Here is a 72,089-nt window from a genome sequence, read left to right as displayed (position 1 = left end):
TTTCTTTTGAAGCAACAGCAGCATGAGAACCAGCGGCAGACTCGGACCAACAGAGGTGAAGAATTATCCTCCGGCTTACTGAATACTCCAATTCCACGAAAACGCCGAAACGAGGTCCTTCCAAACTTAAACTCTTTTTACCCACTGGTGGGTCTCATTCACCAGCCACTTAATTTTTCTGATTCAAACTACCAGGAGGCTTCCCACTCTTCCTCCGGTGACTCATCGCAGACCCAGCTGTCGGCTTTCAAAACTGCCCCTGGGTAACAACAATAACTTTTTACTCTATACCTCCTTATGCTCGTATACTTGTACTGACTTGTCATAGCCCGTGCAGTGGACAAGAAAAGCCTAACAAGAAGGCAAAGGTGACCAAGCCGACTGACGATCCTAAAGTCCATGAACTGGAGTAGCAAGTCCCAGCATCAGACGCTTCTAAGAAACAACCGGAAGAACCTGCCCATGATGCCCCGCCAAAAATTCCTGATCTCTCCCATGACCACACAAATATCGGTCCTTTGAACACCGAATCATCGAGCCCACTTAAACCGTCAGAAGAGCATAGTGAAGATGTCCTGATCACTGGCACCAGTTTTTGAGAGTCGGGAAAACCTACTGCCTTAGCCAAACATTCTGCCAAAGAGGAACTTACTGAGAGGCGGAAAGTGAGATTTGACATCACCAACTATTCTCAATTAAGTGTCAGTGATGTGCTCTCTGGTTATCTCAACCAGGTGCATACCAGCCGCGACCTTGAAATTGATATGGTGAAGCAGGTGCATCAAAAAATATGAGGTATGAATTCCTGCTTTAATGAATTATACATCTCCTGTCAGCCCCCAAGTCCACTGTGTATGATAGGACTGAATATGATGTAGACTTAAAATAACCATGAATATAAAAAAACATCTTTGGTAGAATCCTTCAAAGGCTAGCTTTCATTAGTATTATACCGGGTCTTTAATGATCAATCTTGCATCCATAGCCCCCAAGGGCCGGTTTAATCAGCATGAATGAACTGGTACTTGTTCATCATTTTATAAATCAAAGCTTTACTCGAGTAGCCCCCATGAGCCGGCTGTGGTTGTTGGCGCCACAACCGGGTCATCATAAAGGAGAAATGAAACACGAGCAATATGAATTAGCTCCCAAGTGCTAAGTACTCTTGCTTGAAAAGTGCTTGGGACTTTATTCATATGAGTCGTTGTATGAAGAATTGTTTTCGGTAGGCATTAGCCCCCAAGTGCCAAGTGTTGTTGCTTGCAAAAGGCTTGGGACTTATATTTTTGTAACCTGAATATGAATGTGTTTACGACTCTGTGCTTGTACAGGACACCATTGCTCAACTCGAAGCGCAATTGGCTGATGCAAAGACTCGGCTGCAGAATCAAGAATCTGAGACGAAAAAACTGAAGACTGGTTTTGAGGCTGAAAGAAACCCCTGGGCTGAAGAGAAAACTGCCTTGACATAGCGGGCAAAAAAGGCGGAGGCGGCTCTTCAAGAGGTGACGATTGAGCTTACCGGTTTAAAACACCATGTATCCCAGATGGTTTCTGCTATATTTGGTGAGCCGCCTCGCCAGCATCAAAATTGAATCTCTTCTTTTTATATCATAAACCACCGCTGATCACTCCATGATTATTACACAGGTCCGAGGAGCAGCAACCTTAGTCAAGATACGCTGGTAAAACTTAAAGACATATATACGCTTGTTGAACAGCTATATACCAGAACTCAGCGCACGCTAGCCATGATTTCTCCAACAAATCAACGACCCAATCTGCTGAATGACGTCTTGAAAAAACTGTCAATTCTTCCCACGAGGATTCAAGAGATAAACGGTCATGTGCAAGAGCCAGCGTGACGGCGTTGAGCCATGCAAAGGCATGGTTACCAGAGCTAGACCCGGCCGAGGTAGTTACTGGATATCCAAGCTTGAGAGAGGATGGCACTTCTTTTGACCAGAAAGACTTTGCTGCCTGTGTTAAAGAGATACGTCCTCTGGCGACTCTGATTGCTAATGAAACAAATCTCTCAAAATATCAGCTAGCTTATGATGCAGAAAACCAAAAGAGGCCTACACTGGCTTATAAAGTGATGGAACTGATTCCCCCAATCCATAAGCATACTTTTGCCCCTGAAGTTGATCCGTCCAACCTTATAGATGATGGGGCTGAATTCCAAGCCGTGCGTGGCATTGACTGGTCATCACCCAACTTCCACATGATGGAGGACAAAGAACCAGAGAAGGATGATCCAGAAGCTTCAAGTCGTCAAGACCAAGAAGATTGAGCCGCCGGACGGTTCAAATATTTGAACTTCTGAAAACACTTGATCTGTTTGGCTCACTAAGTCATGTAATAGGCTAGTGAAACTTTGATCTATCCTGGCATCATGCACGTTTTTGTTTTGTGCAACACTATTTGATCTACCATTTGAAAAGCTACCATTTGGTGGTTATGATAATGTCGATTTATGCAGAGAAGATTTATCATTATCCTGCACACAAGTAGATTACAAGTGCCCCGACGGTTTACTGCAGGGCGGGTCATAATACCCTATATAAACCACTGGTAACTAAAACATGTCATAACAGGGTCGGTTTAATCATTACGATACAAAATCAATGAACACCATACCTGTAATATTTGATCGCACTGCCGGCTTACCATACTAGTGTAGTAAGGGTGATTACCCAAAACTTAGAAGACGAAACTTCCAAGTATTTTAATACTATCATATGCTGACGACTTAACGTCCAAAGCTAGCTCACGAGGGTAGTAACGCTATGCTCTCTTTGGTGAATACATCTATGTTGGAACAGGAAGCCCCCACATGCTTTGTAATCATGGCGTATGAGCCGGACCAAGAGGGATATTTACAGCTATGCTCAATGAGCAGGAAGCCCCAAAGTGGTTTGTGGCATTGAGCCGATCAAGAGGGATATTCACAGCTATGCTTCGAATACAAGAAGGAAGCCCCCCAAGTGACCATAAATGTGGCATTGCGCCAATCAAGAGGGATATTCACAGCTATGCTTCGAATACGAGCAGGAAGCCCCCAAGTGACCATAAGTTTTGGCATTGCACCGATCAATAGGGATATTCACAGCTATGCTTTGAATATGAGCAGGAAGCCCCCAAGTGACCATAAATGTGGCATTGCGCCTATCAAGAGGGATCTTCACAGCTACGCTTTGAATACGAGCAGGAAGCCCCCAAGTGACCATAAGTTTTGGCATTGCACCGATCAAGAGGGATATTCACAGCTATTCTTCGAATACAAGCAGGAAGTCCCCAAGTGACCATAACTTTTGGCATTGCGCCGATCAAGAGGGATATTCACAGCTATGCTTCAAATATGAGCAGGAAGCCCCCAAGCGACCATGATTGTGGCATTGAGCCGATCAAGAGGGATATTCACTGCTATGCTTCAAATATGAGCAGGAAGCCCCCAAGTGACCATAAGTGTAATAAAAAGACTCATTATTCTTTGAAATGAAACGACAGAGGCCCTGAATTATCAGGGATGCCGGCTTTATTATATTGAACATAATATATACATTGTCAAAATATGTACATCAGAAGAGCCAGTGGCTCAGGTATAGTAAGTCCTTGTGGTCTTGAAGATGAGATGAGAAATATTCCACGGTCGGCGGGTCTCCTCCTCCAATTTACATGAGTCCTTGTGGTCTCGAATATCGATAAGGCAGTATGACCCATTGTTCAAATTCTTGCTGACCACAAACGGTCCTTCCCAAGGTGGGGATAGCTTGTGCATATTAGTTTGATCCTAGAAAAGCTGGAGCACCAGGTCACCTTCTTGAAAAGTTCTAGTCTTAACCCGGCGGCTGTGATAACGATGCATATCTTGCTGGTAAATCGCCGAATGAGCCGCCGCGATGTCACGCTCCTCATCTAATAGGTCAAGTGCTTCCTGCCGTGCCTTTTCATTGTCAACTTCAACATAAGCTGCCACGCGGGGCGAGTCGTGATGGATGTCACTAGGGAGAACCGCCTCTACTCCGTAAACCATGAAGAAAGGCGTGTAACCCGTAGATCTGTTGCGGGTGGTATTAATGCTCCATAACATAGAAGGTAACTCCGCCAGTCAACAACCCAGAGTCCTCTGTAAGGGGACCATAAGACGGGGCTTGATGCCTCTCGAGATCTCTTGATTAGCTCTCTCGGCTTGACCATTAGACTGGGGGTGAGCCACTGATGATACATCAAGCCGGACATGCTCACGTTGACAAAATTCTTTCATAGCAGCCTTGGATAGATTAGTGCCATTATCAGTTATGATACTGTGGGGAAAGACAAAACAAAAAATCACCTTTTTGATGAATTGAACCGCCGTCGCCGCGTCACATTTACTGACCGGCTCTGCCTCAACCCACTTCGTAAATTTGTCAAGCGCCACCAGGAGGTGTGTCTTTTTATCATTGGACCTTTTGAAAGGCCCAACCATATCAAGCCCCCAGACTGCAAATGGCCAAGTAATTGGAATCATCCTCAATTCTTGAGCCGGCACATGAGCTCATCATGAAAATTTCTGACAACCATCACATTTATTGATGAGATCCTCCGCATCAGCGTGAGCCGTCAGCCAATAAAATCCATGAAGAAAAGCCTTAGCCACAAGAGACTTAGAGCCGGTATGATGGCCACAATCTCCTTCATGAATCTCTCACAGAATCTCATAGCCTTCTTTAGGACAAACACAACATTGAAACGCCCCTGTGACACTGCGATGATGCAGCTCTCCATTAACGATAGTCATTGACTTGGACCGCCGGGTTATCTGCCTGGCCAAAGTTTCATCCTCAAGTAACTCGCCCCGGGTCATATAAGCCAAATATGGAACTGTCCAATCATGAATCTCATGAAGAGCCGCCACCAATTGCGCCTCCGGATCAGGAATAGCAAGATCCTCCTCTATAGACAATTTGACAGAAGGGTTATGCAGAATATCTAGGAAAGTGTTTGGTGGCACCCGCTTACACTGGGATCCTAACCAGCTTAAAGCATCAGCCGCCTCATTTTTCCTGCGATCAACATGTTCAACTTGATAACCCTTGAAGTGACCCACAATAGCATCAACCTCTCAATGATAAGCTGCCATGAGCGGGTCCTTAGAAACCCAAGTGCCATAAACTTGCCGAGCTACCAGATCTGAGTCGCCAAAGCACCTCACCCAGCTTAAGTTCATCTCCTTAGCCATCCAAAGACCGTGGAGCAAGGCCTCATATTCAGCTGCATTGTTAGTGCAAGGGAACATCAACCGGAGAACATAACAAAAAAATTCACCTCGAGGGGAAGCTAAGACAACTCCAGCCCCCGAGCCCTCCAATTGCCTGGACCCATCAAAGTGAATAGTCCAATATGTGTTATCTGGCTTCTCTTCAGGCATCTACAGCTCTGTCCAGTCATTGATGAAATCCACAAGTGCTTGAGACTTGATAGCCGTGCAAGGCACATAATTCAAACCATGAGGTCCAAGCTCAATAGCCCACATGGCTACCCAACCTGTGGCTTGTCTGTTTTGAATAATATCCCCTAAGGGAGCAGAACTAACCAAAGTAATAGGATGACCCAAAAAATATTGCTTAAGCTTCCGGGTGGCCATGAACACCCAATATACAAGCTTCTTCCAGTGTGGATACCTCTGCTTGGACTCAATAGGCACTTCACTGATGTAATAAACCGACCTCTGAACCGGGTATTCCTTGCCTGCCTCCTTCCGTTCCACCATAATAGCTACGCTGACAGCCCGGGCATTATCAGCCACATATAACAACAATGGCTCCTTATCAATAGGAGCAGCAAGAACTGGTGGCACAGCTAGCTGTTTCATCAGGGCTTCAAATGCTTCATTAGCAGCATCACTCCATACAAAATTATCTGTCTTTTTCATCATCTGATACAGAGGGATAGCCTTCTCTCCTAACCGGCTTATGAACCAACTTAGAGCCGCAATACGACCCACCAGACGTTGAACATCATTGATACATGCCGGTTTGGCCAAGGAAGTAATGGCCTTGATCTTCTCCGGGCTAGCTTCAATGCCTCTGTTAGAAACCAGAAAACCAAAAAGCTTGCCTGCTGGCACACCAAAAACGCACTTGGTCGGGTTAAGCATCATCTTGTAGACCCGGAGATTGTCAAAGGTTTCCTTAAATCATCTATCAAGGTTTCCTTCATTCTGGATTTCACCACAATATCATCCACATATGCATGAACATTGCGCACAATCTGATCATGAAGACAATTTTGCACCCATCGCTGGTAAGTCGCTTGGGCGCTCTTGAGCCCGAAAGACATAGAGACATAGCAGAAGGCTCCAAATGGAGTGACGAAAGTTGTTTTCTCCTGGTCCTTAACTGCCATCTTGATCAGATGATAACCAGAATAAGCAGCCAAAAAGCTCAAACGCTCACAACCCGCCGTAGCATCAATAATTTGATCAATTTGGGGGAGTGCAAAAGGATCAGCCGGACAAGCCTTGTTTAAGTCCGTGTAATCCACACACATACGCCAAGTGTCGTTCTTCTTAAGGACCAGCACCGGGTTATCCAACCACTCAGGATGAAAAACTTCAACAATGAACCCACCCGCCAAGAGCCGGGCCACTTCTTCACCAATGGCCTTACGCCTCTCTTCATTAAAACGACAAAGAAACTGTGGCACCCCGGCTCAGAGAAGCTGAAATGCCCCGTATTCCAGCCCAGAGATCGAGGATAAGTCTTCTGGAATACGACACTGCTTAGCATAGAACAAACTAGCTCTTTATTGCAATCTATATTGGGTACAAGGGGGGGGGGTTACATCGGCACGGCAACGCTACGCCTGCCACGGTTGCTCCATGCAAGCAGAAGAACAACACGATGTAGCGGAATGACTACTGGTAGCAGAAAAGCGACAACGGTGGTGAACTCCACTCTGCAGGGAATCTGGCTGGAACGCTTATCCTAGCGCGCAAACAAGGGATCCACGGAAAACAAGCAATCATATCCGGCATGACCTGCAAACTGGCATGACACGCCAGGTCAGTACATTGTATGTACTTGCAAGCTCACAGCAACCAAAGCAATCAAGACAAACAATAGCATGGCAATTACAGGTTAACAAGGATTAACATGATACTATCAGATCAATCATAGCATGAACAAGACGATACCGTTAGAACAATACGATCATGGCATAAACATATGAACATGATGATACTAGCATGCAACATGATGAAACTATCATGCACCAACTTACTCTGTTCGGGTTACCTTGTAACCATCACCTGTATCACTTACCATCACGGATATCACACAATCATCTCAGGATCCAATCAAGCTTGGTATTAACAATACCGTAGTAATCATTTATGACCACAAGGAGCTTGACCTTTACCCTTGACTCTCGCATAACATCACAAATATCCAACAAGTTGGTATTCACGATATCACAGTGATCCTCTCACGATCACATAAATATCAACCAACTTCTTTCATCATCAAAGCAGGGTTGTTATTAAGCACATTATTATTACTATTAACCCACAGTGTGACCGACACAAACTGGGCCCATATCCACAGGCGCGGCTGTCGACAGATTTAACACTCTCTCTCTCTCTCTGTAGAGGTAGCGCACTGTACCCACACCATGAAACACATGGCCACGCACTCCCATTCGGGTGGACCAACGACGTTCCGACAAATCCGATCTATTGCTATCGCACTCTCCCGGCCACTCCGACCAACACCCCTTTTTGGGTTCAGTCCTGGGTGGCCCATGCCTACCAAAGGTCTTACAGCCACCGCCGTGGAAAAAATGGTCCCAAACAGGGACAAAGCACGCAAACAACTCGGGCTCACAAGGCTTATGCCGTACTACCTGGCCAAGGTAGCGCCCGGGCATAACCTTCCCTACTATGGAGGCGCCGGCGAGAGGCATGACAATAGACCCATTAGGGCCTTCCCCATAGAAAAGGCAAATGTGGTTGCACTGGTCAGCTTGATTTGGTGGCACCATGACTCAGCCAACAGTTGTTCAAGATCAATTTAATCCGGTTAAACTTGAATGCAATATCATGAGCCATGATAAAATAACATGATGCAACTACAATGCATGAACATGATATCAACATGAGCATGAGGGTGCAACATAATAAACGAGCATAATAACAACATCTAATCATTTAACCAGATGAGCATGGCATACTAATGAGCATGAATATCACAACTAGAACACTACTCATAGAATGACATGAACACTAGCATCAATAATAAATATCATGCAAACGATAAAACTACCATGCAAATATTTAACCAACTCGGTGCAAAATAACATGCATAACAATGGTACTCGAAACAGATGATAGTCATGCACTGAGGACCATCACCAACATGTATTATTACCAAGCATGGCCAATGTTAAAGTAGTACTAGCATGAAGAACATAATAACAGAGTGCAAGAAAAACAAATCATGACGGTGAACACCGATCCATAAGCATAACCGAAATACCGACAATAGCAACAAAGCTAACAAACAGTTATTTAAGATTCAAGTTAAAAACAAATGCTTCTGCATGGCTATCATGCAAATGGTGATTGTGGCTTGCCTGGGGATGAAAAAGGCTTTGGGGAGAAGTGCGGTGTCACGCCCAATATGCGACCCTATCCAAAAGGAACTCGAAGGTCCCACCAAGGATAGACCCGCATATTGAAACGCTTTTGCAAGGTGGATATCATTACATCAACATTACATAATAGATGGGGATACATACATAAGGCATACAATGCCACATGAATACAACATCACAATACATCAGAGCATTATCCGACTACGGATGAAACACAAACAGAAACTCAAACGACATCCACCCTGCTAGCCCAGGCTGCCGACCTGGAACCTATCCCATGATCGAAGAAGCAGAAGAAGAACTCAACGCAAGCAAGCATTGCTCTCGCGTCATGATCATCGCATAACCTGTACCTGCAACTGTTGTTGTAGTAATCTGTGAGCCACGAGGTCTCAGCAATCCCATTACCATGGGTATCAAGACTAGCAAAGCTTTAAAGGGAAAGGAAGGGGTAAAGTGGTGAGGCTGCAGCAACAACTAAGCATATATGGTGGTTAACATACGCAAATAAGAGTGAGAAGAGAGCAAGCGGAATGGTCGTGAAGCTAGCAATGATCAAAAAGTGATCCTGAACTCCTACTTACGTCAAGCATAACCCAGAAACCGTGTTCACTTCCCGGACTCCGCCGAAAAGAGACCATCACGGCTACACACGCGGTTGATGCGTTTTAATTCGGATCTGGTGTCAAGTTATCTACAACCGGACTTTAACAAATTCCCATCTGCCTATAACCGCAGGCACGGCTTCGAAAGATTATACCCTGCAGGGGTGTCCCAACTTAGCCCATGACAAGCTCTCACGATTAACGAAGGAATAGACCTTCTCCCAGGAAGACCCGATCAGACTCGGAATCCCGGTTTACAAGACATTTCGACAATGGTAAAACAAGACCAGCAAGACCGCCTGATGCGCTGACAATCCCGATAGGAGCTGCACATATCTCGTTATCAGGGCAACACCGGATGAGCAATTCGTACAACTAAAACCAGACCTCAAGTTTCCCTGAGGGGGCGCTGCAAAGGGCTCTAGTTCGGACCAACACTTAGACAAGCATTGGCCCGGGGGGGCTGTAATAAAGATGACCCTTGGGTTAATTACTCCCAAGGGAAATATAGGTGGTGGTGAGGCAAATGGTAAAACCAATGTTGGGCCTTGCTGGAGGAGTTTTATTCAAAGCGAACTGTCAAGGGGGTCCCATAAATCACCCAACCGCGTAAGGAATGCAAAATCCGGGAACATAACACCGGTATGACGGAAACTAGGGCGGCAAGAGTGGAACAAAACACCAGGCATAAGGCCGAGCCTTCCACCCTTTACCAAATATATAGATGCATTAATAATATAAGAGATATTCTGATATCCCAACCAAAATCCTGTCCACCATGGTGCAATCTTCAACTTCACCTGCAACTAACAACGCTATAAGAGGGGCTGAGCAAAGCGGTAACATAGCCAAGCAACGGTTTGCTTGGAAGGGTGTCAAAGGTTAGAGGTTCATGGCAATTTGGGATGGCTTGATAAACAGGTGATAGATAGCGCAGCATAGCGATAGAATGAAGCAACTAGCATAGCATTGATAGTAGTGAGATCCAGGGTAGCGGTCATCTTGCCTTAAATCCCGCTAAGAAGAAGAACGAGTCCATGAAGAAGACGAACGGGAGTAGTCGAACGAATCCTCACAATCGCAACATTACCGGAACTAAGAAGCAACACCGAAAAGAAACAAACAACATGGTAAATGCACAAGCGTAAACATGGCATGATGCACAAACAAGTATGATGCATGTCCAGTTTAATAAGGCATGGCATGGCAAAGTGCAACAAACAATACTACAAGTTAAGTGGAGATCAATATGCAACAAGTTGCATATTGACGAAACACCACATCTGAGTTATTTAGTTCGCTCTCGTTTAGGTACACAACCATGTTAAATGTTGTTAAATATGGCAAGGGGTGAAGCATATGAAAAACTACCTATCTAGACAAGTTTAAATGAGGCCGGAACAACAAACAAGTCCGGAAAATCCCCATATGAAAATTATGAATTTGGTACTATTCTGCCCTAAACCATATTTTAGAGTTGTTAAACAGTAAAATAAAGTGGACCATGTTAAACTAGGCATTTTTCCACCCCATTTACATATAAAGTTTATTAAAAACTGAGCTACGGTTATTTGGTTATGAATTAAAGCATTTTAACATGGCATTATGCAAAATAAACACAAACAGCATGTTAAACATTTTTAACATAGATGAAAGTGGCATATTATTAATCTACACAATTTTCTAAACATTTACATATATAAATTATTTACATGTGATGCACAGTTTGTGAGTTATTAAATGTATGAACAACAGGGGGTTTTCTGTAAAATAGTAAATCACTGGAATAATGCTAAAATTGTTTCGCAGAAAAAAGCATGAATCGGGCCGAAACTGATTGGGCTAGCAGTGCACAGGAGGGCTGGGGGGACTGCTCACCCTTGGGCTTCGGCCCGGTCGGTGAGGAAGCGAGGCAGGCCGGATCTGGAGAGGAAGAGGCCCAAGCGGCAGGGCAAGGCGCGGCTGGGCTGGGCCTTGCTGCGGACGAGGCCGGCCCACACGGGAGGGCGCGGCCCACGTGGGCGACACGGTCAATGGGCACGGGCGATGCGGGCGTGCAGGCGAGCACCGACGACGAGGGCCACCCCGGCGAGGGGAGGAGGTCCGGTGAGGCGCGGGAGGGAGCCGGGGGCGCGGATCCGGTCGGGGACGAGCAGATCTGGACGCGGTGGCTCCATTCCCGGCGACGGCGAGGCCAGCCGGCGACGGGTGGAGCTCCTAGGGCGGCAGGGACCTGCGGGGAAGGAGAGAGAGAAGCCATGAGGGAGAGGGAGAAGGAAGGAAAAAGAAGGAGAGGGCGGCGGGTTTCCGGCCTGGTTAGAAGCTTCAGGGGCGGCAGAGGTGGACGAGGCTGAGGCGGAGGCGCGCGGCGGCCGGCGGCGCATCGGGCGGCGGCGAGGCGAATGGGAGGAGCTCCTCTCCTCCCTGGATCGACGAGGCACAGAGGCACGGGCTCGAGGACAACCCCCGATGGGCTTGGCGGGCCTCCCAGGGCCCGATCTGGGTCCTGGCGGCACTGACTGGTGGGGGAAGCGAGGCCGGGACATGTGGTGCCTTCCGGCTGGGTGAGGGAGGCTGTGCGGCGGCGGCTGGCCAATGGAGAGCTGCCATGTGGCGCCCGAGAGGTGGCGGGCGCCAGATTTGGAGGGGGAAGGCGGCGGTGCGGCCCCGAGGTGGGAGGAGGCTGCGAAAACGAGGAGGAGAGGGTTTAGGGGTGCGAGATTTGGAAGGGGGTGGGTTTAAATAGGAAAGGGGGCTAGGGTTTAGTCTCTAGGGGGTTTTTGGAGCGTTTCGGGGCCTCAGATCAACATCGGACGGCTCCGGATCGAGGGGAAGTGTAGGAGGGCTAGACGGGCTGTGAAGAGAGGCCTCGAGCTGAGAGGAGAGAAGAGAAGAGAGGCCCGGCAACAGTTTCCGAATACCGAAAACGTCCGACGATAAACCGACTATATCGCGGTTATATATTTAACGGTTGGGCAGTCAAACGAACTCCAAATGCGATGAAACTTGGCAGGTGCTCTGTCTACACTATAATAAGACCGCACGACAAGTTGCATCCCATTCTGAGAACATTTTTATGCCACTTATAAAATAATATTTCAGAGGTGCCGCGGGCGCGTGCGAGTGTGTCTGGGCTCGGAACGGTCAACGGAGAGAACTGGGGAAACACGAACTGATGCAATTTTTGAAAAACATGCGGATGTAATGTAGATGATGACATGAGATGAGATGCATAACGAGAACAAAAAGCAAAACAAAAGACAAAAACCCAACCACAAAGGAAAATAACATATCGCATCTCCGGAAAAGGCAAGAGTCGGAGTTACGAATATGGAAAGTTGCATCCGGGGCGTTACAACACTCCACCACTACGAGAGGATCTCGTCCCGAGATCTAGGATGGCACCGGAGGGAAAAGGAAGAGGAAGAGAGGAGGTAAACTAAGTTGCTTCTTCGACCAATGAGTGAAACCACGAACCTTGAGAGGTTCAGCAATTAGAGATGAACGAGATTGCAAATAATCCATTAGAAAAGAGGAACAAGGAACATTACGATAACTTGAAGGTTGCAAAGACATGAATCAAGAGTTTAATTGACAAGATAGGATTCAAAACCACTCCGGTTACAACAAGATGAGAGAGGAAGAATTCGAGCAGCACTCCGGTTGAACATGGAAGGAATAGAACATGAACTTGAGAAGAAGGGATGATACTTGATGAGATCAACAACACACTGCCTCCGGAACTATTGAAAGAGTGGCATAATGGGTAAGAAGGATTTCAGACAGCACTCAGGTTGAAAAGAGAGGCAAAACTTGATAAGATGAGAGAACTCGAATGAAAACACGACACTCCACTTAAATGGATAAGCATGAAAAGAACACGATCCTCACAAAACAAGATGATGAGTGAAGAGAACAACATCACAATGCCTTCGGAAGAAAGAATAGAAGATAGATCACTGGAATAAAATAATGGAGAAGAAAATGCCAACTTCTGCCACAAATGAGCTTGGAAAGCACCCTTCCGAGAAGGTTATAACGAAGTTGTTGGAAAACCAACAACGAAAAGAATAAGCTTCTATTGGGTTTATGGAAACATCTCAACATTATGAGGTGACATTCTGCCACTAACGAAAAAGAATTGCTTGTTTGAGATCAAAGAAGAGGTGGAAACTTCTTTCGCCGAGAGGATAGGAGAAAACTCGGATCATTGATAAGCACCACAAATAGCAACATTCCTTAGGGAAAGCTTTAGGTGAAATATAACCCAAGATAACTCCAAAGAAGAGATTGATGGATATAAAATACCCCATTCTTGACAACATGTGAATCGAGAAACATGAATGGAAATTGTCCAGAATGATATAACACCACCTCAAAAGATAAGGTAGAACGAATTGCACTTCGAAATGCAAGATGAAGAATACTTGAACTCCTCAAAACAAAACATGTGTTGACCACCATGTTTATTTTAGAGTATAGCTTGGCGGGTCCTAACTTCGAGAGAAATCTTGAAGAACAATTGAAGAATGAAGAGAATCCTTGACGAACCACCATGTAGAGCCTCCATGAAGAACTCCAGTAATAAAAGGATGATAGAAAGAAAGAGAAGTTGGAAACACCAGGTGAAGCCTTGCAATGATTTAGATGGAGCTTTGCGACGATATAACCAAGAAAACTTGGAACTCCGGAAACGAAAAGATGAAACATCTCGAACCGGGAAATGTGACATGATGAACAACTCCGGAAAGAAGAAACTAGATTACTTGGATGAAACAATAATAAGAATTACGTTAAGCCTATCCTTCACCAATTTAAATTGATGACAGGCAACGGATTTGGCATACTACTTATTCTTGTAGAAAGGATTAAGAGAGATATAGTGTAAACTTGAGAAGGTCTTGATGGAACCACCGGTGGAATTGAAACAACGAAAGAATGGATGAATTGATACGATAACGAAGAAAGTGAAATCTTGAAGAGAATGGCCAAGATTTGAAAATGAACGTATCAAAGGCACAATTCACCGGGAAGAATTGGAAAAACGAATGAATATACTTGAGGGGATTTAGATACAAGTGAACGAAGAGATCATGACCTTATTAGAGAATACTTGAACGATGCACCGGTAAGATTTGGATAACGAGAGCTGAAGGCTGGAATGAATGATTCTGAGATGATGTGCTCCGGAGAATCAAACTAAAAAGACTCCTGAGTAGATCCGGATTGGTGAAAAGAATTCTCACAATCTAAAATAATTATGAGAGGATGGCATCAAGTTAGAGTCACGAATCTTCAAGAGAATGGCCAAGATTTAGAGGAAAAACTCTTCTTCAATCTTCAACTGACGACGAGAAACACCACAAAAATTGCTGAGATACTTCGGAAGAATGACAAGCGAAGAGGTTGAGCCGACAATGAAAAATGATTTGAAATTGATCTTGGAAAAGATCTGACTGATGAAATTCATTCTTACATCACACTTGAAAAGAATTAGGAATGACTCCAGAATAATTAGAAGAGTCAGGTAAGATCCTAGGAAAAGACCTGTGGGTTAGGGGGCACTCAAAAGATACACCTTCGAAAGATTACTTGGAAGGGAAATTGCACCGGTTGAATTAAATGACTTGAATGAGATAACAACCTCGAAATATCTTGAACGGATTGAGAATGGAAACACAAGTCTTCTGAGATATCTTCAGCACTCCAGAACAAATGAATAGCGAGAAGTGAAAGATTAAGAGGTGCACCGGTATGAAAAAGCATTTGCAACAAGGAAAAGAGTATGATCAAACCGCAAGCTTGAATTGGATCCACTAGAGAAGAAAAGAGAAAGGAGGATGATGAACTTGAAACTCGTGAGCATCTTCACAAGGGATCACCGGATTAGAACATTGAAAGAAAAGAATGAAGAGACTTCACATGAATAAATGGATACTTGATTAAGAAATCTGGGTCCTTGAAGAAAAAGGGTGGGAGGGCGGGAAAACAAAGGCAACTTGGGGCAGATGGAATGGATACCATTGAAGAAACTTAAAATTGATCTAGCGGATGTTGGAAATGATCGGATCCACTTGAAGAGAAGCACACCGGTTGGAAAGAATTGACATGACAATCTCGATGGTCAATAAGGATTAGTACTCCCATAGAAATATGAGAACAACGCTTGAAAGGTATGGAATCAACACTTGACTTCGAAGCTACTCGAATACCACAAATAAAACAAAACAAAGGATTTGGCTTGCAGAATAAGCCGGAACAAATACATATGATAGAGATTTCATCCGAAGTTTTCGTGGTGGGGCCCACACGGGCTCGATTGTACAGCACCATCATGTACAAGGCAGTGCACATGACATACGAAGTGTCCCCGAACTAGCATAGCCAAGGGTTCTTTAAGACACAACGAGACCACTGTAAAAACGATCGTGGAAAGGCGAACCACTAGATGTCAAACCTCAATCTCATATCATGCATCTGTCGAAAAGATATTCTAGGAAATACTTGAATTCCCACCTATAAAACTCCCGAAACTTTTGGTTATGCAATCTGGTGTTGGGGATACAGGGGAAGCAATATATCTCACCCAAACTAACAATACCTACATCCAAGCTGTATCCATCCATCAACACATAACCAAGAAACCTTCGGAAATCGTGTACCTCAACCTTCGAAAAGCATCCGTTATACGAGTTATGGCAATACTCCCGAACTCCCCAGTACTGGGTGACGTCGAGGTTATCTCACCAACAACTGCATAGAAGAGATTTTCGATGTCGGCAAAACTCAGGTATTCCAGAACTGCAACGATAAAATTGTGACGACAACACCTCGGAGCTCAACTCCCCGGGTCAATGCCACATAATAGACAGGAGGCACCAAGAACAATGTTCTCGTCACAAAACCATCGGAACGATTCCAAGATACCCGCGTGATCCTAAAAAAAATTAGTGAAATTTGAGGAGAGGAAAGACAAAACATCTACGTCGGGAGACCTCACCAGAGCGGCGAAGGGGCTGAGGAGTAAAAAGAATCCTACTCTCTGATATATATAATCCTAAGACTCAAAATAGTTTTCTTCTAGACTCAACAACGGCCAACAAACAAGGGGGCTCCTATGGTCGGTCGAGGCTCTGATACCAACTTGTCACGTCCAATATGCGACCCTATCCAAAAGGAACTCGAAGGTCCCACCAAGGATAGACCCGCATATTGAAACGCTTTTGCAAGGTGGATATTATTACATCAAAATTACATAATAGATGGGGATACATACATAACGCATACAATGCCACACGAATACAACATCACAATACATCAGAGCATTATCCGACTACGGATGAAACACAAATAGAAACTCAAATGACATCCACCCTGCTAGCCCAGGCTGCCGACCTGGAACCTATCCCCTGATCGAAGAAGCAGAAGAAGAACTCAACGCAAGCAAGCATCGCTCTTGCGTCATGATCATCGCATAACATGTACCTGCAACTATTGTTGTAGTAATCTGTGAGCCACGAGGACTCAGCAATCCAATTACCATGGGTATCAAGACTAGCAAAGCTTTAAAGGGAAAGGAAGGCGTAAAGTGGTGAGGCTGCAGCAGCGACTAAGCATATATGGTGGCTAACATACGCAAATAAGAGCGAGAAGAGAGCAAGCGGAATGGTCGTGAAGCTAGCAATGATCAAGAAGTGATCCTGAACTCCTACTTACGTCAAACATAACCCAGAAACCATGTTCACTTCCCGGACTCCGCCGAAAAGAGACCATCACTACTACACACGCGGTTGATGCGTTTTAATTCGGATCTGGTGTCAAGTTATCTACAATCGAACATTAACAAATTCCCATCTGCCTATAACCGCAGGCATGGCTTTCGAAAGATTATACCCTGCAGGGGTGTCCCAACTTAGCCCATGACAAGCTCTCACGATCAACGAAGGAATAGACCTTCTCCCAGGAAGACCCGATCAGACTCGGAATCCCGGTTTACAAGACATTTCGACAATGGTAAAACAAGACCAGCAAGACCGCCCGATGCGCCGACAATCCCGATAGGAGCTGCACATATCTCGTTCTCAGGGCAACATCGGATGAGCAATCCGTACAACTAAAACCAGACCTCAAGTTTCCCTGAGGGGGCGCTGCAAAGGGCTCTAGTTTGGACCAACACTTAGACAAGCATTGGCCCGGGGGGGCTGTAATAAAGATGACCCTTGGGTTAATTACTCCCAAGGGAAATATAGGTGGTGGTGAGGCAAATGGAAAAACCAATGTTGGGCCTTGTTGGAGGAGTTTTATTCAAAGCGAACTGTCAAGGGGGTCCCATAAATCACCCGACCACGTAAGGAACGCAAAATCCAGGAAAATAACACCGGTATGACGGAAACTAGGGCGGCAAGAGTGGAACAAAACACGAGGCATAAGGCCGAGCCTTCCACCCTTTACCAAATATATAGATGCATTAATAATATAAGAGATATTGTGATATCCCAACCAAAATCCTGTCCACCATGGAGCAATCTTCAACTTCACCTGCAACTAACAACACTATAAGAGGGGCTGAGCAAAGCGGTAACATAGCCAAGCAACGATTTGCTAGGAAGGGTGTCAAAGGTTAGAGGTTCATGGCAATTTGGGATGGCTTGATAAACAGGTGATAGGTAGCGCAGCATAGCGATAGAACGAAGCAACTAGCATAGCAATGATAGTAGTGAGATCCAGGGTAGCGGTCATCTTGCCTGAAATCCCGCTAGGAAGAAGAACGAGTCCATGAAGAAGACGAACGGGAGTAGTCGAATGAATCCTCACAATCGCAACATTACCGGAACTAAGAAGCAACACCGGAAAGAAACAAACAACATGGTAAATGCACAAGCATAAACATGGCATGATGCACAAACAAGTATGATGCATGTCCAGTTTAATAAGGCATGGCATGGCAAAGTGCAACAAACAATACTACAAGTTAAGTGGAGATCAATATGCAACGAGTTTCATACTGACAAAACACCACATCTGAGTTATTTAGTTCGCTCTCGTTTAGGTACACAACCATGTTAAATGTTGTTAAACATGGCAAGGGGTGAAGCATATGAAAAACTACCTATCTAGACAAGTTTAAATGAGGCCGGAACAACAAACAACAAGTCCGGAAAATCCCCATATGCAAATTATGAATTTGGTACTGTTCTTCCCTAAACCATATTTTAGAGTTGTTAAACAGTAAAATAAAGCGGACCATGTTAAACTAGACATTTTTCCACCCCATTTACATATAAAGTTTATTAAAAACCGAGCTACGGTTATTTGGTTATGAATTAAAGCATTTTAACATGGCATTATGCAAAATAAACACAAACAACATGTTAAACATTTTTAACATAGATGAAAGTGGCATATTATTAATCTACACAATTTTCTGAGCATTTACATATATAAATTATTTACATGTGATGCACAGTTTGTGAGTTATTAAATGTATGAACAACAGGGGGTTTTCTGTAAAATAGTAAATCACTGGAATAATGCTAAAATCGTTTCACAGAAAAAAACATGAATCGGGCCGAAACTGATTGGGCTAGCAGTGCACAGGAGGGCTGGGGGGGCTGCTCACCCTTGGGCTTCGGCCCGGTCGGTGAGGAAGCGAGGCAGGCCGGATCTAGAGAGGAAGAGGCCCAAGTGGCAGGGCAAGGCGCGGCTGGGCTGGGCCTTGCTGCGGACGAGGCCGGCCCACACGGGAGGGCACGGCCCAACGCGGGCGACGCGGTCAACGGGCACGGGCGATGCGGGCATGCAGGCAGGCATCGGTGACGAGGGCCACTCCGGCGAGGAGCGGGAGGGAGCCGGGGGCGCGGATCCGGTCGGGGACGAGCAGATCTGGACGCGGCGGCTCCGTTCCCGGCGACGGCGAGGCCAGCCGGCGACGGGCGGAGCTCCTAGGGCGGCAGGGACCTGCGGGGAAGGAGAGAGAGAAGCCATGAGGGAGAGGGAGAAGGAAGGACAAAGAAGGAGAGGGCGGCGGGGTTCCGGCCTGGTTAGAAGCTTCGGGGGCGGCGGAGGTGGACGAGGCTGAGGCGGAGGCGCGCGGCGGCCGGCGGCGCATCGGGCGGCGGCGAGGCGAACGAGAGGAGCTCCTCTCCTCCCTGGATCGACGAGGCACAGGGGCACGGGCTCGGGGACGGCCCCCGATGGGCTTGGCGGGCCTCCCAGGGCCCGATCTGGGTCCTGGCGGCGCTGACTGGTGGGGGAAGCGAGGCAGGGACATGTGGCGCCTTCCAGCTGGGTGAGGGAGGCTGCGCGGCGGCGGCTGGCCAATGGGGAGCTGCCATGTGGCGCCCGAGAGGTTGCTGGCGCCGGATTTGGAGGGGGAAGGCGGCGGCGCGGCCCCGAGGTGGGAGGAGGCTACAAAAACGAGGAGGAGAGGGGTTAGGGGTGCCAGATTTGGAAGGGGGTGGGTTTAAATAGGAAAGGGGGCTAGGGTTTAGTCTCTAGGGGTTTTTTGGAGCGTTTTGGGGCCTCAGATCGACATCGGACAGCTCCGGATCGAGGGGATGTGTGGGAGGGCTAGACGGGCTATGAAGAGAGGCCTCGAGCTGAGAGGAGAGAAGAGAAGAGAGGCCCGGCAACAGTTTCTGAATACCGAAAACGTCCGACGATAGACCGACTATATTGCGGTTATATATTTAACGGTTGGGCAGTCAAACGAACTCCGAATGCGTTGAAACTTGGCAGGCGCTCTGTCTACACTATAATAAGACCGCACGACAAGTTGCATCCCATTCCGAGAACATTTTTATGCCACTTATAAAATAATATTTTGGAGGTGTCGCGGGCGCGTGCGAGTTTGTCTGGGCTCGGAACGGACAATGGAGAGAATCGGGGACACACGAACGGATGCAAGTTTTGAAAAACATGCGGATGAAATGCAGATGATGACATGAGACGAGATGCATAACAAGAACAAAAAGCAAAACAAAAGACAAAAACCCAACCACAAAGAAAAATAACATATCGCATCTCCGGAAAAGGCAAGAGTCGGAGTTACGAATATGGAAAGTTGCATCCGGGGCGTTACATGCGGTGAAGCCACGGAAAGATTCACCGGAAAACGTTCTCTCTCAGAGGGGGCTGATTGGGGCAAGGGAAAAAATGGTCATTTTCAGAATGTTGAAACATAGTGAAAATGGTTCCATCGGAATGGGCTCGACGAAACAAAGAAGTGGGCTTTGGATTCCCCTCATTCGGAGTTACGGTTGCGGAGTTATGATGTGCAGAAGATCAGGGACTTTTCTATAAAAATAATATTCACAGACGGGTCCCTGAGTGGATAAGGCAGAGGCGTAAACTAGAAATACGCTTTCATAAGTTGAAACGCACACGCCCAAAATACGTCTCCACTTTCCACGTCATCAGAGGCGGGGCCGAGCGCGAGGTCGCTGACGGGCGGGTCCCATGGGCTGTGGGGCCTGTCACTTATCCAGCTGGACCGGGCGGGGTCAACGCCGAGTGGCTGACCAGGGGGTCCCACCGTCTAGTCCACTCCCTCCTCTCTCTCCTCCCGCTCCTCCTCTTCTTCCTCCCGATGCCGGCTCCAGAACAGAGGAGGCCGCGCGCGCCGGCGAGGACTCCGGCAACTCCGGGCATCATTTGGGATGCCACGGCCACCGACGAGCTCGGGGGAGGACGCCGCCTCCTTCCCGGATGGACACGGACATCGAGGAGGAACTGGGAGGCGACAACTGGAGATGGGGCGGACGGCGGCTTGGGTGGGGTTGGGCTACGGGGCTACGAGGCACTCCGGCGAGGGGCAAGTAGGTGCGGAGGATCAGGGGGTCGAGGGGACTCCTCTGGTGGGGTCAGGAGGGAGGGGGAAGCTCGACTGGCCCCGAATTTGAAACGGCCGAGGCGGCGGCCATGGTGACAAGGGAGGGCGAGGAGAGCTCCTGGAGGCTAATGGAGAGTCTAGGAAGGTTCCTGGGAGCGAGGTGAGGCTGCTGGAGTGCTCTGGCTGCGCGGGGAGGGGCTACTTATAGCCATGCAAGGTCATGGCCGAGCTTGCATCGCCGCGGACGCGTGGATGGCGCCGCGGACGCATGTGCTCGCGCATGAGCTCGGGGAAGACGACGGTGAGGGAACGGACGAGCCGCAGAGATCACGCAGACGAAGGGAGCTCAGGGACAAGAGAGGGAAGCTACCACGGCGCGAGCAGAGCCGGTCAGCTACAGTTCGCCTGTGGGCGCACGGCGACGAGCACCAGTGAGGTGTCTTCAGGAGGGGGAGACGGCTCCAGGGGAACAGTGACAACGCGGGCTAGCTGTTGGACACGGCGAGGCGCGCGAGCACGACGAACCGAGGAGGGGCCCGAGCAAAACGCCGCTCAGCTCGCGTCCATGGCGTGCCAAGAAGGTAGTCACCGCGTGGGCTAGTGTCAAGAAGAGCCAAATGGCTGCCCTGAGATGTCTAGTGATTAGTCCCTGCATACTAGAGGCCAAGGGAGGTGATAGATCATGCAGAAGTGCCAAGGAGAAATGTGAGAGATCGACTAAAGTTTGCTGTATCAGTTTTGGCTGAGTACTGCTGATCAACAGGGAGCTAATTGGGTCAAATGGTGTTGTCTGGGAGGTTTAGATTAGGAAGGACTACAGTTCTGGAAAAGTTGAGGTGATTTGGATCAAGAATTAATACACTTGCTTTGCAAATGCATAAACTAGTCCAGAATAGAGATGATGAAGTGGCACTCACTAGGAGTAACCACTTGAGCTTAAAATGGGCAAGGCTGGATGATTTGGTCATATGAAGATGTTGTAAAGGTTTCATACCAATTGGATAAACCAAAATGGTACTTCCTTCACAAACATTTCCACTGACCAGAAACTTGCAAAAATTCTAGAGAGAAAATGGCCAGATGAAATATGCACAAATTGGGTGGAGATAGGTTATATGGATAAGAGAAGGCCAAGGAAAACTTACAGCCATAATGGAGCAAGATAAAATATATTTCCTTCACAAGCTGAAATTTCGGACAGAATACAAGAATTGAAGATGAGATCACATGGAGGCATGAAATGAGCTCTACTTTAGTGAAGGGCTATGATTTGATGATATGAAGGACCATGCAAAATTGCAACTCATTTGAATATGCCTAGCTTGTACCTCCTTCACAAAGTTTCTTTCTGGACAGAAACTTTGGAAAATCATAATTAAATGACTACTAGGCAAATGAGGTTGCATTTGACATGTGGCAACGATATGTTCAAGCAAAGATGTCCAAGGATTTTGAGGTCAATTGGGAAAAATAAAATAGCACTTGATTCACAAAGTGCCATTTAGGGCATAATGGGAAAAGAATTATTGGAGGAATATTTTTGAACATGGCAAAGAAAAGTTTTGCCATATTTGATGAAGATAGGAGCCAAACAATTTATGAGAATTATTTGGGAATTTTAGTAGTGATGGAAATATAGGTCGCTTCACAACCTAGGGTAGACAGGGTTATTCCTTTAATAGAAAAAGGAATATTCCCTAACAAAAGAATTTTGGGATTGGGCTAGGATGGAAATGATATGATCCAGGGAAGGATTTGAGGATGACAACCCACTCTGGAAATAAAGAAGAGGGCATCTTCTTCTGTTTCCAGACCACAAAGCCACGGAAAAAGAAAACTCAAGCAAAAAAATCTCAGAAAAACAAATGAAAAAGAAAGGGCCAAAAATCAGGCTGTGACAGAAACTGCCTGACCAGCTTAAACTTTGGATCAATATTAAGAGTGTGCTCAGCAAGTTCCCTCGGTACACCTGGCATGTGATACGTCTCCAACGTATCTATAATTTTTGATTGTTCCATGCTATTATATTACCCCTTTTAGATGTTTATGGGCTTTATTTTACACATTTATATCATTTTTGGGACTAACCTACTAACCGAAGGCCCAGCCCATATTGCTGCTTTTTTTGCCTATTTCAGTATTTCGAAGAAAAGGAATATCAAACGGAGTCCAAACGGAGTGAAACCTTCGGGAGCGTGATTTTTGGAACGAACATGATCCGGAGAGCTTGGGGTGCAAGTCAAGAGGCACCCGAGGCCCGCACGAGGTAGGAGGTCGCGCCCCCCCTATAGGGCACGCCCCCCTGTCTCATGGGCCCCTCGGGCGGCCACCGATGTACTTCTTCCTCCTACATATACACACGTACCCCGAAAACATCCAGGGGCACCACGAAACACAATTTCCACCGCCGTAACCTTCTGTATCCGCGAGATCCCATCTTGGAGCCTTTGCCGACACTCTGCCAGAGGGGGAATCAACCACGGAGGGCCTCTGCATCAACATCCTTGCCCCTCTGATGAGTTGTGAGTAGTTTACCACAGACCTACGGGTCCATAGTTATTAGCTAGATGGCTTCTTCTCTCTTTTTGGATCTCAATACAATGTTCTCCCCCTCTCTTGTGGAGATCTATTCGATGTAAACTCTTTTTGCGGTGTGTTTGTCGAGATCGGATGAATTGTGGGTTTATGATCAAGTTTATCTATGAATAATATTTGAATCTTCTCTGAATTCTTTTATGTATGATTGAGTTATCTTTGCAAGTCTCTTCGAATTATCAGTTTGGTTTGGCCTACTAGATTGATCTTTCTTGCCATGGGAGAAGTGCTTAGCTTTGGGTTCAATCTTGCGGTGTCCTTACCCAGTGACAGAAAGGGTTGCAAGGCACGTATTGTATTGTTGCCATCGAGGATAACAAGATGGGGTTTATATCATATTGCATGAGTTTATCCCTCTACATCATGTCATCTTGCTTAATGCGTTACTCTGTTCTTATGAACTTAATACTCTAGATGCATGCAGGAGTCGGTCAATGTGTGGAGTAATAGTAGTAGATGCAGGCAGGAGTCGGTCTACTTGTTTTGGACGTGATGCCTATATACATGATCATGCCTAGATAATCTCATAACTATGTGCTTTTCTATCAATTGCTCGACAGTAATTTGTTCACCCACCGTAATACTTATGCTATCTTGAGAGAAGCCTCTAGTGAAACCTATGGCCCCCGGGTCTATCTCTTATCATATTTGCTTTCAATATACTTTTATTTGCATCTTTACTTTTTTGCATCTATATTATAAAATACCAAAAATAATTTATCTTATCATACTATCTTATTAGTTCTCACTTTCGCAAGTGGCCGTGAAGGGATTGACAACCCCTTTATTGTGTTGGTTGCAAGTTCTCAGTTTGTTTGTGTAGGTGCGTGGGACTTTTGAGGAGCCTCCTACTGTATTGATACCTTGGTTCTCAAAACTGAGGGAAATACTTACGCTACACTTGCTGCATCACCCTCTCCTCTTCGAGGAAAACCAGCACAAGCTCAAGACGTAGCAAGAAGGATTTCTGGCGCCATTGCCGGGGAGGTCTTCGCTCAAGTCAGGACATACCAAGTACCCATCACAAACTCATCTCCCTCGCATTTACATTATTTGCCATTTGCCTCTCGTTTTCCTCTCCCCCACTTCACCCTTTCCGTTTTATTTGCCCTCTCTTTCCCAATCTCCTCCTCTCTTTTTCACTTGCCGTTTTTCTATTTGCTAGTGTGTTGGATTACTTGTTGCCATGGCGCAAGATAATACCAAATTGTGTGATTTCTCAAATACCAATAATAATGATTTCCTTAGTACTCCGATTGCTCCTCTTAATGATGTTGAGTCTTGTGAAATCAATACCGCTTTGCTGAATCTTGTTATGAAAGATCAATTTGCCGACCTTCCTAGTGAAGATGCCGCTACTCATCTAAACAATTTTGTTGATTTGTGTGATATGCAAAAGAAGAAAGATACGGATAACAGTATTGTCAAATTAAAGTTATTCCCATTTTCACTTAGAGATCGTGCTAAAGTTTGGTTTTTGTCTTTGCCTAAAAATAGTATTGATTCTTGGAACAAGTGCAAAGATGCTTCTATCTCTAAGTATTTTCCTCCCTCTAAGATTATTACTCTTAGAAACGATATCATGAATTTTGAACAACTTGATCATGAGTATCTTGCCCAATCTTGGGAAAGAATGAAATTGATGCTTCACAATTTCCCTACTCATGGTTTGAATTTATGGATGATCATACAAAAAATTTATGCTGGTTTGAACTTTGCTTCTAGAAATCTCTTAGATTCGGCCACGGGAGGCACGTTTATGGAAATCACGTTAGGAGATGCTACAAAACTTCTTGATAATATTATGGCTAATTATTCTCAATGGCACACCGAAAGATCTTCTAGTAAAAAAGTGCATGCTATAGAAGAAATCAATGTTTTGAGTGGAAAGATGGATGAACTTATGAAGATGTTTGCTACTAAAAATACTCCTCTTGATCCCAATGATATGCCTTTGTCTTCCTTGATTGAGAATAATAATGAATCTATGGATGTGAATTTTGTTGGTAGGAATAGTTTTGGAAACAATGCTTATAGAGGAAACTTTAATGCTAGACCGTTCCCTAGTAATTCCTCTAATAATTATGGAAATTCTTACAATAATTCTTATGGTAATTTTAATAGGATGCCCTCTGATTTTGAGAATAGTGTGAAAGAATTTATGATTTCTCAAAAGAATTTTAATGCTTTGCTTGAAGAAAAATTCGCCTGATGTTGATTCTCTTAAACTTAGATCTTCTCCTCCTAAGCATGATATCAATGAGTCTCTCAAGGTAATGAGAATTTCCATTGATGAGTGCAAGGAAAGAACCGCTAGATTGCGTGCTAAGAAATAAAGCTTTATAAAAGCGTGTTCTTCTAGTTTCCGTGAAAATAATGATGAGGATCTTAAAGTTATTGATGTGCCTCCGATTAGATCTATGTTTTGCAATATGAATTTTGATTATTATGGCAATGATGATGAATCAACTTTGCCTAGAAGGCGTCCCAAGAATTCGGAATCTTTAGATCTTAATGCTAAATTTGGTAAAAGTGATTTTTGGAGAATCCTCAACTTCTAATAATATTGAACCTACTATCTCGGATTTCAAGGAATTTAATTATGATAATTGCTCTTTGAAAGGTTGTATTTCCTTGTTGCAATCCGTTGTTAATTCTCTTCATGCTTATAGTCAAAATAAAGCTTTTACCAAACAAATTGTTGATGCCTTGATGCAATCTTATGATGAAAAGCTTAATTTGGAAGTTTCTGTACCTAGAAAACTTAATGATGAGTGGGAACCTACTATCAAGATTAGAATTAAAGATTATGAGTGTTTTGCTTTGTGTGGTTTGGGTGCTAGTGTTTCCACGATTCCGAAAACTTTATGTGATATTTTAGGTTTCCATGATCTTGAGGATTGCTCTTTAAATTTGCACCTTGCGGATTCCACCATTAAAAAGCCTATGGGAAGGATCAATGATGTTCTTATTGTTGCAAATAGAAATTTGGTGCTCGTAGATTTTATCGTTCTTGATATAGATTGCAATCTTTCTTGCCCTATTATTCTTGGTAGACCTTTCCTTAGAACGATTGGTGCGATTATTGATATGAAGGAAGGGAATATTAGATTCCAATTTCCATTAAAGAAAGGCATGGAGCACTTTCCAAGAAAGAAAGTGAAATTACCTTATGAATCTATCATGCGTGCTACTTATGAATTTAGTGCCAAAGATGGCACTCGTTAGATCTATCTTTGCCTTTATGCCTAGCTTGGGGCGTTAAACGATAGCGCTAGTTGGGAGGCAACCCAATTTTCTATATGTTTTTTTGTTTTTGCTCCTGTTTAGTAATAAATCTTTCATTTACCTTCTGTTTAGATGTGTTTTTATCTTTTAATTAGTATTGGTGCCAAGTAGAACCTATAGGATAACCTACGATGATAGCTGATTTGATTCTGCTGACAAATAGAAACTTTGCGCGCACGAATATAATTTTGTTAAATCACAAGAACGTGATTTTGCGTTGATTATTTTTTCTGCTGTTGAATAAAAAAATTGTCCAGGACTTCCTATTTTGTTAGGATTGTTAGAGTTCCATAAGTTTGCGTTAGTTAAAGATTGCTACAGACTGTTCTGTTTTTGACAGATTTTGTTTTTCGTGTGTTGTTTGCTTATTTCAATGCATCTATAGCTAGTAAATTAGTTTATAAACCATAAGGAAGTTGGAATATAGTAGGTTTAACGCCAAATTAAATAAATAATGAGTTCATTGCAGTACCTTATGTGGTGGTTTTGTTTTCTTTCACTAACGGAGCTTATAAGATTTCCTGTTGAGTTTTGTGTTGTGAAGTTTTCAAGTTATGGGTAAAGCTTTTATGGACTATGGAACAAAGGGTGGCAAGATCCTAAGCTTGGGGATGCCCATGGCACCCCAAGATATTCAAGAATATCCAAAAGCCTAAGCTTGGGGATGCCCCGGGAAGGCATCCCCTCTTTCGTCTTCGTTCATTGGTAACTTTACTTGGAGCTATATTTTTATTCGCCACATGATATGTGTTTTGCTTGGGGCGTTGTGTATTATAGTAGTTTTTGCTTTTTAGTTTACCACATTCGTCCTTGCTGTCCACACCTTTTGGGAGAAGCCTATTTGATTAGAATTTGCTAAAATACTCTATGTGCTTCACTTATATCTTTTGAGCTTGATAGTTTTTGTTCTAGTGCTTCACTTATATCTTTTAGAGCACGGTGGTGACTTAATTTTGAAGAAATTGCTAGTCTCTCATGCTTCACTTATATTATTTTGAGAGTCTTTTAGAATAGCATGGTATTTGCTATGGTTACAAAGTTGGTCCTAGAATGGTAGGAATCCAAGTTGGGTATAATAAAAACTATCATAGGAAGTGAATTGGATGCTATGATCAATTTGATATTTGATAATTGTTTTGAGATATGGAGGTAGTGATATTAAAGTCATGCTAGTTGGGTGATTATGAATTCAAAGAATGCTTGTGTTGAAGTTAGCAAGTCCCGTAGCATTCACGTATGGTTAAAGTTGTGTAACAAATTTGAAACATGAAGTTTACCTCGCTTGTGCATCCTTATGTGTGGCGGTCGAGGATGAGCGATGGTCTTTTCCTACCAATCTAACCCCCTAGGAGCATGCACGTAGTAATTGGTTTTTGATGACTTCTAAATTTTTGCAATAAGTATATGAGTTCTTTTGACTAATCTTGAGTCCATGGATTATACACACTTTTACCTTTCCACCTTTGCTAGCCTCTTCGGTACCATGCATTGCCCTTTCTCACCTCGAGAGTTGGCGCAAACTTCGCCGGTGCATCCAAACCCCGTGATACGATACGCTCTATCACACATAAACCTCCTTATATCTTCCTCAAAACAGCCACCATACCTACCTATTATGGCATTTCCATAGCCATTCCGAGATATATTGCCATGCAACTTTCCACCGTTCCGTTCATCATCATCATGACATACTTTACTTTTGTCACATTTCCATTGCATGATCATGTAGTTGACATTGTATTTGTGGCAAAGCCACCATGCATTATTTTTCATACATGTCACTCTTGATTCATTTCACTATCCCGGTACACCGCCGGAGGCATTCATACAGAGTCATATTTTGTTCTAGTTTCGAATTGTAGTTCTTATGTTGTAATCAATAGAAGTGTGATGATCATCATTATTACAGCATTGCCCAAAGAAAAAAAAAGAAAAAAAAGAAGAAAGGACAAAAAGGAAAAAAAGTCCCAAAAAAAAGAAAAAGAAAATAAATAAAAAGGGCAATGTTACTATCTCTTTTTCCACACTTGTGCTTCAAAGTAGCACTTTGTTCTTCATGTAGTGAGTCTCACATATTGTGCTTCAAAGTAGCACCATGTTTTTCATATAGTGAGTCTCATAAGTTGTCTTTTTCATACTAGTGGGAATTTTTCATTAGGGAACTTAGCTTGTATATTCCTATGATGGGCTTCCTCAAATGCCCTATGTATTCGTGAGCAAGCAAGTTGGATGCACACCCACTAGTTTTCTTTTGTTGAGCATTCATAGCTCTAGTGCATCCGTTGCATGGCAATCCCTACTCCTCATGTTGACATCAATTGATGGGCATCTCCATAGCCCGTTGATTATCCTCGTCAATGTGAGACTTTCTCCTTTTTTGTCTTCTCCACACAATCCCCATCATCATATTCTATTCCACCCATAATGCTATATCCATGGCTCACGCTCATGTATTGCGTGAAGGTTGAAAAAGTTTGAGATTATTTAAGTATGAAACAATTGCTTGGCTTTTCATCGGGGGTATAGAAGTTGGGAACATCTTTGTGTGACGAAAATAAAGCATAGCCTAAATATATGATTTTGTAGGGATGAACTTTCTTTTGCCATGCTATTTTGAGAAGACATTATTACTTTGATTAGTATGCTTGAAGTATTACTATTTCTTTTATCAATATGAACTTTTATTTTGAATTGTTTGGATCTGAACATTCATGCCACAATAAAGAAAATTACATTATGAATCATGCTAGGTAGCATTCCACATCAAAAATTCTCTTTTTATCATTTACCTACTCGAGGACGAGCAGGAATTAAGCTTGGGGATGCTTGATACTTCTCCAACATATCTATAATTTTTGATTGTTCCATGCTATTATATTACCCCTTTTGGATGTTTATGGGCTTTATTTTACACATTTATATCATTTTTGGGACTATCCTACTAACCGGAGGCCCAGCTCATATTGTTGTTTTTTGCCTATTTCAGTATTTCAAAGAAAAGGAATATCAAACAGAGTCCAAACGGAATGAAACCTTCGGTAGCGTGATTTTTGGAACGAACATGATCCGGAGATCTTGGAGTGCAAGTCAAGAAGCACCCGAGGCCCCCACGAGATAGGAGGCCGCGCCCCCCCCCCTGTAGGGCGCGCCCCCCTGTCTCGTGGGCCCCTCGGGCAGCCACCGACGTACTTCTTCCTCCTATATATACCTATGTACCCCAAAAACATTCAGGGTGAAAGCACAAGTGCTCCCTAGGTGGTTTTGGTAATTAATGTCAACATATCTCTTGTTGGACTAACACTTTTATCTAGTATGTTTCAGACAAGTTCAACAGAGGAGTGGCATGGACTAAAGGATGTGGGAACTCCTTCAAGACGCTAAGGACAAAGGATTGGCTCAAGCTTCAAGCTCAAGACTCTTCATTTTATATTTTAGTGGTCCAAGATCACATTGAGTCTATAGGAAAAGCTAATACTATCAAGGAGGGATGAGGTGTTGCTTAATGAGCCTCTTGCTTCATGTGCTTAGTGATATGCTCCAAAAACCCTCAACTACATTCCCACTTCCACAAATGACCTAAACCTAAACCAAAATCGGTCACACCGATTCTTCCTATCTGGGTTCACTGATTCCAAAAGTCATAGCCACTGCCAGAAACCCTAAGCAAATCGGTCTCACCGATAGGGATCTCGGTCTCACCGAGATGGGATTGTAATCTCTCTGTGTATGTCCATTACCAAAATCGGTCTCACCGAGTTTCTGCAATTGGTACTACCGAGATTACAATGCAAACCTTCTGGTTAACTTATTACCAAAATCGGTCTCACCGAGTTTGTGTAATCGGTCAAACCGAGTTTGCCTGACCAACTCTCTGGAAAGCTTATTACCAAAATCGGTCTCACCGAGTTTCTGTAATAGGTCTTACCGAGATTACGTTATGCCCTAACCCTAACCGTATCGGTCTCATCGAGCTGCATTTCGGTCCCACCGAAAACCCTAACGGTCACATTATCTGCTAAATCGGTCTGACCAAGTTTAACGATTCGGTCCCACCGAGTTTGGTAGATTGTGTGTAACGGTTAGATTTTGTGTGGAGGCTATATATACCCCTCCACCTCCTCTTCATTCGTGGAGAGATCCATCAGACTGAACCTACACTTCCAGCATACATTTTCTGAGAGAGAACTACCTACTCATGTGTTGAGGCCAAGATATTCCATTCCTACCATATGAATCTTGATCTCTAGCCTTCCCCAAGTTGCTTTCCACTCAAATCTTCTTTCCACTAGATACAAACCCTATGAGAGAGAGTTGAGTGTTGGGGAGACTATCATTTGAAGCACAAGAGCAACGAGTTCATCATCAGCGCACCATTTGTTACTTCTTGGAGAGTGGTGTCTCCTAGATTGGCTAGGTGTCACTTGGGAGCCTCCGACAAGATTGTGGAGTTGAACCAAGGAGTTTGTAAGGGCAAGGAGATCGCCTACTTCGTGAAGATCTACCGCTAGTGAGGCAAGTCCTTCGTGGGAGACGGCCATGGTGGGATGACAAGGTTGCTTCTTCGTGGACCCTTCGTGGGTGGATCCCTCCATGGACTCGCGCAACCGTTACCCTTCGTGGGTTGAAGTCTCCATCAACGTGGATGTACGATAGCACCACCTATCGGAACCACGCCAAAAACATCAATGTCTCCAATTGCGTTTGAATCCTCCAAACCCTTCCCTTTACATTCTTGCAAGTTGCATGCTTTACTTTCCGATGCCCATATACTCTTTGCATGCTTGCTTGATATGTATTGTGAGTGTTAAACTTGTGCCTAAACTCCACTTAAACTTAAGGAAACTTAAAAACTGCAACTTTGGTACTTAGTGTCTAATCACCCCCCCCTAGACACCTCTTCTCAAGGTCCTACAAGTGGTATTAGAGCTTTGGTCTCCATTGCTTTGGTTTAATCACCATTGGAGGAAGATGGATGAGTCTACTATTGGTAGTCTTACACATAGAGTGCCTATTCTTGATGGAGAGTATTTTCATGAGTGGAAAAATGAGATGCTTGTTATTTTCAATCAATATCATTTGAACAAGTACATTGCTAGTCCTTGTGCACCTTATGTTGATCATATGCATCCTACCAATGATGAGTCAATTGACATGATTAGGAATCTTAGAACTGTCGAACTTATCATTAGAGGATTGCCTAGAAACTTGATTGGATGTTTGCCTACTTTTAAGTGTGCCTACACTATATGGAAATTTCTTGAGGAACGATTTCCAGATTATTCCTTGAAAAATCTAGATGAAATTCCCCATAAGTCTATTGCTTTGAGTAAGATGAATTCTAGTGATCCTATGTTTGGTGATCATCTATTTGAGCTTACAAACCTTATGCGTGCCAAAGGAAATGTTTGTATTATTAGTGATATTATTTCCTAAGCTATAAAAATTCATAAGCAAGATCATTGTGAAACTCATTCTAATGAATCACCCTCTCTAGGACTTGATCCACCACATGACGATGTTGAACATGGATACTATGATGAGGATTATGATAGTGACTTCGATCTTGATGATGCAATGAGACATTTTGGTCTTATGGAAAATCTTCGGGGATACATGTCAGGAGGAAAGGAATGGGTTCTTGATAGTGGATGTACCGATCACATGACCGGAGATAAAGACATGTTTCATGAGCTTGCTGATAAAGATAGTCCTCGAAAGTATGTCACTTTCGGTGACAACTCAAAGGGTAAGGTGGTTGGCCTCGGTAAGGTGGCCATATCACATGATAGCTCCATACAAAATGTTATGCTCGTTGAATCTCTTGGATACAACTTACTTTCAGTATCTAGACTTGCTAATTTCGGTTTCAATGTTCTATTTACTGAAGTAGATTGCCAAGTATTTCGTCGAGACAATCATAAAATGGTCTTTACCGGTGTGCGTAGAGGTGATCTATACATTGTTGATTTCACTAAAAAGGCTCAACCTAAAACTTGCTTCATTGCTAAATCCTCAAAAGGTTGGTTATGGCATAGAAGACTAGGTCATGTTGGTATGCGAAACCTTGACAAGTTTATTAAAGGAAATCATATCCTTGGAGTTAACGATGTCATATTTGATAAGGATAGACTTTGCAGTGCTTGTCAAGCAGGTAAACAGGTTGGAGGAAGGCATCCCGTGAAGAACATCATGACCACAAGGAGGCCACTCGAGCTACTTCACATGGATCTCTTTGGTCCCAACTCTTACAAGAGTCTCGGTGGAAATTCTTTCAATCTAGTTATAGTTGATTATTTTTCAAGATTTACGTGGGTGTTCTTTCTCGATGATAAATCGCAGGTCCAAAAGATCTTCAAAAACTTCGCAAGGAAGGCTCAAAATCAATTTGAAGTGAAGATCAAGAAGGTTTGCAGCGACAACGGAACAGAGTTCAAGAACGCAAATGTGGACACCTTTCTTGACGAAGAAAGGATTTCACACGAGTTCTCGGCTACGTACACACCTCAACAAAATGGAGTTGTTGAGAGGAAGAACCAGACGCTCATTGAAATGGCGAGAACGATGCTTGATGAGTACAAGACGCCGAAGCACTTTTGGGCAGAAGCGATTGAGACAGCTTGTCATGCAACAAATCGCTTGTATCTTCACAAGCTACTCGGCAAGATAGCATACGAGTTCCTCACCGGTAACAAACCCCAAGTTGGATACTTTCTAGTATTCGGCTCAAAGTGCTACATTCTTGATAAGCATCGTCGCTCTAAATTTTCTCCTAAGTCCCATGAAGGTTTCCTACTAGGTTATGGCTCAAACTCTCACACCTACCGTGTCTACAACAATTTCATCCGAAAGGTTGAAGAGACGGTAGATGTGAAGTTTGATGAATCTAACGGCTCGCAAGTAGGGCAATTGCCAATTGATGTAGGTGACAAAGATCCTTTGGAAGCAATCCAAGACTTGGCTATTGGCAAGGTTCGTCCAACAGAGGTGAAGGAGAGTACCTCGTCCGTCCAAGTGGAAGCTTCTACTTCATGACAAGGTGAACCAAGAGTTGATACGGAAGCATCCACAAGTGGGACACACCAAGATGAAGAAAACAAGGAAGTGCATCAAGATGAACGTCAACAACCTCCTTCTCAACCACGACAATAGAACGACAAGGCCAACAATGAAGAAGGCCAAGAAGAAGAACAAGATGAAGAAGAAGTTCAACAAAGACCCAAGCAAAAGCTTTCACGAGTTCGAGCAAGAGTTGCTAAGGATCATCCCGTCGAGCAAATCTACAATGACATTCAAACCGGGAGAATCACTCGCTCTAAAACTAGTTTAGCTAACTTTTGTGAAAACTATTCTTTCATCTCTAGCATTGAACCTATGAAGGTTGAAGAAGCATTGGAAGATCCGGATTGGATAAATGCTATGCATGAAGAGCTACATCACTTTGAGAGGAACCAAGTTTGGACATTGGTTGAGAAGCCCGACCATAACCACAACGTCATCGTTGCCAAATGGGTGTTTCGCAACAAGCAAGATGAAGATGGACAAGTAGTTCGCAACAAAGCACGTCTCATCGCCCAAGGCTACACACAAGTCGAAGGTATGGACTATGGTGAGACTTACGCCCCCGTTGCTAGACTTGAGTCCATTCGCATCTTACTTGCCTATGCTAATCATCATGATATCACCTTGTACCAAATGGACATTAAAAGTGCTTTTATAAATGGTGAAATAGACGAGGAAGTTTATGTTAAGCAACCTCCCGGCTTTGTCAATCCTAAGAAACCCAATCATGTTTACAAACTTCACAAAGCTCTTTATGGTCTTAAACAAGCTCCTAGAGCTTGGTATAAATGCTTGACCAAGTTCCTTATTGAAAAAGGCTTTGAAATTGGGAAAATTGATTCTACTCTTTTTACTAAAAGGGTTAATGGAGAACTATTTGTGTGCCAAATCTACGTTGATGATATCATATTTGGTTCGACTAACCCTCATTTTAGTGAAAAGTTTGGGAAGCTAATGTCGGAGAAGTTTGAGATGTCTATGATGAGTGAACTCAAATTCTTTCTTGGGTTGCAAATCAAGAAAACTAAGTAAGGTACCTTTGTTTCTCAAACAAAGTACACCAAGGACTTATTCAATAAGTTCAATATGCAAGAATGCAAAGGTATGTCTACACCCATGCCTACTAGTGGACATAATGACTTGACCAAAGATGGTGAACCGGTTGATCAAAAGGTTTATCGCTCTATGATTGGTTCATTGTTATATCTATGTGCTTCACGTCCCGATATCATGCTAAGTGTGTGCATGTGTGCACGATATCAAGCTGCTCCAAAGGAATGTCATCTTAAGGCCGTGAAAAGGATAGTGAGATACTTAATTCATACACCAAACTTTGGCATTTGGTATCCTAAGAGGGCCTCTTTCGATCTTGTTGGCTATTCCGACTCGGACTATGCCGGAGACAAGGTTGATAGAAAGTCCACTTTGTGTACTTGTCAATTTCTTGGTAGATCTCTTGTGTCTTGGTCCTCCAAGAAACAAAACTCGGTATCCTTATCCACCGCCAAAGCTGAATATATTGCCGCTGGTTCATGTTTTGCTCAATTACTTTGGATGACCCAAACTCTTAAAGATTATGGGATATATGTGAGACATGTTCCATTGCTTTGTGACAATGAAATTGCTATAGAAATTGGTCATAATCCTGTGCAACATTCTCGAACTAAGCATATTGAAGTTCGTCATCATTTCATTCGAGATCATGTTGCTAAGGGTGACATTGATCTTAAGCATGTTCGCACCGAAAAGCAATTAGCGGATATATTCACTAAACCTCTTGATGAGAAAGTGTTTTGCAGGTTAAGAGGAGAATTGAACATCATTGATGCTTCAAACTTGGAGTAGAAACTCCATTGGATACATGCAATACATGAGCTTATGACTAATCCTTGATATTTCTCTTGTGATGAAAATCTAAAGTCTTGGATATATTTGTATCTTGCATATTATCTAACCCATGTAGGTACTTGGTGGAATAAAATTCCATGAGATTGAAATCTACTCACATCTTGAGCAATCTCTACATCACCAAGTCTCTACACTATGGTGGTTGAAGACAAGGAAGCACGGAACCACTTAAACATATCCTTTGACAAATTCTATGTTGAGCTTCATGATTGTCATTTTGGATACACAAGTGCTCTTCCTTGCAACAACTAACCCATGTAGGTAGATGGACTTAAACTCCAAGTGGTGCTCCAAATTCTTGATGAGCTACATCAACCTTGAGCAACCCCCACAAGTTCAACTACATGGACTACACCACCAACCAAGGCATGTCATTCCATCTTAGAGAAGCTTTACTCCAAGTCATGAGCTAAAGCAACTCAACAAGATGTGAATACATCAAGATGCTTAAACGAAAAATGGCAACCCCATTTTGATCTTAAACGATGAGTATGACCTATGATCAAGTGATCGCACTTGACTCCTAAGTCAATATACTCTAACATAGGTGACCTTGTCGCCGACCATCTCTAGATGAAGTTCTCATGTGTTCTTTTCTGTGTTTTTGCATTTGTCTCATGCATATTTGTTTCCCCTTTCAAAAAAACTTCATCTAGATTTCTTTCCGGTTGCTCTGCATTTTTCTGCAATCCAATTCATTGCACATCTTTAAGTAAATTCCTTGCAAATCTTTGTGAGATCTTACTAATCTAGTGAGCTGAGGTGACAGGTGTTTTCTCTGTGCTGAACTCAGTTTCACCGATTTTTTATTTTCGGCCCAACCGAATCCTTTCGGTACAACCAAAGATACCACTTGGTGCCACCGATTTCACAACAGGAAAAACAGTTTGCCACATATTCTATGTTTCTTTTGATCCAGCTCCACTCAATGAATCTTATCCTCTACAAGCATCACATTTTTATCATTGCTTTGTGCTATGTCTCAAGGACCAAACCCATTAGAAAGATTCCAGAAGACCCTTCTTGGAAATTGATGTCAAAGGGGGAGAGAGAGAACATCAAAGCTTATCATTTAGAAAGAGATCCTTAAGGGGGAGAGAGATCTTCTAGGGGGAGAGACCCTCAAAGGGGAGAGAGAGAGATCTCCATGGGGAGAGAATACTTAAGTAGAAAGTATTTCTCAAGGATCCCAGATGCTAGGCGTTCAAGAGGAGAGATGCTCACATGTCTTCTTGAGGGGAGAGACATGTTCATATGATATGTGTGCTTATTTGCATTAGCATACATTAGCTCTGTTCACCATTCATATCTTTCAGCTCTGATTTTTTTAGCTCTGATTTTCTGGTCCCTATCTTCTCCTAGTATCCCATGATAGATTCAGGGGGAGCAAGATATCTAAGGGAAAGAAATCATTTAAATTCATTGCATATCTTTACTCTTGGGGACATGTCTAATCCAATGTGGTACTTTGTACTCACTCTCTACATGTCATCCCAGTCTTGGTATTCTTATGGTTTCTTCTATTTGCTCTGGCTAGTAGATGTATTTGTGTTATCTAACCTTGTTTACGCAGGTTCATTCCATCCTAAGCCAACTCAAGACTACAAGGTAAGTATATGCATCACAATCATGTGTATGAGGAATTCTTGCTGATGTACATACTGTTTGCAAGAAAGACTCATGAACATGAAGGTATTTTCCTTAATATTCTTTGCTCTGATGCATATGACCAAGATACATGTAACACATTGCCTGCTCTATCATGGTTATGCTCTCACATGCCTCTATATTCCATATTCACATGATTGCATACATGTAGGGGGAGCCTATGTCTGTTACATGTGTTTCCAAAGCTTTACTTGTTGTTCCTTATATCTTTATCTAAAGCTTTGATGTATATTGTCATCAATTACCAAAAAGGGGGAGATTGAAAGCACAAGTGCTCCCTAGGTGGTTTTGGTAATTAATGTCAACATATCTCTTGTTGGACTAACACTTTTATCTAGTATGTTTCAGACAAGTTCAACAGAGGAGTGGCATGGACTAAAGGATGTGGGAACTCCTTCAAGATGCTAAGGACAAAGGATTGGCTCAAGCTTCAAGCTCAAGACTCTTCATTTTATATTTTAGTAGTCCAAGATCACATTGAGTCTATAGGAAAAGCCAATACTATAAAGGAGCGATGAGGTGTTGCTTAATGAGCCTCTTGCTTCATGTGCTTAGTAATATGCTCCAAAAACCCTCAACTACTTTCCCACTTCCACAAATGACCTAAACCTAAAGACAAAATCGGTCACACCGATTCTTCCTATCCAGCGGCACCGATTCCAAAAGTCATAGCCACTGCCACAAACCCTAAGCAAATCGGTCTCACCGATAGGGATCTCGGTCTCACCGAGATGGGATTGTAATCTCTCTGTGTATGTCCATTACCAAAATTGGTCTCACCAAGTTTGTGCAATCGGTACTACCGAGATTACAATGCAAACCTTCTGGTTAACTTATTACCAAAATCGGTCTCACCGAGTTTGTGTAATCGGTCAAACCGAGTTTGCCAGACCAACTCTCTGGAAAGCTTATTACCAAAATCGGTCTCACCGAGTTTGTGTAATCGGTCTTACCGAGATTACGTTATGCCCTAACCCTAACCGTATCGGTCTCACCGAGTTGCATTTCGGTCCCATCGAAAACCCTAACGGTCACATTATCAGCTAAATCGGTCTGACCGAGTTTAACAATTCGGTCCCACCAAGTTTGGTAGATTGTGTGTAACGGTTAGATTTTGTGTGGAGGATATATATACCCCTCCACCTCCTCTTCATTCATGGAGAGAGCCATCAGACTGAACCTACACTTCCAGCATACATTTTCTGAGAGAGAACTACCTACTCATGTGTTGAGGCCAAGATATTCCATTCCTACCATATGAATCTTGATCTCTAGCCTTCCCCAAGTTGCTTTCCACTCAAATCTTCTTTCCACTAGATCCAAAACCTATGAGAGAGAGTTGAGTGTTGGGGAGACTATCATTTGAAGCACAAGAGCAAGGAGTTCATCATCAACGCACCATTTGTTACTTCTTGGAGAGTGGTGTCTCCTAGATTGGCTAGGTGTCACTTGGGAGCCTCCGACAAGATTGTGGAGTTGAACCAAGGAGTTTGTAAGGGCAAGGAGATCGCCTACTTCGTGAAGATCTACCGCTAGTGAGGCAAGTCCTTCGTGGGCGACGGCCATGGTGGGATAGACAAGGTTGCTTCTTTGTGGACCCTTCGTGGATGGAGCCCTCCGTGGACTCGCGCAACCGTTACCCTTCGTGGGTTGAAGTCTCCATCAACGTGGATGTACGGCACCACCTATCGGAACCATGCCAAAAACATCAATGTCTCCAATTGCGTTTGAATCCTCCAAACCCTTCCCTTTACATTCTTGCAAGTTGCATGCTTTACTTTCCGCTGCCCATATACTCTTTCCATGCTTGCTTGATATGTATTGTGAGTGTTAAACTTGTGCCTAAACTCCAGTTAAACTTAAGGAAACTTAAAAACTGCAACTTTGGTACTTAGTGTCTAATCACCCCCCTCTAGACACCTCTTCTCAAGGTCCTACACAGGGGCACCAGGAAACACAATTTCCATCGCCATAACCTTCTGTATCCGCGAGATCCCATCTTGGAGCCTTCGCTGACACTCTGCCGGAGGGGGAATCAACCACGGAGGGCCTCTACATCAACATCATTGCCCCTCCGATGAGTTGTGAGTTTACCACAGACCTATGGGTCCATAGTTATTAGCTAGATGGCTTCTTCTCTCTTTATGGATCTCAATACATTGTTCTCCCCCTCTCTTGTGGAGATCTATTGTGGGGACCCCGACTCATAAGTCGAGATCATCGAATGCACGTGTACAATGATCCCAGAGATCAATGCTCACTGCACACACAGAAGCTGAATAACAAGAGTCTTACATCCATACATACCGTTTACACAAGTAGGACCATTATGGTCAAGTCTTGAGTGTATCATCGCAGCAGAAATCTTTGTCGATAACTTGGACCCATGCCATCTGCCTTAACCCTACAGGCATTCTGACTGGGAAGTGTCCTAGCTCGCATGCTCGTCACCGAAGTATTCTTCATCATAACATGTTCTTTCATGCCTGGCCAATAAAATAACCAGTGGCAAGCCAATGAGTACTTTGAATGTAGTCGCAAGCAACCCATGTTTTGGTCCAAGATGTAACAATACATGATATAGGTAAATTTTTGCAGAAAGCTAGTTTTGAGTGCAATGACATGTTCAACAACTTGTAAGACATGCATCAAGAGAATTCAAGTAACCATGAGGGCAGGTTACATATATCAACATAAATAGAGTGGGCACCAACCCAACTCAATCATGTCAAGTCCCTTGACTTGACCCAAGTAGTTTTATCAACACACACACTCAGTTTGTAAAAATGTGGACGTAGCCCAAGAGCGGTTACCCAACTGTCCTTGACCGTGGACACGGCTATTCGAATAGTTTTACACTCTGCAGAGGTTGCACACTTTACCCACAAGATCCGGGGAACTTCCGTGTCATCCACGACCCGCGATACCTCAAGTACCCGGGGTAAGCACCCGATCACTACCTTTCCCTAGACTACACTAGTCCACTCGTTGCTCCGTATCCTCACGATGTACATCATACGAGACTCACTCGATATCGTAACATCCGAGAGGGGACACAACGGTGTATCCGGTGCCCTGTGAAAACAGTCATGGCCGCCTTACCTGGCACGACCCCATCCCGAGAGAGCACACCAACAACTCTCCCGTCACTAGTAATGCGGGCCCCAAGCTAGTATCGGTCTAGGTAATCAATAATGCCCTTTCCCATATAAGGGTAGAGTGGTTGCGCATGTAAGGTTGGAATAACGGTCGCAACTTAAACCAATCCGTTTTGAAAACAACACACACTTGCCTTGGTACACCACTTCGTCATCAAGTGGCTACCCAACTCATCATCTCCCCTGAGCATAAGTGGCACCTGATGGAGTTTTCGAGAAGTCTTTTGAAAATACTTTGTCTCCATCACCATGCATATTCCCGTCCCTTTTTGCGTAGCACTACTTTAACATCCTATCTACTCCCACCATCATAACCCTCATAAGAAGGTAGGGTTATGCACAATGCAAGTATCAACGAGGAAGTACGGTGGCAAACCATCAAAGTGGATACCTCCTCATCATGATTCCGTTGCAACAACAATATGGTGCTATATGACATGCATAAAAAGGGTTTCATAGACATGGTCAAAGGGTTGCTTGCCTGATTCATCAGAGTCTTGAAATCTACTGGTCCTTCTCCAATTACTCCGTCTACTTCGTCAACTAACGTCGGAAACAATCATAATAAGCAACACAGCAAGGCAGAAAATAAAAGTGCTCTAAAAATATGAGTTGGACTTTTATAGGATACCTTTGGTCATATGAGGGGTGACCAAAGTGGTTTCATTAGGATTTGATCAATGGACATCTCTGAACATTTCAATATGATGGAATCAAGGGATTAATGGGTTTGCAAGAAGTGTACAAAAACATTATTTTGGAAAATGAGCAAAGGCACCCATTTATCAAAGAATGATTTTAGAAGCATCTAGGAGTTGCTTTCACTGGATTTGGAGTTCAAATGATTTCTCTATGAATTTGCAAAGTTGGCTATATATGAAGAAATAGACCATTATTTGAGGTGGTACAGAAAGTATTAGTAAAAATGTTCAAAAACTAAGTTTTGAACTTATAGACATCTAGGATTTTGAACCATGGAATTTGGATAAAAAATGGGCTCTCTGTGATTTTCTAAAGTTCATTACAGAAATGGGAAAACAAGGTTTCATAAATGTTTGTGAAGAAAAAGTTTCTGGAAAAATGTGCATGTTGCACCAACAGGTAGATCATGATTTTATGAGTTACCAGAAATTTGAATAATCCAATTTGGAGGTGATATGAATATTCTATGGATTTTTGAAGTGGACTTATGTGGATAAATGACCTTTTTAAAAGGTCCAGAGAAAACCAAGAACAACAAAAATATCCACTATGGCCTATTAAATAGAAATTGATTTATGGAGTCTCTGGAAATTTGAATCATCAAATTTGGAGCTCATTTGATTTATTTGTGGATTTTACAAATTTACAGAAAAAGAAAAGGGAAAGGGAAAGGGTTTTACCCTTATCCAGTGCACTGGGCGCCGTTTAGCAGTGGGTCGGCCCAGTGGCTCGACTGGACAGGCAGAAGAGGTGACGTCGGAGGCGGGTTCGCGGTGTGCGCCAACGCGCGAGGAAAGCGGATCCGGCCGAAGCCGTCTCCACTGAAACGGGCGGGGCCCAGCCGTTGGGTCGCTGACGCGCAGGCCCCAGCGCTCAGGCCGTCGCCTTCAACCTCCTGCGCGGCTTGACGAGAAACAGAGGAGGCGAGGCCGAGCGGCGCCGGCGCTCTCCCCTGTGGCACCGGCCACCTCCATCGATGCCCAGCACACCGGCGTGCTCAGGAGCGAGTTCCGCATCCGCCGAGGTGCGCCACGATCTCTCGGGTGGTCGAACGCGAGCAGCGCATCTCCCGCGGCGGACAGCGGCGATGGTGAGGGCGAGACACATAGCTACAACAGCGGAGAGGAAGAAATGGAGCTCGGGTGATGGTCGTGGGGAGGTGGGTGATGCTCTTGTGTGGTCAAGATGGAAAGGAAGAGGCCATAGGGCTCAAATTTGAGCGCGGGCCGACGGCAAGGATCCGGCCATGGTGGTGGATGGAGGCACGGGAGGAAGAATGAGTTGGTCCAAACGGTTGCTGGGAGGGAGAGAGGGCCAAAGGAGTAGAGAGAGGGCTCAGGGACAACCTTAAGTAGGAGGGGGCGAGATGCACCGTGGACGAGTGCGCTGGCGAGGTCGTTGCCGTTGCTAGGGGTCACGGGGGCTCGTGTGTGCGTGTCCGGGGCGTTTGTAGAGATGGTCTACGGACGGGGGAAGGGAGGGAAGGAGCGGCAAAGTGGCAGAGCGCCGCGCGTGTGGGCTCGCCCATTGGGGCTCTCGGGCGGCTCTGGCGCATGTGCGAGGGGGCAGCAGGAGGGAGAAGGGGGAGGGGGACCAGGCCGTGGCGTGTCGCGGATGCCGAGGCGCGTCGGCTGGCGCGCTTGGGTGGCCCGAGGTGGATGGGAGTGCGGTGGCAAGGCTCGGCCGCCGCTGTAGCGCGCTCCAGAGCAGGCTTTTGGCCGGCATGAGCGCGTTTTGCACGCTCTGTCGTGTCCACTTGCGTCTGGAGTGTGCTGGGTGATGGGCTAAAGCTTGGGTGGCGTTGGAGAGATAGCAAAGTCAAAGAAAGAGAGAGGGAGAGCAGAAAGAGAGGGAAAGTTGTTGGACAAAGATGAAAAATGAGGTTCTCACCCCCAAATAATTGAGCTGAAGCCATCCAACTTTTGCCAGTGGTAGAGGGGTTCTAGGACATGATGTGGTAGGAATTGTGGCTCAAGGAGAATCCATCTTGTGCCCCAAATGTTGATCACAAAATTATGGCAGAAGGTGTTTGATGGTAGTTTGGTCAAGCAAATGGATCCCACTTGACATGAGAATCAACAGGATCAAATGGCATATATAAATGAGTATGATCACCAAGTTTGATCTCATTTGAAGAAAGTTGCCAATGTAACTTTGGCAAACCCTAGAAATGAACAGAAATGGATTTTCCAAGATTTAGTCATGCCAATCTATTCTCCTTGATGCACCACTTGGTGTAGTGTCATCATTTGAGGTTCTGAACCTGTACACAAAAGTTGAGATAAAAAGGAGAAAGTTTCCAATGTAGAGTTGTTCAAATTTGGTTCTGGACAGGAAGGGTTTTGGGGCACTTTGATCAAGTTAACTTGTTCTCCAACTTGTGCCATTTGGCCTAGATGAGTTATTAGACCATTTGATCATGTTCACAAGGTTTGAGAGCATTTGGACATGTTTGGCAATGTAAAGTTGCTCAAACTTCAAAATGGACAGAAATGGTTTTGAGGGGATTTCATGGAGTTATACTATTCTCCATGACATGATACTTGTTAAGATCATCAAACATGTCATATGTGACATGCTAGAATTTTCTTGGAATTTTTGGAGAATATTTCCTTTGTAACTATTTCAAAAGCTTGAAATATCCAGAAAGGGTTTTTGAGGGGTTTGACCAATATTTTGAACATGACCGTGTGTTGAAACTCTTATATATGGACAATATATGTCCGGTGAGTTTCCCTAGGTTTTTGTAAAATATTTTTGAAACAATAAAATGATTCTTCCCTATTAAAGACCATCTCTGGCCTTAAGAAAAAGCTTTTAGATAAAATAGGAAAATAACTTTTAAAATTATATTTTTGTGGTTTCTGGGTATCCTATATCTAATAGGTGTCAAATATATTTTTGGAAAGATTTTTACTGCCCTTAATTAAGTACTTGCAGTGCAAATCTCAATTCAGGGTTTTTTGGAAAACTACTTTTTGAAAATACTATTTGGCCAAATTATTTTCGCAAGAAATTATTTTTATGTCCTATACACATAGCATGATCATTGGTTCAAGAGTTTGGAGCAAGGAGATGAAGTATAGGAGTTGGAGGATTTATTTGATTTTTAGAGCACTTGCAAACAGCAGACGAAAACCAATCAAGGCAAGGTCCAAAACACTCAAAAGTTTTTGTCAAACCACATTTTATCATGATTGTTAGCTTAAGTGTAGTGGCATGAAAATCAGGGTGTGACAGACCTACCCCCCTTACAAGAATCTCGTCCCCGAGATTCCCAAACTAGGCGCGGAAAGGGATACAGAAACATGGATCTGGGGTAGTCTTCACGTCCTCATACTTCTTCTGCTTCCGTGTAGTGCTCCATTGATCTTGAAGTACTTGATGCTGCGGCTTCTTGTATGACGCTCTTCTTGATCCAGGTTGCTAATGGGTAGCTTGCGGTAGGGTAGATTGGGCTAGGGGTCGATGGCTCGGTGGCCAATGCCCTCATAGAGATCGGGCAAGTTAGGAAGTTGGAAACACTTCCGGGGTTGTGATGCATGGAAAGCGTTGTGCACATTAGGTAACTTAGGTGGCAACTCCAGCTGGTAACTCTCTTCTCTTCGTCTTGTAGTGATCTCAGAAGGGGTTGTTAAATCTTGGAGTGATCTCGAAGGGGGTTGTTAAATCTTGGTGTGGGTCTCCCTGTCATGGAAATGCTTGGTTCCTTAGAGAGGAGTGGCTTGCCGATACACATGGTCTTTGACGCGGAAGTATACTTCTTGAAGATGGTGGTTGGTGTAGTTCTTCCTCCTAGACATGACTATCTTCAGATGTTCCTTGACCAGCTCAATGATTCTTCTTCCGTCTTCGGGTAGACAAGTATGTCATCAAAGAAAGATGACAACTAACTTTTCCACGCACTCCATGAAGTCTATGGGGTACGTAAAGTGGGCTGGGGCATTGGTGATGGTCACGGTTGAGTATTGCCCAAGGTCTTGTCGATCTAGAGCCAAAGCCCAAGGTGAGGATCTCACCATGTTGTGGCTTGGTAGGGCGTAAGGGTTTCAAGGATTCTAGTGTGCGAGTGAACATTTATCATCTTATCTTTAAGCACGGTTTCTGAGATGCCAATACTTCTACCTAGTCTTCACCTCATATTACCAAAAGAATCATCTCGTATAGCTCAACTCCAATCATCACTCCTGTTATTCATATCCTCATGGCTCCCAAGAGGAGGTCTAACAAAATCATATATGTCTACAATCCCCAAACTCATATGTATGTCTACCCCTAAAAATCCATGGGTAGAACATGCAGGTTGCTAAGTTTAAACGTGACAATCCAAGTGCTCAGCCTGTTCTTCCAACGTCTAAGATAAAGCACCTCTATCCTAAGGAAACACGTCGTATGCCACTCCAAGATCATGTTTCCTTCCTATGAATCAACTCCAGCAGCCCATTAACTTCCATCATTCACTACACAATCCATTAAATCTACGAATCCAATGTTTATGGTGTTCCACATGATCTTCTAATATCCTCTAATTCTTTAATCCTTGAAAATGTCTAGCCTTACTATAGTCAGTCCACCACTTTCCATTACCATGGTCGAGTAAATTCCAAAGTCAGGCGTATATAGATCCCTAAATCAACTCCGACAATTAATCCAATCTCCTAGTTTATCGTCCACCGAGAAACATGGTGTCATGATCGAGATCATTAGTCTAAATCCAATTTACTCCGAACCATGTAGACTTACTCAACATCTAGACTCCACTTAGGATCACCTATTTAATCCAAATCTCATGTCCAATGAGGATTCCTACATGTTCCCCCAAGTCATTTACGTAATATCAACTGTCTCCTATCAATATCATCTGATCAAGTCAAATCCTTGCACTTCCAGGAGTTTCAGCTTGCGATCATAATTGTCCTATAAATCCAATTTACTCAGGGGCAATGAAAGCTATGCTACTCTATAATCATGATCCCACCAAGTTCATCTACCAACATGGTAGCCTTATAATCCACCAAAGAGTCTCAGATAATTCCTCAAAGTCATTGATATAAACTCACCAGGTCATTTGTCCTCTGTTCCTATATCCTTAAATTGGTCTTCCCTATGGCATCGTCAGTTTTGGTGCTATCTTAGGATGATAGTGTGCTCGTTCACTATGTCCACTAGTTCCCTAACGAACCCAAAGATAAGCAAGGTGACGGAGGCTTAACAGGTTCTCTTGCAATTCTGTGGGTTAAGCACGTGGTTAAGGATTCGGGATGGTGTATCTTATGAAGTCTCGAAGGGTTTAGGAATGGGTTCCTAATCTTGAGGAGTAGACATAACGCTACTGGGTTGCACTTGGTCGAGGAGGCTGCAACAAAAGTCTCCAGTTCTCGTTGGTTGTCGAAGTAGAATCCTCGGTGTATATTGTCTTGCTTGTCTTTAGTTGAGGAGAGAGATGAGAGGCAACAGTAGCATAGAGGAGGGGAATGCCTAAATGGGGTTCTATAGTGCAAGTGCAAACAAATAGGTGCAAAAAGGGCCAAACAGAAGAAGCAAGGTAAGGAAGGTGATATAGTCGCATACTTGTCGCCTAGGGCAAAAGTGCGACCTATATCAAAACACAAACAAATAAAAGCAAGCAACACCCAATCATGGTTTTATTCGAACCATCATACGGACTCGACTGCGCATAGGGGTTACACGACTCATCCTACCCTAGGGGTTCTCGGACTAAGTAGTCGTGCTTTACTTCGTGCCTCATGCAGTCTTCTGAGTTTTCCTCAGGTGTTGCTACGTCTCTTGTAGTTGTTCGATGAAACAATCTGGGTTGAGCTCTCTCCTGATGAGGTGATGGGGTGAAGGTGGCTCCACGTGGCTGGCATTGACTTGATCTTCTCTGGTCTTCTTAATCATGACGATCACTTTTGCCTTTTTAAGGTGTTGGCGGTTCCAGGTGGCACTCCTTTATGCAATGATTTTAACAAGGCATAATAGAGGCCCAATCTGTCAGACACACTGTTGACAATATCGTCACCGAGAGCGGGGGATGAAGAGAACCGTTTTCCCGCTCACTATAGTGAGGCGGACCAAATGGCTAGGTTCTCATCCACCGGTGGTTGCCGATATAACAACGGTAGTGACAGGGTTACTCTATTAGCGATGTATATCATGATCTTGCATATCCTATGCCCTGATAATCGTAGGCTAAGGTTGCATCATCTTGGGGCAGTGCCAAGGGTGTCACCATCTCCCGGGTCTTCAGGTCCTCATTCCTCGAGGGTGTATCTTCTGTTGGTATCGTCTTGTTGTGATGTCGCCAATCTTGTGTTCAGGAGATGTGGGTGAATGTCTGGCAAGGCATCTTCCTTCTAGATTATCCACTAGGATTACAAGGAATCCAGTGGTCAGGGGCATAAGGGTTCTAGCAACCAAAGGTTTTGAAGGGGAAGAGATTAATAAGGAAAGTATACCTTAGTTTTCGAAAAACTGAGAAGGGAAGAGAAGTATAGATAGTTTTGAAAACTAGTAGTTGTTTTGGAAATAGTTTTACCCTAACTAACGACCATGCTAAATAAGGCTTCCTATAGTCAGGATGGCTCTGATACCAGCTTTGTGGGGACCCCGACTCATAAGTCGACATCACCGAATGCACATGTACAGTGATCCCAGAGATCAATGCTCACTGAACACACAGAAGCTGAATAACAAGAGTGTTACATCCATACATACCGTTTACACAAGTAGGACCATTATGGTCAAGTCTTGAGTGTATCATCGCAGCGGAAATCTTTGTCGATAACTTGGACCCATGCCATCTGCCTTAACCCTACATGCATTCTGACTGGGAAGCATCCTAGCTCGCATGCTTGTCACCGAAGTATTCTTCACCATAACATGTTCTTTCATGCCTGGCCAATAAAATAACCAGTGTCAAGCCAATGAGTACTTTGAATGTACTCGCAAGCAACCCATGTTTTCGTCCAAGATGTAACAATACATGACATAGGTAAATTTTTGCAGAAAGCTAGTTTTGAGTGCAATGACATGTTCAACAACTTGTAAGACATGCATCAAGAGAATTCAAGTAACCATGAGGGCAGGTTACAGATATCAACATAAATAGAGTGGGCACCAACCCAACTCAATCATGTCAAGTCCCTTGACTTTACCCAAGTAGTTTTATCAACACACACACTCGGTTTGTAAACATGTGGACGTAGCCCAAGAGCGGTTACCCAACTGTCCTTGACCGTGGACACGGCTATTCGAATAGTTTTACACTCTGCAGAGGTTGCACACTTTACCCACAAGATCCAGGGAACTTCCGTGTCATCCACGACCCGCAATACCTCAAGTACCCGGGGTAAGCACCCGATCACTACCTTTCCCTAGACGACACAAACAAGGAGTCCACTCGTTGCTCCGTATCCTCACGATGTACATCATACAAGACTCACTCGAGATCGTAACATCCGAGAGGGGACACAACGGTGTACCCGGTGCCCTGTGAAAACAGTCATGGCCGCCCTACCTGGCACGACCCCGTCCCGAGAGAGCGCACCAACAACTCTCCTGTCACTAGTAATGCGGGCCCCAAGCTAGTATCGGTCTAGGTAATCAATAATGCCCTTTCCCATATAAGGGTAGAGTGGTTGCGCATGTAAGGTTGGAATAACGGTCGCAACTTCAACCAATCCGTTTTGAAAACAACACACACTTGCCTTGGTACACCACTTCATCATCAAGTGGCTACCCAACTCATCATCTCCCCCAGGCATAAGTGGCACCTGATGGAGTTTTCGAGAAGTCTTTTGAAAATACTTTGTCTCCATCACCATGCATATTCCCGTCCCTTTTTGCGTAGCACTACTTTAGCATCCTATCTACTCCCACCATCATAACCCTCATAAGAAGGTAGGGTTATGCACAATGCAAGTATCAACAAGGAAGTACGATGGCAAACCATCAAAGTGGATACCACCTCATCATGATTCTGTTGCAACAACAATATGGTGCTATATGACATGCATAAAAAGGGTTTCATAGACATGGTCAAAGGGCTGCTTGCCTGATTCATCAGAGTCTTGAAATCTTTTGGTCCTTCTCCAATTACTCCGTCTACTTCGCCAACTAACGTCGGAAACAATCATAATAAGCAACACAACAAGGCAGAAAATAAAAGTGCTCTAAAAATATGAGTTGGACTTTTATAGGATACCTCTGGTCATATGAGGGGTGACCAAAGTGGTTTCATTAGGATTTGATCAATGGACATCTCTGAACATTTCAATATGATGGAATCAAGGGATTAATGGGTTTGCAAGAAGTGTATAGAAACATTATTTTGGAAAATTAGCAAAGGCACCCATTTATCAAAGAATGATTTTAGAAGCATCTAGGAGTTGGTTTCACTGGATTTGGAGTTCAAATGATTTCTCTATGAATTTGCAAAGTTGGCTATATATGAAGAAATAGACCATTATTTGAGGTGGTACAGAAAGTATTAGTAAAAATGTTCAAAAACTAAGTTTTGAACTTATAGACATCTAGGATTTTGAACCATGGAATTTGGATCAAAAATGGGCTCTCTGTGATTTTCTAAAGTTCATTACAGAAATGGGAAAACAAGGTTTCATAAATGTTTGTGAAGAAAAAGTTTTTGGAAAAATGTGCATGTTGCACCAATAGGTAGATCATGATTTTATGAGTTACCAGAAATTTGAATAATCCAATTTGGAGGTGATATGAATATTCTATGGATTTTTGAAGTGGACTTATGTGGATAAATGACCTTTTTAAAAGGTCCAGAGAAAACCAAGAACAACAAAAATATCCACTGTGGCCTATTAAATAGAAATTGATTTATGGAGTCTCTGGAAATTTGAATCATCAAATTTGGAGCTCATTTGATTTATTTGTGGATTTTACAAATTTACAGAAAAAGTAAAGGGAAAGGGAAAGGGTTTTACCCTTATCCAGCGCACTGGGCACCGTTTAGCAATGGGCCGGCCCAGTGGCTCGGCTGGACGGGCAGAGGAGGCGACGTCGGACGCGGGTTTGCGGTGTGCACCAACGCGTGAGGAAAGCGGATCCGGCCGAAGCCGTCTCCACTTAAACGGGTGAGGCCCAGCCGCTGGGTCGCTGATGCGCGGGCCCCAGTGCTCAGGCCGTCGCCTTAAACCTCCCGCGCGGCTTGATGGGAAAGAGAGGAGGCGAGGCCGAGCGGCGCCGGCGCTCTCCCCGGCGGCACTGGCCACCTCCGTCGATGCCCAGCACACCGGCGTGCTCAGGAGCGAGTGCCGCATCCACCGAGGTGCGCCACGATCTCTCGGGTGGTCGGACGCGAGCAGCACATCTCCCGCAGCGGACGGCGGCGATGGTGAGGGCGAGACACAAAGCTACAGCCGTGAAGAGGAAGAAATGGAGCTCGGGTGATGGTCGTGGGGAGGTGGGTGATGCTCTGGTGTGGTCAAGATGGAGAGGAAGAGGCCATAGAGCTCGAATTTGAGCGCGGGCCGACGGAAAGGATCCCGCCATGGTGGTGGATGGAGGGCATGGGAGGAAGAATGAGTTGGTCCAAATGGTTGCTGGGAGGGAGAGAGGGCCAAAGGAGTAGAGAGAGGGCTCAAGGACAGCCTTAAGTAGGAGGGGGCGATGTGCACCATGGACGAGTGCGCCGGCGAGGCCGTTGCCATTGCTAGGGGTCACGGGGGCTCGTGTGTGCGTGTCCTGGGTGTTTGTAGAGATGGTCTACAGACGGGGGAAGGGAGGGAAGGAGCGGCGAAGTGGCAGAGCGCCGCGCGTGTGGGCTCGCCCATTGGGGCTCTCGGGTGGCTCTAGCGCGCGTGCAAGGGGGCAGCAGGAGGGAGAAGGGGGAGGGGGACCAGGCCGTGGCGTGTCACGGATGCCGAGGCGCGTCGACTGGCACGCTTGGGAGGCCCGAGGTGGACGGGAGTGCGGTGGCAAGGTTCGGCCACCACTATGGCGCGCTCCAAAGCAGGCTTTTGGCCGGCATGAGCGCGTTTTGCGCGCTCTGCCATGTCCACTTGCATCTAGAGTGTGCTGGGTGATGGGCTAAAGCCTGGGGTGGCGTTGGAGAGATAGCAAAGTCAAAGAAAGAGAGAGGGAGAGTAGAAAGAGAGGGAAAGTTGCTGGACAAAGATGAAAAATGAGGTTCTCACCCTCAAATAATTGAGCTGAAGCCATCCAACTTTTGCCAGGAGTAGAGGGGTTCTAGGACATGATGTGTTAGGAATTGTGGCTCAAGGAGAATCCATCTTGTGCCCCAAATGTTGATCACAAAATTATGGCAGAAGGTGTTTGATGGTAGTTTGGTCAAGCAAATGGATCCCACTTGACATGAGAATCAACAGGATCAAATGGCATATATAATTGAGTATGATCACCAAGTTTGATCTCATTTGAAGAAAGTTGCCAATGTAACTTTGGCAAACCCTAGAAATGAACAGAAATGGATTTTCCAAGATTTAGTCATGCCAATCTATTCTCCTTGATGCACCACTTGGTGTAGTGTCATCATTTGAGGTTCTGAACCTGTACACAAAAGTTGAGATGAAAAGGAGAAAGTTTCCAATGTAGAGTTGTTCAAATTTGTTTTTGGACAGGAAGGGTTTTGGGGCACTTTAATCAAGTTAACTTGTTCTCCAACTTGTGCCATTTGGCCTAGATGAGTTATTAGACCAGTTGAGCATGTTCACAAGGATTGAGAGCATTTGGACATGTTTGGCAATGTAAAGTTGCTCAAACTTCAAAATGGACAGAAATGGTTTTGAGGGGATTTCATGGAGTTATACTATTCTCCAAGACATGATACTTGTTAATATCATCAAACATGTCATATGTGACATGCTAGAATTTTCTTGAAATTTTTGGAGAATATTTCCTTTGTAAATATTTCAAAAGCTTGAAATATCTAGAAAGGGTTTTGAGGGATTTGACCAATATTTTGAACATGACCGTGTGTTGAAACTCTTATATATGGACAATATATGTCCATTGAGTTTCCCTAGGTTTTTGTAAAATATTTTTGAAACAATAAAATGATTCTTCCCTATTAAAGACCATCTCTGGCCTTAAGAAAAAGCTTTTAAATAAAATAGGAAAATAACTTTTAAAATTATATTTTTGTGGTTTCTAGGTATCCTATATCTAATAGGAGTCAAATATATTTTTGGAAAGATTTTTACTGCCCTTAATTAAGTACTTGCAGTGCAAATCTCAATTCAGGGGGTTTTGGAAAAACTACTTTTTGAAAATACTATTTGGCCAAATTATTTTCGCAAGAAATTATTTTTATGTCCTATACACATGGCATTATCATTGGTTCAAGACTTTGGAGCAAGGAGATGAAGTATAGGAGTTGGAGGATTTATTTGATTTTTAGAGCACTTGCAAACAGCAGATGAAAACCAATCAAGGCAAGGTCCAAAACACTCAAAAGTTTTTGTCAAACCACATTTTATCATGATTGTTAGCTTAAGTGTAGTGGCATGAAAATCAGGGTGTGACATCTATTCGATGTAAACTCTTTTTGCGGTATGTTTGTCGAGATCCGATGAATTGTGGGTTTATGATCAAGTTTATCTATGAATAATATTTGAATCTTCCCTGAATTCTTTTATGTATGATTGAGTTATCTTTGCAAGTCTCTTCGAATTATCAGTTTGGTTTGGCCTCCTAGATTGATCTTTCTTGCCAGGTGAGAAGTGCTTAGCTTTGGGTTCAATCTTGCAGTGTCCTTTCCCAGTGACAGAAAGGGTTGCAAGGCACGTATTGTATTGTTGCCATCGTCGATAACAAGATGGGGTTTATATCATATTGCATGAGTTTATCCCTCTACATCATGTCATCTTGCTTAACGCATTACTCTGTTCTTATGAACTTAATACTCTAGATGCAGGCAAGAGTTGGTCGATGTGTGGAGTAATAGTAGTAGATGCAGACAGGAGTCGGTCTACTTGTTTTGGACGTGATGCCTATATACATGGTCATGCATAGATAATCTCATAACTATGCGCTTTTCTATCAATTGCTCGACAGTAATTTGTTCACCCACTGTAATACTTATGCTATCTTGAGAGAAGCCGCTAATGAAACATATGGCCCCCGGGTCTATCTCTTATCATATTTGCTTTCAATCTACTTTTATTTGCATCTTTACTTTTTTGCATCTATATTATAAAATACCAAAAATATATTTATCTTATCATACTATCTTTATTAGATATCACTTTCGCAAGTGGCTGTGAAGGGATTGACAACCCCTTTATTGCGTTGGTTGCGAGTTCTCAGTTTGTTTGTGTAGGTGCGTGGGACTTTTGAGGAGCCTCCTACTGGATTGATATCTTGGTTCTCAAAACGGAGGGTAATACTTACGCTACACTTGCTGCATCACCCTCTCCTCTTCAAGGAAAACCAATGCAAGCTCAAGACGTAGCAGCATGTCAGAAGGTTTCGATGCAAGGATGTCCCGGTTCTCGCTTTCCTATTTCGGATCCAGATTAGCACTGATGCTGAACTGCTTGGATGAATTGCCAGGAATGAAGTCAACAAACTTAGTGTCATCTGCCGATTTAAACTTCAAGACCGGGTCATCCTCCGTAGTTGGATTTTTCAAAGATGTCATATCTGCCGGGTCAACACTGTCTTTATAAAACTTCAACCCCTCTGTTGCGCAGACAAATTCGGCGTAAGCAGCGTCACCTTCTTCACACTCCAAAGCTATCTTGCGACTCCCATGCACTGTTATAGTGCCCTTGTGACCCGGCCTCTTCAGCTATAAATAAACATAACAAGGCCTTGCCATGAATTTGGCATAAGCCGGCCGTCCAAACAGAGCATGATACGGGCTTTGAATCTTGACTACTTCAAAGTCAACATCTCAGACCTGGAATCATAATCATCTCCAAATACAACCTCTAGAGCTATTTTACCAACTGGTATGACAACTTACCAGGCACCACACTATGAAAAACAGTGTTCGATGTCTTAAGATTTTTATCAGTTAACCCCATGCGGCGGAAAGTTTCATAATAAAGGATATTGATGCTGCTACCTCCGTCCATGAGCACCTTAGTGGATTTATATCCACCAACCTAAGGCGCCACCACCAAAGCCATGTGACCCGGATTATCAACCCGGGGCAGGTGATCCTCACGACTCCAAACAATGGGCTGCTCGGACCAACACAAGTAACGGGGAACTGTCGGCTCAATAGCGTTCACAGCCCTTTTATGGAGCTTCTGATCCCGCTTGCATAAACTTGTGGTGAAGACGTGGTACTGCCCACTATTCAACTGCTTCGGGTTACTCTAATACCGAGATTGCTGCTGTTGATTCCCCTGACCGAACTGTTGATGATAACCACCCTGATTTCCTTGATTTCCCGGGTGACCCTGGAAACCGGAATTAGAACCGCCACCACCGTAACCCGGACCATGAGAGTCGGAACCCGAGCCGCCGCCCGACCCATGATTGTTCTGGAAAAAATTTGAATTTTTGAACTCCTTCATAATTTGGCAGTCTTTCCAGAGGTGACTGGACGGCCTTTCCCGCATACCATGCTTTGGGCAAGGCTCATTCATCATGTTCTCAAGATTGATAGCTGCCCCTCCTAACCAAGGAGGTGGCTTTCCCTTAGGGCGCTGCCATTATTCTGTGTGTTGGTGTTGGCCACAAAATCTGAATTACCATCGGCCTTGCACTTACCATTGCCCCCCTGATTCGTCGGGTTATGATGCTGGCCCTTGACGTTGCCACTCTTCTTTCCCTTTCCCATCTTTTCATCATCAGACTCGGGGTCCTTGGTACTATCAGAGTCGCTATATTTAATCAGAGCCGCCATCAGCTCCCCCATGTCATTACAGTGGCGTGTGAGTCGCCCTAGCTTCTGTTTAAGAGGCAAAAAATGGCAATTTTTCTCCAACATTAGGACTGCTGAGCCGACATTGATGTTATCCAATGAATGCAGGATAGCCTTGACCCGACGCACCCAATGGGTCGTTGACTCACCCTCTTCTTGGGCGCAAGCATCCAAATCCACAATCGACATGGGCTGTTTTCACGTATCTTTAAAATTCTGGATGAACCGAGCTTTTACCTCGGCCCACGGCCCAATGGAATTAGCAGGCAACCCTTTTAACCAAGTACGAGCCGTCCCATCTGAGGGAGTCCTAGATTAAGGGGTCCTCGGACAGCTGGACTATACACATATGCCGGACTGTTGGGTTATGAAGAGACAAGATAGAAGACTTCGTCCCGTGTCCGGATGGGACTCTCCTTTGCATGGAAGGCAAGCTTGATGGTTAGGATATAAAGATTCCTTTCTCTGTAACCGGAGGGTTTAGTCCGTAGGACAAGAACAATCATAATCATAGGCTAGCTTCTAGGGTTTACCCTCTACGATCTCATGGTAGATCAACTCTTGTAATACTCATATCATCAAGATCAATTAAGCAGGAAGTAGGGTATTACCTCCAACGAGAGGGCCCGAACCTGGGTAAACATTGTGTCCCCCGCCTCCAGTTACCATTAGCCTTAGACGCACAGTTCGGGACCCCCTACCCGAGATCCGCCAGTTTTGACATCGACATTGGTGCTTTCATTGAGAGTTTCACTGTGACGTCGTAGATAGGGTTGATGGCTCGCCTTGTGATCAAGGACAACATCACCTCCGGGGGAGCTCTGGCCTCAGGCCAAACCCTCCGACTGGGCGGCTTCGTCTTGATCGCCTGTTCGGCCGTCGGGCCGACAATGACTTCTCGGGTCATCGGAAATCGTCTCCAAGTCAGCTCGGAATATGCCGAGAAGATGGATCCAACGGAGTTATCGTCTCTAAACGGGCTCCTGGATCGCATCGCTGCTTTGGTAGTCTCTTCGGACTATGATCGGATTGAGCTTAAACCCGATCAGAGAGAGATTGAATCTCCGCTGATCACCCATTAGATAGCGGTGGTGGAGGAGCAATGCAACAACTCTTCCCCTATATTGAGCACGAAATATGTCCGGATTTCCGAGCTCACCGAGCCGGATACCTGCGCGGGAAGACATGCCCCGAAATCCGAACATAGAATCAGACTGTGGGCCAGAAAAATTGGTTGACATCCTGGAACCCGAACTATTAAGCTCAGAAAGCCCGCAAGCTATGGGTCACAGATCAGATCAGGGTTCGGACTTAAATCCACCCACCCAACTAGACTCAAGCGATCTTTCCCGCATAAGACAATAGTCCCAAGAGATGGTACATCACTTGTCGGCCAGATTCCTCCTTGTCAAGGACAAGGTCAAAGACTGTTGCGATGAAGATGCAATCTCATTATTCTGCAAAAATTGCACAGACAAGGGACTCCCTAACGCCATAAATCGTCGTCACGTATCACGCTTCGATGACTTGGCGATTATAGTACAGAAGTACTGCATGATGGAAAGCGCGTAGAAAACTCAGGCAGCCTTTTGGGATCCACTGGCTCTTGCTAAACCCCTCGTACGAACAAAAAGGGTGTACCCTCGTAGGTCGCCCGATCCAGTCATGAAGAAATCGAAGCCCACTACAGGGCGCACAACCGTTTTGGAGGGGTGGCTCGATAGGACATGCAAAATACACACCACACCGGATATTGTACCAACACATAGCCTTAGAGCATGTTGGATACTTTGGCAGGTGGCCAAGAGCGGCGAGGATCTCCTCACAAAAAACACCACAGGGCAACATCCCACATAACACAACACTATAGTATTGATAGTATTCGAGACTTTCACCTTAGGAAATAGGCGCAAGAGAGCACTCCGCGGCCTGGCCGAAGTCTGCCAAGTCGCAGAAATAAACCCCTGGAACGACACGGCAATAACATTCAGTGCTAGTGTTGAATCGCAATTCAGAACAGTCCTGGCACCAGCCGCTTTGGTCCTCAGTCCAATCATGGACGGCTTTCGGCTTACCAAAGCCCTCATGGACGGCGGTAGCGGACTAAACCTCATTTACGAGGAAACTCTCAACAAAATGGAAATAGACAGGAGCCGCATTGAGCAAAGCAGCACAACCTTCCGAGGAGTTATTCCCAGCCGAGAGGCACGATGTGTGGGAAAAATCACACTCGACGTGGTATTCGGCATGCGGGAGAATTATAGGTCTGAAGAGATAACCTTTCAGGTGGCCCCTTTCACAAGTGCATATCACGCCTTGTTAGGGCAGGATGCATTTGCAAGCTTCCAAGGTATACCCCATTACGGGTACATGAAGCTCAAGATGCCTGGGCCCAATGGAATTATCATTCTTTCTAGTGATCTGGACACAACACTCCGCGATGAAAATAAAACAGCCACCCTGGCCCTCGAAGCATTGTCTGAAGCCCTCGTGGCGGAAGAATTAATTGCGTTACGCTCCATAATGGACAGGGACGATGTAATACTCGATAAGCGATCCATGTCCACCTCCTTTAAACCAGCGGACTGAAATAGTCAAATTCCAAGTCCACCCAACGGACTCCTCGAAGACAGCATCCATCGGGGCACAGCTAAACCCCACAATCGACGCTGCACTGCGGATGTTTCTACGCGAGCACTAGGATATCTTCTCCTAGCACCCTTCTGATATGCCAGGGATCCCACGTAGGCTGGTCGAACACAGCCTTCACATACTGAAGGGATACAAGCCGGTCAAGCAAACACTACGGCGCTTTTGAGAACCCAAACGACAAGCTATGGTACAGGAACTTGCCAAGTTACTCGAGGCCGGATTCATCAGAGAAATAAAACACCCAGATTGGCTAGCAAATCTGGTGATGGTACCAAAGAAGGATAAATCCTGGTGCCTATGAGTCGATTTCAAAGACCTTAACAAGGCTTGCCCTAAGGATCCCTTCCCTCTCCCACACATCGATCAGATTATCGATGCTACCGCGGGACACGACTCATTGTGTTTCCTTGACACATACTCTGGATACCATCAAATCAAGATGACGGAGTCCGATCAAGCCGCAACGGCATTTATCACCCCATACGGGCGTTTCTGCTTCAACACTATGCCTTTCGGGCTTAAAAACGCTGGTGCCACCTACCAATGCATGATTCAAACATGCCTGGAGAAACAAATCAGCAAAACAGTTGAAGCATATGTCGACGACATAGTCATCAAGACCAGACATGCCGAATCTTTAATAGACGATCTAAGGATCACATTCGATAACCTACGAGCATATGACATTAAGCTCAATCCAGAAAATGTGTTTTCGGCGTTCCCGCCGGAAAGCTGCTGGGCTTCATCATTTCCACTAGAGGAATTGAAGCAAACCCAGCTAAAATCTAAGCTTTGTCATAGTTTGCTACCCCAACAGATCTCAAACAAATCCAGAAGCTAACTGGGTGCATGGCTGCTTTAAGCCGCTTTATCTCCAGATTGGGAGAAAAGGCATTGCCACTTTATCGCCTTCTTCAACGAACCGAACACTTTGAGTGGATGGACGCGGCGACGACGGGACTGGAGGAAATAAAGGCTCTATTAACAAGCAACCCAATCCTGGCCGCACTGAACGTTGGCGAACCCATGTTGTTATACATAGCTGCAACACACCAAGTTGTGAGTGCGGTGCTCGTCGTCAAACGAGAGGAGGACGAACACAAATTTCTGGTTCAGAAGCCAGTATACTACGTATCTACTATTCTCACACCATGAAAATGCCGGTACCCACATTATCAAAAAAAGCATACGCGGTCTTCATGGTATCCCGAAAACTACAACACTACTTTCAAGAGTGTTCAATCACGGTGGCCTCTGAAGTACCACTCAATGACATAATAAACAACCGCGATGCCATGGGTCGGATTGCCAAGTGGGCCATCGAGCTGCTCCCATTCGATGTCACATATAAACCACGACGAGCCATTAAATCCCAAGTACTGGCGGACTTCATCGCCGAATGGACAGAGGCCGAACTCCCTCAAGAATACGGCACATACTCCAACTGGATCATGCACTTTGATGGTTCTAAAATGCTGGCAGGTCTGGGAGCAGGTGTTGTCCTAACATCCCCAGAGGATATACAGTCCAATACGTACTCCAAATATTATACACAGACTCCAACAATGCAGCCGAATACGAGGCTCTGTTGCATGGTCTTCGGAAGGCCATCTCCATGGGAATTCACCGCCTAGAAGTGCATGGGGATTCAAACCTCGCAATATCTCAAATAAATGGAGACTTTGATGCCAAAGATCCAAAAATGGCGGCCTATCGTAATGCCGTCCTTAAGATGTCAGCTCGGTTCGAGGGGCTCGAATTTCATCATGTGGTTCAAGAAAATAATCAAGTGGCGGATGTCCTCGCCCGTATCGGTGCTAAGCGCGACCCCGTCCCACCTAACATCTTTCTGGAAAGGCTTTTCAAGCCATCCGTGGTGTGGCAAGGGGAGACCGGCAACATCAGTCCGGATCCGACCACAATCCCAGATTCTGAACACATTGACATAATCGGGGGCTCTGCCACCGAAATAACACCTTCGCCCCATCTCATCATGGCTGTTATCGCCCAATGGACCGAACGCTTCTTGGCCTATCTCAGTAGGCACGAACTCCCCGATGACCAAAAATGAGGCACACTGCATTGTGTGGATCTCTAAAGCCTACAAAGTCCATGAGGGAGAGCTTTATAAGAAAAGCGCTACCGGGGTACATCAAAGATGTATCTCCGAGGAGGAAGGGCGGCAGCTCTTGGCTGAAATTCATGCCGGCCTCGGCGGTCACCACGCCGCAGCTCGGGCCCTTGTAAGCAAGGTCTTCCGTATAGGTTTCTACTAGTCGATGGCCCGAGAAGACGCACAAGACCTTGTCCAACATTGCATTGGATGCCAGCTTTTCGCCAACCAAAGCCATATGCCACCCACCACCCTACAAACAATCCCCATAACCTGGCCTTTTGTGGTCTGGGGGCTTGATATGGTTGGACCCCTTAAAGGAGGAAGCCATAAGAAAAAATACTTGTTAGTCATTGTGGATAAATTCACCAAATGGATAGAAGCCAAACCAGTTAAAACAGCCAAATATGGACCCGTGATAGACTTTGTATCAGGTGTTGTGCACCGTTATGGTGTCCCCCACAGCATGATCACCGACAACGGCTCCAATTTCACAGCCAATGAGGTGAAAACTTGGTGCGGCAACATGGGCATTAAGCTCGATTACGCCTCTGTCTATCACCCTCAAACAAACGGTCAAGTCGAACGAGCCAATGGTCTTATTATGAGCGTCATTAAACCTAGACTAGTGCGATCCTTAAAATAATCAAACACACACTTTGTTGAGGAGCATGACTCCGTACTCTGGGGGCTGCGGACCACGCCAAATCGCACTACCGGATACACACCCTTCTTCATGGTGTACGGCACAGAGGCTGTGCTGCCCTGTGATGTTATTCATGACTCACCTCGAGTGCGCATGTATGAAGATAGGGAGGCCGAGCTCGATTGGCAAGACAATTTAGATGCCCTGGAAGAGGATCGCGACGTCACAAAAGCTTGTTCCGCATTCTATCAACAACAGGCTCGCAGGTACCAAAGCAGAGAAGTACGGGCCAAGACTTATAATATTGGCCAACTCATTCTACGTCTACCGGAGAAGAAAAAGGACAAACTTAAGCCCAAGTAGGAGGGCCTCTTCATTATTGAAAAAGTTCTCACCAGAGGAGCGTACCGACTGCGTGATGCATCCGATAATCTCCTCGAGCAGAACCCATGGAACACAGCCAGACTCCGAAGATTCTACGCTTAGCAGCAAACTCCCTATTCGTCTCCTTCCCTCCGTTCTTGTTTATTTACTTTTCAGCTCTGTTCCCACCTTTTCTTTTGAAAAGCTCTAAAGACTTAGTGTGGCTAGACTACACACTTGTGACGCACTAATCTTCAAATATGTGCGCTCATTATACCTGGCGGCTTCTTATACAGAAGTTTAATATAATTATCTTCCGGGCATCAAGCCCACTGCATATGTGTCCTTTTTCCATATGTACCTTTTCTTTGCCATTATATGCATCGATATGACTTAAGTTTTGGCCAAGCTAGGTTGCCTGGCTCCTGTGCTTATGCCCTACGTTCCCGTTAGTTCGTGTCGGGGGTTGGATACGACATATGCCAAAGGATGGCTTATCATGGTGGGAGCGAGTAGAACGTCGCCGGTGCCTGGAAGCGGGATGAGGCGAAGACATGCACGCCGGCGGAACTTACCCAACTTCGAGGCTCTCCTAGGAGATAACACCCCTACTGCTGCTCTGCGGGGTCTCCGCATGATCACTAAAGCAAGGTAACTACAATGGTGCTCCTGGAGCTGTTTCGGGAGGTAGGAGAGGGCAAGGCTAGCTCTCTCCTCCCTGGGCTATCTGGTCTATCTTCCTCTCTAGGTTCGAACCCTTTGCATGGGTGCCCCGCGGGGTTTATATAGGCCTACCCCCCGGGGGTACAATTGTAATCCGGCTGGGCGCGGGTCCCAGCCGTCTGTCTCTCAGGCCGCCGTCCTTCCCGCCGGCTTCTGGGGCCCGCCGATTGGCGGGTCCCGCGGACAGGCTCGATACTGTAGCGGCACTCCTAATGAGGCAGCCTCGGTCATCGGATCGTGGCAACAGTGCCGCCGTCTATCGGTCCATCACTGTCGCCATTCCCCATATTATCTGATTAATGGCTCGTGGGGCCCCGGGAGGAGTCGGCCGACTCCAGGGAGGCCGACTCCCACAGGTCCGTCTTCGGGTCGCCGAGGCCGCCTTCGGCCCACCCACTGACAGGCGGCCCCACTGCCTTCGGGTCATACAGGCCGGCGTCGTGGGCACAGTGTATTGTGTACTGTGGCTGAGATCAGGGCAGGCATGGCAATAGTGCCGCATCTTGCCGGAGATCTTCCAGCGATACCGCTCACTGTAGCCATGCCGGCCCTTCGTAAGCAGGGGGGAAACGGCCATGTCATGACCGTACCCCGCGTCGTACTTCGGGATAAGGGAGGAGTCTCGGGCCGACTCTCCATAGTCGGCCTGTCTGGAAGTCGCCAGCTTGGAGTCAGCTTATCTGGGAGTCGTCGTCTGGGACTCGGCATATTTTGGAGTCGCCCCTGGGACTCAGCCTCAGGGGGCGCGGCCTGCCCCGATGTCTTGAAACGTCCTGGGGCTCGGGTTAGCCTACCCGTGGCCCATTACTCCGACAGTAGTCCCCGAAGCTGGTGAAGCCCAGCGGTCGCTGCATTGTGGGGCTTCAACAGCTTCAATCTTTTAAAAGTGCAGACTTTGGGACTCGGCTGCCGTCTTCCCTTGGGCCGACTATCAAAAGTCAGAGCTTCAGTGAAGAGCCTCAGTTCGAAAGTTGCGGCGGGAAGTCAGGCGGCGTGCCTGATACGCTTCCCCGCGGCCATCAGGGCGGTCCTATCGCGCGGCGCCACGTGGGGAGGACAGTCTGCCTCCCCACGCGCGCGATGGGACGGGCCGTCAGGCGGGTCCCGCCACTACCGTGCCTCGGCGCACGAACGGATCCGTTGCGGCCGAGGACGGTTGGCATTCCCACGTTGTTACTGCGCACAGTAACTTCGTGGGGTAAATCGTGGGGCGGCATGGGCATCGTGCGCAGTTAATCCCACGCCCGCCCCCTTGGCTTTTCAGCCCGCAGGGCTATAAGTAGGCGGGGGGAAACGGAACGGCACAGCTCGCGCGCCCTTCTTCCCCGCTCCCCCGCCTCATCTTGCTCTCTCTCCCTCCTTCCTCCGCTATTGAGAAGGAGCACATCCTACCGCGGCGATGAGCTCTTCCTCCGCCGCAGCCTCTGTCGTGCGCTCCGACGTATGGGACGGCTCGGAGGTAGAGGAAGAACACATCGAGTTCCTCCGCCAGACCCGCCGTCTCCCCAGCGCGGACCTTGTCCGCGCCCGCGCCGCGCTGGAGGGGGATATCCGGCCGGCGCCGGAAGAGGGCGAGCGGGTCATCTTCCGCTCGCACCTTATGCGTGGCCTGGGGCTGCCGGCGAGCGGCTTCTTCCGCTCGTTCCTGGAGTTCCACAGCCTTCAGCCGCACCACCTCACACCGAACACGGTGGTGCTGCTCTCCGCCTTTGCCACCCTGTGCGAAGGTTTCCTCGGTGTTCTCCCCACCATCGAGCTGTGGGGAGAATTCTTCTCTTCTAAGCTCGGCACGCACATCGCCGGCGTGCTGGCCCAGTGCGGTGCCTTCATCACGATGCGGCGCTCGACGGCCGACAACCTCTTTCCTCCCATCACGCTGATCAAGTCGGTGAAGATGTGTCTGCGCTCGTACTTCTATGTGAAGAACCACGCCTCCGACGGCGACTGGGTCAACTTGCCGCCTTACAACGCCGCTCCCCTGACAGGGCGGCTCCCCAGCTGGTCTCACTGAGTCATGTCGCTGACTCCTGCCGGAGCCGCCGCCGTGGCGCGACTCCAAGTCTTGACGCAGTCGGAGGGACTCATCGGGGCCGACTTGCTGTCCGCCTTCGTGGCGCGCCGAGTTCTCCCGCTCCAAGGCCGGCCTCACCTGATCTGTCAGATGAGCGGCCTCCGAGACCCAAGTCGGATGAGCACCAAGGATATGCCCCGCAAGGAGGTGGCGAACATGGTAAATTACATCACGCACTGCGAGTACGACGAGGACTGGCAGTTCGGCAAGGAGCCGTACTTGCGCGTCAACCCTCAACCAGTGGTAAGTCGCGTCTCCCTGCTGTTTTATCTTTTTCCCGCAGCCGACTCCGGCTTCTGACTCTTGCTGGCTTCTTCTGAACTAGAATCCTCTTATGCAGCCTGCCGCCGGCGCCACGAGGCAGCCCTGCGAGTATGTTCCCGACCGCGCGGAGAGCGACGTCGACCACCTCGACTTGGGGGCGGCAGCGATGGAAGCCGACGCCGAAGGTGGGGGAGGGGGGCAGAAGGCGACTTCAGGCCCTCGGCCACCTTCGCCGACTGGCCTGATGACGACGCCGAAGGCGAAGTCGCTCCGCGCCACCAGCTGAGGGTCGGCCCGTCGGGCGCCGGCTCCTCCGCCGGCCAAGGCGGCGCGAAGAGATGTCACGCCGGGCCGAGTGCGCCCGGCGGCAAATTGAAGAAGTTCAAGGGGGCGGCCGCCGCGACCAGACGAGAGGAGGTGGCCGCGAAGGCCAACCGCTTCCGAAGGGAAGTGAGAAAGCCGCCGCTAGTATCCGCATAAGTCTTTACGCTCTTTTATTTCCTTCGTTGAATCTTGTCCGAGTCTTCATTTATATACTCCCTTCATTCTTCTTCAGGGCCCCTCTTTGCCTTGAGAGAGTCGCCGTCCCCTCCGTCATGGGGTCGGCCGAGACGTCCGCCAATACTCGGCGGCCCGACCCTGCCGCCGACCTCCGGGAGGCGACGGAGCGGAATGCGCGGGAGAAGTGCGAGGAGGAGGAGGCCGACCGTTTGGAGAAGGCGGAGGCCGACAGGGCGGCCGCCTCCGCCCAGAAAAAGCTGGATGATGCCGAAGCCGCCTTTGTGGCGAGACGGCGCGCCGAGGAGGCCGCGCGTCGCCGATCGGCGATGCTCGTCCCCCCACTATCGTCTGCACCGCCGCCTCTGGAGTTCACGGGGCAGACCGGGGGAGCCGGCATTGAGAACCCCGTCACGGAGAAGGAGAGCGGCGAGGCCTCCATGTCGGACGCTCTCGTGCCGCCGTCGCCGCCTCCACCGCCGTCTGGGAGACCGCACGGCAAACAGACGGTGGATCCGTCGGAGCCGCCGGCCATGGACGAGGCTGAAGCGCGGCTGCTTCTCCAAGTCGCCTCGCCAGTGCGTCGCCATCTTGAGAGGGCGACCTCGGTGCCGTGACCTTGGGAAGCCGGCGCTGCCAGCTCGGCAACCCTAGATGCCAAGGCCACAAGCGTCGCGCCCACAGGGTGGGTGCGTGGAGGCGGCACCGGTCCGTTGAATCAACTGCTTCTGGATGTCCAGGCGAAGCTGCACGCTGAAGGCGACGCCCTTCAAGCCTGCACCAGGGCGCATCTGGCCGCGCGAACGTCTGTTCGGGTAAGTTTCTTCTCCTTTTGATTCTTGTTTTCCTCTGTGGGGGCGCGCCAGCGCACCCACTGGCTGTAGTCCCCAAGTTCCGGGCCGGCTGCTGAGCAGGCTGTTCGGAACTCCCTCTTGCGAGTTCCAAATACTAACTTTGTCTTTAATGACTTGTTGCAGGAGTATCACAACCTCCGCACCACTGCCTTCAACCGCAACGTTGAGGAGTTGAACAAGCGGACTGCCGACTTATCGGAAAGCCGGAGTAAGTTTTTTCCCTCTCTTCCTCGCGGGGGCGCGCTGGCGCACCCGCGGGCTGTAGTCCCCGAGATTCGGGCCGACTGCTGAGCAGTCGGGCCAGATCTTCCTGGCGATCTTTTTGCTGACGACTTCTTATTTTTCCTGTTCTTCTGTCTTCGCGGGGGCGCGCTGGCGCGCCCGCGGGCTGTAGTCCCCGAGATTCGGGCCGACTGCTGAGTAGTCGGGCCAGATCTTCTGGCGACCTTGTTGCTGACGACTTATTTGTGTCTCTTTTTTGTTCTTCAGGGGCCAACGCCGCTCTTCAGGAGCAGTTGGGCAAGGCCAATACCGCTCGTCGTGCCAAGGAGGAGGAATGCGACAAACTTGCCGCGGAGCGCGACCTGCTGGCGGTGCAGCTGGCCGAGCAGAAAGAGCTGCTCAAGAAGGCGCAGGACGAGGCCGAGAAGAGGGGGACCGCCCTCCTGGCCGAGTTCGAGAGTGAGCGCTCCTCCTGGACTGATAGGTAGGCGATGCTGACCTCCGACTTCCATGAGATCGAGGATATCGTTGATGGTAAGTTTCTTTTGCTTCTTTGGGCTTCCGACTGTGTGTCAGGCCGACTTCTAATTTTTCGACTTTCTTCTTTTTTGTCTTGGCAGACTTCTTCCCTGGTCACTCGCAGGCAGCCCCTCTGGCCATCGAGGCTGCTCGTGAAGCGCGAAGGGCGAACGGCGAGGAGATCGCCGCTAATGCCCCCCGAACCGTCGATGAGCAGCTTCTGAGCATTGAAGCCCGTCTTCGTCCGGCTTGCCGGCTGGTGCGCCGGCTTCAGCGTGCCGGTGCCCAGGCGGTTGCCGCCCTATTGCCAGGCATGCAGGCTCTGCGCACCCCAGTCGTACTGCCGACTGGCTGGAGGTCGCTGCCGGCCGTCTTGAGGCCTGGAAGGGCTCCTCGGCCCGGGCCGGAGCGCGCCGGGCCTTGGAGTTTGTCAAGGCGTGGTATCCAGGGCTGGACCTGGACCGCCTGGCCGCGTTCCGGTCAGAGGCCCAGGCCGAGCTGGAAGCCGTGGAGGGTGCCCTCATCGAGCACGCGGCGGCCATCGCCGAGTACAAGGACACCAGCGTCTTCGTCCCCGAGCGGGCTGAAGGCGGCGAGGAAGTGCCGCCAGAGTGGTTCGGGATGAACCCGGAGTATGGCAAGGACTCGGCGGAGGTGATCGACTCCAGCACCGAGGAGGAGGACGAGGTGGAGGCCAAAGGCGAGGCGGAGGTGCCAGAAGACGGAGCAGGCGGCCAGCCTCAGCTCGACCGCGCCTCCAGCAACGAGCCGCGTCAAGAAAAAACGACTGCCGCCGGAGGCGATCAAACCGAGACCGCCCAGGCGACTGCCCCAGGACCTGACACCGCCGTCTCCTCCGATCCTCCAGTCCCAGATGCCACCTCCTAGGCTGCTTTTTCGCCTCTGTTTGTCTGTTTTAGTAATCTTTTGGTAACTTTGTTAGATTCGAACAATTCCACCCGCGGGGTGTATCTTGAACTTCTATTCGAAGATTCGGCCAAGGGCCTATGTAAATATTAATCTGCTTTCCGTCTTTCCTTGCTTATTGCTCTTTAGGCTTTTTCCCTTTGCTGCCTTCCTTTATTCGCTGCCTTGTCAGTCAAACAGCCGCTCTGCGGACTGTCGCTGGGTCAAGTGCTTGGCTACTTTGGGAAGGCAAGGACTTGGCCGTTTAGAGTTTGTTTAGCAAGTCGGATAGAAAGCGACATGCCGACTACCCAAGAGTCGGCCGTCCTTCACAGAGGCTAATAAAGACGGCGAGCCGGCTACTCACGAGTCGGCCTTCCGCCTCAGAAATGCTGGAGGCCGTCTTATGCTATGTTCGTGCTTTAGGTCCTTAGCCATTTTTCGTGTGGGTGCCCGTTCTTCCTCACTCCTGACTGCCTCACAGTCGCTCTGCGAGCTGCGGCTTTGCCAGGAGGTGGATTGGGCACCGCACACTACTTGTCTGACTGCGGGAAGCTTCTCATAGCGCAAGGCGGCGAGTCCTCGGGCCAACTAGTCAGGCCCGGTGCCAAGCGGCTTGTAATGAAAGTAATGTACTCGGAGGCATAATTCTTATCGTACAGAAAACAAAAAGGGCAGTCCCCGAGCTCGTCTCGGGGGGCCCAAAGTCTTAGTACTTTAATACAAAGGGGTAGTGTGATACATACTGCATCAACTGTAAAATCTTCAAAGAAGATTTGCATTCCACGGGCGCTCTGTCTCTTTGCCGGAATCGTCCCTCTTGCGCGCTCGGGGCTTCTGGGCGTCGATCAAATAGTAGGCGTCGTTCCCTAGCACCTTGCTAATGATAAAGGGGCCTTCCCAAGGTGCCGACAGCTTGTGCTGGCCGGCTATTTGCTGGATCAGCCAGAGCACAAGGTCGCCTTCTTGGAAAGATCATGGCCTGACCTTCCTGTTGTAGTATCGACGCAGACTCTGCTGGTAGATGCTGGACCGGCTGAGTGCCAACAGCCGGCCCTCTTCCAGCAGATCGACGCCGTCTTGACGTGCTTCTTTTGCTTCTTCCTTGGTGTACATGGTGACTCACGGGGAGTCGAACTCTATGTCCGTTGGGATGACGGCTTCGGCACCATAGACGAGGAAGAAGGGTGTGAAGCCGGTTGACTTGTTTGGAGTCATGCGCAGACTCCAGAGGACGGCTGGCAGCTCCTCAAGCCAACAGCCGGCAGATCGCTCCAGCGGTGCGACGAGTCGAGGCTTCATGCCGGATAAGATGAGACCGTTGGCTCGCTCCACCTGGCCATTTGACTGCGGATGGGCAACGGATGCTAAGTCCAGTCGGATGCCCTGTGTCGTGCAGAAATGGGCCAAGGCACCTTTGGCAAAATTCGTGCCATTGTCGGTGATGATGCTGTGTGGGATGCCGTACCGAGTTGTGATGTCAGCGATGAAGGTCACTGCAGTCGGACCATTCAATTTCTTGATGGGTTTCACCTCCACCCACTTGGTGAACTTGTCCAATGTGACAAGTAGGTGAGTCAAGCCACCCCGTGCCGTCTTGAATGGTCCCACCATGTCCAGGCCCCAAACTGCAAAGGGCCAGGCGATGGGGATAGTCTTGAGTGCGGAAGCCGACTAAAGTGGCTTGGAACGAAAAATCTGGCACCCCTTGCACTATTGGACTAACTCTTTGGCCTCTTCCAGAGCGGTTGGCCAGAAAAAACCGTGCCAGAAGGCTTTGGCGACGAGTGCCCTTGAGGCTGCGTGGTGACCGCACTCGCCTTCGTGGATGTCTCTGAGTATTGCCTGACCTTGTTCCGCTTCGACGCAGCGTTGGAAGACGCTGGTAACGCTGCGCCTGACCAGCTCTCTGTTGACTATGGTGTAGGCTGCTGCTCGGCGTTGCACTTGCCGAGCCAAGATTTCGTCAGTTGGCAGTTCTCTGTTTACTAAGAATCTGAGGATGGGCTGGGCCCATGAAGGTGCTGCTATTTCTTCAACTGCCACTAGCGCGACTTGGATAAGGGCGGTGTAACACCCACGATGCGGCTATATCTCCCACGTGTCGAAGCACGAGTTAGAGGCCTAACCGCGTTGTTGTTTTGTCGCAAGAAGGGTCATCTTCACACAATCCCATGTAATGAACAAGAATGAGATAAAGAGTTGGCTTACAATCGCCACTTCACACAATGAACATATAATTCGTACATCATTCAGAGTACACACATGGTCCGACTACGGACGAAGCCAAAAGAAAAGAAGATAACCCAACTGCTAGATCCCTGATCATCCCAACTGGGCTCCACTACTGATCAACATGAAACGAAACATAGCAACAACTAAGATCTTCGTTGAGCTCCCATCTCATCTCAATTGCATCGCCTGCACTGGTATCATCGGCACCTGCAACTGTTGTGATAGTATCTGGTGAGTCACGAGGACTCAGCAATCTCAAAACCTGCGAGATCAAAACTATTTAAGCTTATGGGAAAGGAAGGGGTAAAGTGGTGAGGTTGCAGCAGCGACTAAGCAAATATGGTGGCTAACATACGCAAATAGGAGAGAGAAGAGAGAAAATGGAACGGTCGTGAAGCTAGCAATGATCAGGAAGTGATCCTGAACTCCTACTTACGTCAAACATAACCCAAAACCGTGTTCACTTCCCGGACTCCGCCGAAAAGAGACCATCACGGTTACACACATGGTTGATGCGTTTTAATTCGAATCTGGTGTCAAGTTATCTACAACCGGACATTAACAAATTCCCCTCTGCCTCATAACCGCGGGCACGGCTTTCGAAAGATTATACCCTACAGGGGTGTCCCAACTTAGCCCATGACAAGCTCTCACGGTCAACGAAGGATATACCTTCTCCCGAGAAGACCCGATCAGCCTCGGAATCCCGGTTCGCAAGACATTTCGACAATGGTAAAACAAGACCAGCAAAGCCGCCCGATGCGCCGACAATCCCGATAGGAGCTGCACATATCTCGTTCTTAGGGCAACACCGGATGAGCAATCCGTACAACTAAAACCAGACCTCAAGTTTCCCTGAGGGGGCGCTGCAAAGGGCTCTAGTTCGGACCAACACTTAGACAAGCACTGGCCCGGGGGGGGGGCTGAAATAAAGATGACCCTTGAGTCTGCAGAACCCAAGGGAAAAAGGCTTAGGTGGCAAATGTTAAAACCAAGGTTGGGTCGTGCTGGAGGAGTTTTATTCAAAGCGAACTGTCAAGGGGGTCCCATAAATCACCCAACCACGTAAGGAACGCAAAATCCGGGAACATAACATTGGTATGACGGAAACTAGGGCGGCAAGAGTGGAACAAAACACCAGGCATAAGGTCGAGTCTTCCACCCTTTACCAAGTATATAGATGCATTAATTAAATAAGAGATATTGTGATATCCCAACATAATCCTGTCCACCATGGAGCAATCTTCAACTTCACCTGCAACTAACAACGCTATAAGAGGGGCTGAGCAAAAGCGGTAACATAGCCAAGCAACGGTTTGCTAGGAAGGGTAAAAAGGTTAGAGGCTGACATGGCAATATGGGAGGCATGGTAAACAAGTGATAGGTAGCACAGCATAGCGATAGAACAGAGCAAGTAGCAAGCAAAGATAGAAGTGATATCGATGGTAATGGTCATCTTGCCTGAAATCCCGCAAGGAAGAAGAACGAGTCCATGAAGAAGACAAACGGACATAGTCGAACGAATCCTCACAACTCCGGAACGAAATCGAAGCTAACGAGAGAAGCAAACCGGAAAGAAACAAACAATATGGTAAACACACAAGCATAGTCATGGCATGATGCACAATCAAGTATGATGCATGTCCGGTTTAATGAGGCATGGCATGGCAATATGCACAAACAACACTACAAGTTAAGTGGAGCTCAATATGCAATGAGTTGCATATTGATGAAACACCACAACAATTATTTAGTTCTCTCTCGTTTAGGCTAACCAAAAATATTAAATGTTGTTAAACATGGCAAGAGGGGAGGCATAAGCAAACCGCCTAATTAGGCAAGTTTAAATGAGGCCGGAAATAACAAACAACAATTCCGGAAAGTCCCCATGTCATTTAGTAATTTAATGCAAACACAATTTTAAACAGTTTAAATGTTGTTATCATGATGCGGATGACATATGCAAGTTTTATGCAATTTTTATGAAAATGTTGACATGAGCATGTTATGAAGCATTAGTCGCCATGGCGGAATGAAAAGGGTGCCTAGGCGGCGAAACAAAAATGGTGCCACGGCAACATATCCGAAAATGATGCCACGGCAACATATCGGTTCCGGTAGCTCACGGAGATACCGGTGCAAAAGAGCAAGTGTGCGGATGAGTGTGTCATGCAAAATGTGGTGGGGTGATCCCGGATTCTGGGTTCCCACGGGATGGTGGCATGGCAAAAGAGTGACAATTCGGACATGGTGCAAACATATGGTACAACTCATACAACACTCAAGCATTCGTTCACGGTCGGTCATCTCGGGTCTTATACCTTCGAAGCGTGCGTTTTTGGAGCGGTTCGGGTTCGATGCGGTGTAGATGGAAGTAGACGTTCACGGGTCATCCTGGGAAGTAGTTGTTCACGTGGCGACGGTAGTGGAAGTAGTTGTACTCGTGTCGTAGTGGAAGTAGATGTTCTCGCGACTGAAGTTGTACATGTTTTTCGTAGATGTTCAGGTCGTCGGTAGAGGTACTTGGCGATCCGAAGGGGTACTTGGCGGGTCGTCGAGGTACATGGTTCATAGACGTTCGGCGTCGCCGGTAGTTGTACACAGTCGTTGTTGGACTTGACGGATCCGAGGGCTCCGGGCGTCGAGGTACTTGGCAAAAACCACGAAGAGGGTACTTGACGATCCAGGTGACACCAAGCACAC

Source organism: Triticum aestivum, chromosome 1B (assembly GCF_018294505.1).
Source record: "Triticum aestivum cultivar Chinese Spring chromosome 1B, IWGSC CS RefSeq v2.1, whole genome shotgun sequence".
Lineage (NCBI taxonomy): Eukaryota > Viridiplantae > Streptophyta > Magnoliopsida > Poales > Poaceae > Triticum > Triticum aestivum.
Note: the sequence above shows the minus strand (reverse complement) of the source record.